This window comes from Hordeum vulgare, chromosome 3H, assembly GCF_904849725.1.
Source record: "Hordeum vulgare subsp. vulgare chromosome 3H, MorexV3_pseudomolecules_assembly, whole genome shotgun sequence".
In the NCBI taxonomy this organism is placed as follows: domain Eukaryota; kingdom Viridiplantae; phylum Streptophyta; class Magnoliopsida; order Poales; family Poaceae; genus Hordeum; species Hordeum vulgare.
Window position 1 is genome coordinate 92,413,727 of NC_058520.1, and position 72,089 is coordinate 92,485,815.

Below are 72,089 nucleotides of genomic sequence, written 5' to 3' on the forward strand. Positions count from 1 at the left end.
GTTAGATTTATTACAATGTAATTCGCATGATGATGTGAGGGCTAGATTATTGACTCTAGTGCAAGTGGGAGACTGTTGGAATTATGCCCTAGAGGCAATAATAAATATAGTTATTATTATAATTCCTGTATCAAGATAATCGTTTATTATCCATGCTATAATTGTATTGAATGAAGACTCATTTACATGTGTGGATACATAGACAAAACACTGTCCCTAGCAAGCCTCTAGTTGGCTAGCCAGTTGATCAAAGATAGTCAGTGTCTTCTGATTATGAACAAGGTGTTGTTGCTTGATAACTGGATCACGTCAATAGGAGAATCACGTGATGGACTAGACCCAAACTAATAGACGTAGCATGTTGATCGTGTCATTTTGTTGCTACTGTTTTCTGCGTGTCAAGTATTTGTTCCTATGACCATGAGATCATATAACTCACTAACACCGGAGGAATACTTTGTGTGTATCAAACGTCGCAACGTAACTGGGTGACTATAAAGATGCTCTACAGGTATCTCCGAAGGTGTTCGTTGAGTTAGTATGGATCAAGACTGGGATTTGTCACTCCGTGTGACGGAGAGGTATCTCAGCGCCCACTCGGTAATACAACATCACACACAAGCCTTGCAAGCAATGTGACTTAGTGTAAGTTGCAGGATCTTGTATTACGGAACGAGTAGAGAGACTTGCCGGTAAACGAGATTGAAATAGGTATGCGGATACTGACGATCGAATCTCGGGCAAGTAACATACCGAAGGACAAAGGGAATGCCATACGGGATTATATGAATCCTTGGCACTGAGGTTCAAACGATAAGATCTTCGTAGAATATGTAGGATCCAATATGGGCATCCAGGTCCCGCTATTGGATATTGACCGAGGAGTCTCTCGGGTCATGTCTACATAGTTCTCGAACCCGCAGGGTCTGCACACTTAAGGTTCGACGTTGTTTTATGCGTATTTGAGTTATATGGTTGGTTACCGAATGTTGTTCGGAGTCCCGGATGAGATCACGGATGTCATGAGGGTTTCCGGAATGGTCCGGAAACGAAGATTGATATATAGGATGACGTCATTTGATTACCGGAAGGTTTTCGGAGTTACCGGGAATGTACCGGGAATGACGAATGGGTTCCGGGAGTTCACCGGGGAGGGGGGGCGGGGCAACCCACCCCGGGGAAGCCCATAGGCCTTGGGGGTGGCACACCAGCCCTTAGTGGGCTGGTGGGACAGCCCAAGAAGGCCCTATGCGCCATAGGAAGAAAATCAAAGAGAAAAGAAAAAGAGGAGGAGGTGGGAAAGGAAAGAAGGACTCCACCCACCAAACCAAGTAGGACTCGGTTTGGGGGGGGGGGAGACCTTCCCCCCTTAGCTCGGCCGACCCCCTTGGGGCTCCTTGAGCCCCAAGGCAAGGCTCCCCCTCTCCCACCTATATATACGGAGGTTTTAGGGCTGATTTGAGACGACTTTTTCACGGCAGCCCGACCACATACCTCCACGGTTTTTCCTCTAGATCGCGTTTCCGCGGAGCTCGGGCGGAGCCTTGCTGAGACAAGATCATCACCAACCTCCGGAGTGCCGTCACGCTACCGGAGAACTCTTCTACCTCTCCGTCTCTCTTGCTGGATCAAGAAGGCCGAGATCATCGTCGAGCTGTACGTGTGCTGAACTTGGAGGTGCCGTCCGTTCGGCACTAGATCGTGGGACTGATCGCGGGACGGTTCGCGGGGCGGATCGAGGGACGTGAGGACGTTCCACTACATCAACCGCGTTCACTAACGCTTCTGCTGTACGGTCTACAAGGGTACGTAGATCACACATCCCCTCTCGTAGATGGACATCACCATGATAGGTCTTCGTGCGCGTAGGAAATTTTTTGTTTCCCATGCGACGTTCCCCAACAATCATATTACTAATAAACTCCCACTCAAATTTCACATCCCTCTAGTCATTCAAGTGTCGCACGATCCAAATTTACTAACTCAAGTCCGATCATCACGTCATTTGTGTTTAGCTTCAATGGTGAACATCTGCATGTAGATCATATCAAATATATGATTCATGCTCGACCTTTCGGTCTCTTGTGTTCCGAGGCCATGTCTATACATTCTAGGCTCATCAAGTTTAACTCGAGTGTTCTGTGTGTGACACTGTTTTGCACCCTTTGTGTGTGAACATTGAGTCTATCACACCCGATCATCATGTAGTGTCTCGAAACGACGAACTCTCACAACGGTGCACAGTCGGGGAGAACAGAATTTTATCTCAAAATTTTAGTGAGGCCCTTATAATGCTACCATCGTCCTAAGAAAAATAAGGTGCATAAAAGTATTAACATCACATGCAAATCATAAGTGACATGATATGGCCATGAACTTGTGCTTCTTGATCTCCATCACCAACGCACCGGCATGATCTCCATCGTCACCGGTGCCACACCATGATATCCATCATTGTGCTTCCATCGAGGTTGTCGCGCTAACTATGTTGTTACTACTAAAGCTACTACTAGCGATATAGCAAAGCATCTCCAAGCGCAAAATAATTACAAAAAACCATATGGCTCCTGCCGGTTGCCGTTGCATCGACGTGCAAGTCGATATTTAACTATTACAACATGATCATCTCATACATCCAATATATCATGTCATGTCTTTGGCCATATCACATCACAAGCATACCCTACAAAAGCAAGTTAGACGTCCTCTAATTTGTTGTTGCATGTTAGTCAATGAAACTGGTCTCTCGTAAGCGTACGAGTAATGTTGGTCCGGGCCACTTCAATCCAACAATACGCCAAATCAAGAAAAGGCTAAGGAGGGCAGAAAATTGAACATCAACGCCCACAAACTCTTTTGTGTTCTACTCGAGATATGATCTATGCATGAACCTAGCTCATGATGCCACTATTGGGGAACGTTGCATGGGAAACAAAAATTTTCCTACGCACACGCAATACCTATCCATGGTGGTGATCATCTGTGAGAGGGAAGAGTTAATCTACATACCCTTGTAGATTGCTAAGTGGAAGCATATATAACATGGTTGATGTAGTGGAACCTTTTCGTGATCCAAATCACAGCCCGTCTCGTGATCTCATCACGATTGGTCCCGCGATCCCATCACGATCCATCCCGATCTAGTGCCGAATGGACGGCACCTTCGCGTTCGGCACATGTACAACTCGATGATGATCACCGCCTTATTGATCCAGCAAGAGGGGCGGAGAGGTAGACGAGTTCTCCAGCACGGCGGCATGGTGGTGGTGATGGTGAACTAATCCAGCAGGGCTTCGCCTAAGCATTGTTGAACTGGACTAGAGGAGAAACAGATCTAGAGGGGGAGAGAGGCAGCTGCGGCTGATTTTTGTGTGTCCAAAAACCCTCAATACCTATAGTATATATAGGAGGAGGGAGGGAGGAGGCTGCGCCCTAGGGTTTTCCCCTTTGGGTCGGCCGAAGTGGGGAAAGAGAAGGAGTCCTCCTGCAATCCTAGTAGGATTAGGATTCCTTCCTTCCCACTTGGAAACTCTTTCCACCTTTGGCCTTTTTTGCCTTATTCCTCCACTCCAGCCGCATGGGCCCTTAGGGGATGCTTCAGCCAGCCACCAGGGGCTGGTGTGCCTCCTCTCACAGACCATGAAGCCTTTGGGTCGTGACACCCCTCCCTATGGTCCCCCGGTACCCTCCCCGCAATCCCGGTACACTACCGATGAGCTCGATACTTTTCCGGTGACCAAACCAGGACTTCCTATATATCAATCTTTACCTCCGGACCATTCCGGAGATCCTCGTGACATCCAGGATCTCATCCGGGACTCCGAAAAACCTTCGGTCATCAAAACCTATAACTCAACTATACCGAAACGTCACCGAACCATAAGTGTGCAGACCCTGTGGGTTCGAGAAGTATGTAGACATGACCTGAGACATTCTCCGGTCAATAACCAATAGCGGTATCTCGATGCCCATATTGTCTCCTACATATTCTATGAAGATCTCTATCGTTTGAACCTCTATGTCAGGGATTCAGTTAATCCCGTATGATATTCCCTTTGTCCTTCGGTATGTTACTTGCCCGATATTCAATCGTCGGTATCTCTATACCTAGTTCAATATTGTTACCGGCAAGTCTCTTTACTCGTTTCGTAATACAAGATCATGTGACTAACTCCTTAGTCACATTGCTTGCAAGGCTTCTTGTGATGTTGTATTACCGAGTGGGCCCCGAGTTACCTCTCCATCACACGGAGTGACAAATCCAAGTCTTGATTCAGGCCAACCCAACATACACCTTCGGAGATACCTGTAGAGCACCTTTATAGTCACCCAGTAACGTTGCGACATTTGATACACACAAGGTATTCCTCCGGTGTCCGAAAGTTGCATGATCTCATAGTCATAGGAACAGATACATTGACATGCAGAAAATAGTAGCAATAAACTGACACGATCAAATGCTATGTTCATAGTTTGCGTCTTGTCCATCACATCATTCTCCTAATGATGTTATCCCGTTATCAAGTGACAACACTTGTATATGGCCAGGAAACCTTGACCATCTTTGATCAACGAGATAGTCAACTAGAGGCTCACTAGGGACAGTGTGTTGTCTATGTATCCACACATGTATTTGAGTTTCCAATCAATACAATTCTAGCATGAATAATAAACAATTACCATGAACTAGGAAATATAATAACAACCAATTTATTATTGCCTCTAGGGCATATTTCCAACAATACCTACTGACTAAGTAGCATCACATGATGCTTTTGATCATGATGGCCAGAATTATTGCACTGGAGACACAAAACACAGCTAGACTATTGGGTGGCTTACCGAGCTAACATGGTTTCCTAACACTTCGAACACATACGTCAAGGTAATAGAGTACCTTAACACAATAATTGGTGTTCTCTCTGAAGCCAAAAAGACACAGGGAACAGGAGAAAGGAATTTGCAATAGCATCAGATTTTATAACCCTTGGATAACTCGGTGTCACATCCCTGACACTTTAAGAAAGTTAGTCTTGTGCTCATGTCTTCTTGCATTTGCATCTAAGAATTTTTCAACAAGAACAAGAAAGTGGCAAAGGAAAAACTCAAAACCCTAGCCACTACTTTAAATAAAGAAAATCTCAAACTAGTTGAAATCAATGAACCCAAAATGGCCTCAAGAAATGTTCAAACTTTTTGATAAATCATGAAAGTAAATGAGCATTGGAGAAAACTATTTTCTTGACACTTTAAGCATTTTAAATTAATGCAAAAGCCACTGGTTTCAAACTTTAAATTTGAAATCAGAAACTATAAATTTTCAAAAATGTTGAAAACTTTGGAAATGGTTGGGAATATTATAACAATATTTCAGGAGGTCTAAAATAGTTTTTACTTTTTGTTTTGGAGCTGAAATAAATAGCAAAACAATAGTTAGCAAAACAGAAAAAAAATGGGAAACCCTTACCTGTCGCCTAGCCTGGCCCGACCCATCTCCCTGGCTCGTCCCCTCCCTCGCGCCAGTAGGAGCAGGAGGTGGCCGCCGCCTCCTCCGGCGCGGCCACGCACCTGTGCGCCTGCCTGGCTGCCGCCTCGCGCTGGCAAGGCCGGGGATAAGCTCCCCAGGGTCTCCTCTATCCATTCCCCAGCACCGTTCTTCCTCTCCTCTCGGATCTTGCCCTCCCTCCTGCTGCCGCTATTGGAGCCGAGCTCGAGCTCGAGCCGCAGCACCTCTAGCCATGGGAACCCTCCTCCGAGTAGTCTGTTAGCTCCGCCTCGTCGCCCCGGTCCTCCCTACAGAAGCCAAAGTCTCCGCAAGCTCTGCATCGCCCCCAACGCCGTCGTCTTCCACCTCCGGCCGCCGGACATCTCCCGTCGATTCGCTCCCTCCGGCGCATCCCCGAGCCCCTCAACAGCACCATCGGAACCGCCGTGAGCTCGTCGTCGTTTTCCCTCTCACCCCACGCTCTCCCGTGCATCGTAGCCTCGTTCCCCACCAAGGCCGAGAGCTTCTCGCCGCCGGTCATGTCGTCGCCGTCGCTGTGGTGTCTGATCCACGCGCTCGAGCTAGGATTCGAGCTCCTGGAGCCTCCAGGAGCGTGATGAGCCCTCCAGCCGCCCTGCCCGTGCCCTAGAGCCGTCTCTCATAGAAGGCCAAGCTTCGGCCGCCGCTCCGGCTCGTCGCCGGCGCCTCTCCCGGCGACCCTAGCCTCCCCTGATGCCCCTGCCAGATCGGCCACTTCGCCAGTGTGCCGTAGCTGCAAACCGCGTTCGAATTGGTGCTGTGCAGCGCCGCTTAGGTCGCCTCCGGCGAGCCCTCCTCCACACCCTCCGGTGGGGGCCAACATGGCAAAGCTAACCCAGCAGCTTAGGGGCTTAATCACTCGCTGACAGTGGGCCCAAGGCCAAGTCAAACCCCAATTAGGACTGGTCAGCGCGGGATTAGTCGCAGAGAGGCTGACCAGTGGGTCCCCCCTGTCAGGTTTGACCTCAACATGTCGGCTGACCTGCTGACGTCAGTCTGATGCAATAAATATAATTTCCAGTATAAAACTAATTCCAGGAAATTGCTAAAATTTGTAAAAATCATAGAAATTAATCTGTAACTCCAATGAAAATAATTTATATATGAAAAAGTATCAGAAAAATTCAAGGATTCTGATTATGCTATTTTCAACTATGTTTGAAAAAGTTACATAACCCTAAATTGTGGAATAAGGATTAATTCAATTCTTATAATTACTTTTTAAATGGAATTTGGAAAATATTCAAATTTCATTATGAATGCCATGATCACACACTGTCCTAATTACAAATCAGTACCATAACATGACATTTCATGCATGCTAACATCAAGTTGATCTGAGCATCAGGTCGAATCAATTAAAACGGTATCCGAGAATACCCCGTTTGAATTGATACTCGAATGTGATTCAAATCAACTCTAAACCTAATACATGTTGAAAATAATGACTTATCACCTTGCATTCTCATGCCATGTTCATGCATCATTTTGAGTGCATATGATTGTTATTGAATGTTGCCATTCATTTCGGTAGGCTCCGCACCCCCGGATTCCACCGAGTATCCGTCTGACGGATATCGTTCCTCCTCTGAGCAACAAGGCAAGCAACCCCTTTGATCATCCCGATAATTCCCATGTTCTTGCTCCTGCACTTATTTATTGCATTAGGATCAAATGCTTCAACTGCTTTTGCCACGTTAGTTGAACCCACTTCCTTTGCATGACCTAACCTTGTCACAGTAAATAGCCGAACCTCGCAACCTAGCATACCTGTTAGTTGCTTGAGCTATGATGTGCCTTATCCTGCTATGCATGCTATGCTTAGAGTTGTGTATGGTCTGTCATCTGGGAGATGAACAGAATTGTGGAATGTGTTGGTGAGCAAAGGTTGTGTGTTGAACTTGATTTGGTAAAGGTACCGGTGAAAGGCTGTGTAGGAGTACATGGCGGGTTGTTTCATTGGAACCGTCCTTAGGAACTGAGTTCCGTGTATGTAATCCAAGACTAGATACTACCACATGCTGGGCCCTGAAATATGACCCCGCTCGGCCTATTAATCGCGTAGTACTCGGTCCAGGAGTTGCAAGTAGTTTCTGGTGTTTATAGTAATGCTGGAGGCCGTGCATGGTGCTGACCTGAGAGGTGGGCCATGATGCGGTAGGCAGTGGCACGGTGTACCAAGTGGCACCTGGATGGTGGGCTTGGGAACCCTGCGCACATCGTTTGAGGCCGTGGGGGAAACCTCGGCCGGACTTCCGTACGGGTTACTCTCTGATAGGCGATAAACCTGGACTAGGTACTAGTGTGGTTAACGGTCGTGGCCGACTCCCTCGCTGGGCTTCCGCTTGAAGTTTGCCGAGGTGCATGACGTGCACATGGAGATAAGTGGCGAGAGCGTGTGTGACGAAGTACACCCATCCAGGGTTATGATCTATTCGAATAGCCGCGTCCGTGGATATGGACTACTTGGAGACATATGTTGTTCATAGATAACCTCAATGGCTACTCATAAAATTGTCAAGATAAGTGTGAGTGTCGTGGACGGCATTTCCGTATGAAGACGGAGTGATTCCACGATTGTGTATTATTGTGGTGTTAGTGGACTCGTGTGCGAGAAATCAAGTTGTCAAAATCATTTAAAAATGCAAGTTGTCTAGCCACGAGTCAAATGTTGGCTTTCCGCATGAAACCCCACAATACCTTTTGATACCTTGCATGAGTAGTTAGTTATCCTAAAGTCTTGTTGAGTACCTTCGTACTCATGTTTGCTTAATAAATGTTGCAGAGGTTGCTAATGACCCTAATGGAGGGTTCTTCGTAGACATCGACGACGATGAGTAGCTGGTGTCCCAGCTACGAACTGGCCCTACGTCGGCTCTATAGTATAGTCAGGCCATGTGCCTTCTAGTTGCCCTGTCTGTACCTAGACAGTTTATAACTCTTCCTCTGGCTTGTAATTGTATGACTGCTATTACGGGTCATGAGACCCTTAATGTGTAATATTATGTGTGTGGCTCTTCCGAGCCTCTTAAATAAAGGTTGTATGTTTATGGTTATGTTGTGATGCCATCGATGTATCTATACATATCGGTATGCCATGCATACGTGTGTCGTACTTGATATGTATGGGGTTCGATTACTTAGTCGTGAACTTTAGTAGCACTCCTTACAAGGAAATGCCCCTTTGTGATCCAACGAGCCTTGGTAGTTCGCTACTGCTCCAGACACAATGGTTGACCGGCATGTGTCCTTCTTAGCTGCTGTGTCTGTGCCCTTTGGGGAAATGTCACGCGATGTAATGGAGTCCTTGTAGCTTGCTACGACTCGTCTACATTCGCTGATGACCGACACCTGCTTTGTTGGGTCATGTATGCATGTCCTTGTGCGGTACTGCCACTTTGGTTTATGACTAGACATGTCGATCCAGGTTCTTTGACATTGGATTGCTAGCGACACCTTCGTATACGTGAGTCAAAAGACGCAAACGGTACCGGCTAAGGTAAGGCTGCAGCCGTGGAGTTAACCGTGCGTGAGACCACAAAGGAATGCGATGTGTTACAGGCTGGATTCCTATGGCTTAGGATCGGGGTCCCGACAGCGTTGGTATCAGAGCCTGACTGACTGTAGGATTACTAAGCCAAACTGGTCGAAGTTGAGTCTAGAATTGCTTTAGTTATATATAAGGGAATTGTTTGGGGAAGGGAATGTAAGATTCTTGTTCTCTTCTCAAGTTATTCTATTCTGGTCATCCTCGTCTTTTTGTGGGAATTAAGGACTAGGTTACTCATCTTCTTCTAGGCTCGTGTTCTGATCGGTAGATTATAGTACTACGGGTCTAGAGACATTGGGTTTCTTCTAATCCTAGGAAAAAGGAAGTAAGTTGATGATCAGAGAGTTGAACTTGATAGTTGAGTGGTTACTCTATTCCATTTTGGGTTGTCTCAAATTTGTTTTGAGCATTTACAACCGTTATGCTGCCCAATTTTTGCATTCAGAGCTCTAATGCTTTTGCATTACTCTCTATTTACAAATGCCTGGTCGTCCTTCTCGTCAGGTGGTACCTCTGACCAGGTGCATTGATGTGCCGGGTCATACAGCCATGCTGGTCAGGGTGATGTCGGTGTGCGGTTACCGCTGGTACCCCGAGTACATAGTGGAGGAACAGTACCGAGACTTCAACCAGAGCCAATACATCTGCACTGTTAGGGTATTTCCAGACTACCCTGGAGCTGAGAAGCCAATCCATTGGTCCTATGGGTTGGGGGTCACCGTTGACATGGCAGTACAGGATGCTGCCTATTCAATGCTGACCATTATGAGAGCGAGACATGCACTGCTGCAGAATTCAGAGTTCTGCTATGTTCCGGCCTCTCAGCCTGGTGAAGAGGGATACCTCAGTGGAGTCTATTTTGATTCTTCTGTGGAGGATCCACTACTGCAGTCCACTGTTGAGATGCTAGAGAACAGAGACAGGGATGCTCGTGCTCTCCGCATGGAGCTTTATGCTACCCGTGCCCGTCTGTGGACAGCTTTGACGCAGCTGGCACCGGTAGTCCAGACAGGGTATGGAGAGATGGAGATGCTGAACCCTGTTAGGACCCATCTTCCGGCCCACGTTGACTGGCCAGCTATAGGAGGAGTCACACCTCTTCGGGGACCCCTCTTACCACCAGTCAGGGGACCAAGGCCACATCCGTGTCCTTATGGATCCCAAGGATCTCAGGCTGGAGTGTTTCCTGATACGCAGGTTGAGCTTCCAAGCCATGGAGGTAATCTCTATGAGATGTTCTATGCGGATGCCTGAGCTGTGAGCGGAAGGATAGTATGGTAGTAGCCGTACGTTCACAGTCCTGCGTGACTTGTGAAGTATGCTTGTAATGTGAAATGAATTCCGGAGGCCTAGATAAATAATGTATAGGCAGCTTGTAAGCCTCTGATGAGTAGTTTCACAATTTCAGTAGTTTGCTCTTCGGTTAAGGGTGTACTGAACTATGTAAGAGTGTGTATGAACCATGGTGTATATATAGCAGTTGCTTGTTACCATGCTGTTCGGATATTCATTTCCGCATTCCGTGTGTTCAGTACATTCTTAATCCATAGCTAGTATTGATATGATATTGGCCTAAGCTATGAGTTTGTTTGTCAGGATGGTGTTCACCAGGTTGAACCGTGCCCCTGCTCATGAGCAAGGTGAGGGTAGTCAAGCGTCGCAGGAAGACCTGCCTCACCCACCTTCTCTGGTAGAAGTGATGCTTGAGGCAGAAAGAAACAAAAGGGAGACCAACCGTCTGCTGGAGCGTATTGAGCAGAATACGGCTCGACAGCCTAGGAATGCCGTAGTGTCCCTCAATGACTTTGTGAAGCTGAATCCTCCAAAGTTTCATCATTCCGTCGATCCCCTCGACGCTGATGATTGGCTGTGCAGCATCTCACGCAAGATTCGCTCTGCGAATGTGTCTGAGGCCGACAAGGTGACCTTCGCGGCGTATTTCCTGGAAGGACCCGCCAATCTGTGGTGGGAGAATTTTGAAGCTATGCGTCCCGCTGAACCAGTAGCCACATGGGCAGACTTCAGTGCAGCTTTTCGTCTGCACCATATTCCAGAGGGCCTGATGGACAGAAAGAGAGAGGAGTTGTGTGCCTTCACTCAGGGCAAGTTGTCTGTGGATGCCTATAGCCGCGAGTTCGGTAACCTCGCCCGCTATGCAACAGAGGAGGTGTCTACTTACGCCAAGAAGCAAGAAAGGTTTCGTAAGGGTCTGAGCCCTGAGCTCCGTCGTGACCTGCGCCTCCATGAGGGTGCAAGTTTTCAAGCCCTGGTCAACAAAGCAATCAGTGCCGAGACTGGTCATACTGACTTCGAAGCCACAAGGAAGCACTCCCGTGACTTTGGCTCGTCTTCTGGTTCCGCGTTTCCAAAACGCAGGCTGTGGGTTCCAAACAGTTCTGTGCCGCCGAGATACACTCCGAGGCCATCCTACGTGGTACCTCAAACGAATCAGGCCAACCCTCCAGCAAAAGCTTATGGTGGTTCAGCTAGCAATGCTGCACCACGTGCCAACCAGGTGATATGCTACAAGTGTGGAGAACCAGGGCACTATTCCCGTGAGTGTCCTTAGAATGTGGGTGCCAAACAACCCGGAAAGTCCGTCGGGCAAGCCAAGTCGGGCAAAGCTTTTTATGTGAAGCCAACTCCTGCACGTGGCCGTGTGAACTATGTGTCAGCAGAAGAAGCTGCAGAGGATCCCGACATCATGCTGGGTACGCTTCTTGTTAATCATCACCCAGCGTCCGTTCTCTTTGACACTGGGTCTTCTCATTCCTTCATTTCAGAAAGTTATGCATAGTTGCATAACATGTCTTTTTGTGATATGCCAATCCCCTTGGTTGTCCAAACCCCTGGTAGTAAATGGCAAACCTCTAGGATAACCTATGACAATGAAATTCTAGTAGACAGGCTAGTTTTTCTAGCCTCATTGATAGCATTGAAATCTTGGGATATTAATATCATCTTGGGCATGGACTGGATGTCAGCTCACTATGCCAAGATTGATACTCATTCTAGAAATGTCCAGCTTACCCATCCCTCGGGTGAGATAGTAAATGTCTCCACTCGAGTTGCTAAATGCCAACTTTATTCCCTAAATGCCAACCGTCTTCCGGAACTTGAAGACATTCCGGTAGTCCCTGACTTTCCGGATGTTTTTCCAGAGGAACTGCCAGGAATTCCACCTGAGAGAGATGTAGAGTTTGTGATAGATCTTGTTCCGGGAACTGTCCCAATAGCCAGAAGACCTTATAAGATGGCACCCCTGGAGCTAGCCGAACTTAAGAAGCAATTAGATGAGGCCTTGAACAAGGGTTTCATTCGTCCTAGCTCTTCTCCTTGGGCTTGTCCCGTCCTCTTCGTCAAGAAGAAAGATGGAACGGATCGATGGTTGTAGATTACCGACCAGTTAATCTGGTCACCATAAAGAACAAGTATCCGCTCCCCAGGATCAACGATCTGTACGATCAGCTTGCTGGATCCTCAGTCTTCTCCAAAGTGGATTTGAGGTTGGGATACCATCAAATCAAGATTAAGAACGGGGACATTCCAAAAACGGCTTTTGTTACTCGTTATGGCCAATATGAGTACACCGTCATGTCCTTCGGTTTGACCAATGCCCCAGCCACCTTCTCTCGGCTGATGAATTCAATCTTCATGGAGTATTTGGATAAATTCGTCGTAGTATACCTCGATGATATTCTCATCTACTCGAAGAATGAACAAGAACATGCCGAGCATCTAAGGCTGGTATTGATGAAACTTCGAGAGCATCGCCTTTATGCCAAATTTTCAAAATGTGAATTCTGGTTACCAGAAGTGACCTATCTAGGCCACGTAATCTCTGGTAAGGGTATTGCTGTCAATCCCGAGAGAGTTCAAGCTGTCCTTGATTGGACTCAACCTGAATCGGTTAAGCAAGTTAGGAGTTTTCTTGGTCTAGCGAGCTATTGTCGCCGCTTTGTCGAGAATTTCTCCAAGGTTGCAAAGCCTCTAACTGAACTCCTCAAGAAAGATAAAAAGTTCGAGTGGACACCACAGTGTGAGCATAGTTTTCAGGAACTGAAAAGACGCCTGACTTCCGCACCTCTGTTGCTACCACCAGATTTTTCTAAGGACTTTGTTATCTATTGCGACGCCTCGCGACAAGGATTAGGTTGCATTCTCATGCAAGATCGTCATGTGATCGCATACGCATCTCGACAGTTGCGTCCACATCAGGATAATTATCCCACACATGACCTTGAGCTTGTAGCTGTGGTCCATGCACTAAAAACCTGGCGACATTACCTTCTGGGTAATCGTTGCGAAATATTCCCTGATCACCAAAGTCTGAAATATATCTTCACCCAACCGGATTTGAATCTCAGGAAAAGACGGTGGGTTGAGTTGATCTCGGATTACGACTTAGGGATAACTTACACCCCGGGGAAGGCCAATGTTATGGCCGATGCGCTAAGTCGTAAATCTTATTGTAACAATTTGATGCTACAACAAGGTCAACCACATCTCCATGAGGACTTTCGGAAGTTGAATCTTCATATTGTTCCTCAAGGATTCCTTTCTACCCTGGTGGCGAAGCCTACTCTTAAGGATCAAATTATAGCTGGCCAAAAGCATGACAAGGGTATATCACGGATCAAGGAGAATATTTTTAGCGGAAACGCTAAAGAATTTTCCATGAACGATCAAGGTGTTGTGTTCTTCCAGAATCGTTTAGTGGTTCCTAAGAACCCACATCTAAGGCAGTTAATCCTTAAGGAGGCTCATGATTCTCCTCTCACCATTCATCCCGGTAGTACTAAGATGTATCAGGACCTACGTCAGAGGTTCTGGTGGACTAGGATGAAGAGAGAAATTGCTGAGTTCGTTGCTAACTGCGACGTCTGTCGTCGAGTTAAGGCAGAACATCAAAGGCCTGCTGGCACCCTTCAACCTCTAGCTATTCCTGAATGGAAATGGGATAAAGTTAGCATGGATTTCGTTACCGGATTTCCCAAGACCAAGAAAGGGAATAATGCTATCTTTGTGGTCATTGACCGTCTTTCCAAAGTGGCTCATTTTCTCCCTGTTTGTGAGAGTATAACAGCTAGCCAGCTAGCAGAGTTATATATCTCTCGAATAGTGTCTCTTCGTGGTGTTCCCCTGGAAATTAACTTGGACCGTGGGAGTATCTTTACTTCTCGCTTCTGGGAAAGTTTTCAGAATGCCATGGGGACTCACTTATCTTTTAGCACTGCTTTCCATCCCCAGTCAAGTGGTCAAGTAGAAAGAGTGAATCAAATCCTAGAAGGTATGCTCCGAGCTTGTGTTATTTCGTTCGGTATGAATTGGGAGAAGTGCCTTCCATTTGCCGAATTCGCTTATAACAATAGTTATCAATCAAGCTTGGGCAAAGCTCCTTTTCAAGTTCTCTATGGACGAAGATGTCGGACACCTCTTAATTGGTCAGAAACCGGAGAGAGGCAACTCTTTGGCCCGGATATGATCCAGGATGCAGAAGAGCAGGTTCGCATTATTCGTGTAAAGTTGAAAACAGCCCAGTCTCGTCAAAAGAGCCAATATGATCGTCATCATAAGGCTGCGACCTTTGAAGTTGACGAGAAGGCTTACCTTCGGGTTACACCTTTGAAGGGTACCCATCGTTTCGGTATCAAGGGAAAATTGGCTCCTCGTTACATTGGTCCTTTTCGCATTCTTGCCAAACGAGGAGAAGTTGCCTACCAGTTGGAACTTCCTCCGCATCTTTCCAAGGTTCATTATGTTTTCCATGTCTCGCAACTCAGGCGTTGCTTTTCGGATCCTATCCGTGAAGTGGACCACGAAACGCTTGATCTACAAGATAACCTTTCATACCGAGAATACCCCGTGCGTATTCTTGATCAAGCTAAGCGTACCAATCGACGTCGAAACCTCAAGTTTCTTAAATTTCAATGGTCAAATCATTCTGAAAAGGAGGCAACTTGGGAAAGAGAGGATCGTCTCCGACTTGAGTATCCTGCGTTATTCCCGACGACTTCTAAATCTCGGGACGAGATTCTTTTGAGTGGGGGTGAGTTGTCACATCCCTGACACTTTAAGCAAGTTAGTCTTGTGCTCATGTCTTCTTTGCATTTGCATCTAAGAATTTTTCAACAAGAACAAGAAAGTGGCAAAGGAAAAACTCAAAACCCTAGCCACTACTTTAAATAAAGAAAATCTCAAACTAGTTGAAATCAATGAACCCAAAATGGCCTCAAGAAATGTTCAAACTTTCTGATAAATCATGAAAGTAAATGAGCATTGGAGAAAACTATTTTCTTGACAGTTTAAGCATTTTAAATTAATGCAAAAGCCACTGGTTTCAAACTTTAAATTTGAAATCAGAAACTATAAGTTTTCAAAAATGTTGAAAACTTTGGAAATGGTTGGGAGTATTATAACAATATTTCAGGAGGTCTAAAGTAGTTTTTACTTTTTGTTTTGGAGCTGAAATAAATAGCAAAACAATAGTTAGCAAAATAGAAAAACAAAAACAGAAAAAAATGGGAAACCCTTACCTGTCGCCTAGCCTCGCCCGACCCATCTCCCTGGCTCGTCCCCTCCCTGGCTCTATCCATTCCCCAGCACCGTTCTTCCTCTCCTCTCGGATCTTGCCCTCCCTCTTGCTGCCGCCATTGGAGCCGAGCTCGAGCTCGAGCCGCAGCACCTCTAGCCATGGGAACCCTCCTCCGAGTAGTCTGTTAGCTCCGCCTCGTCGCCCCGGTCCTCCCTGCAGAAGCCGAAGTCTCCCCAAGCTCTGCATCGTCCCCAACGCCGTCGTCTTCCACCTCCGGCCGCCGGACCTCTCCCGTCGATTCGCTCCCTCCGACGCATCCCCGAGCCCCTCAACAGCACCATCGGAACCGCCGTGAGCTCGTCGTCATTTTCCCTCTCGCCCCATGCTCTCCCGTGCATCGTAGCCTCGTTCCCCACCAAGTCCGAGTGCTTCTCGCCGCCGGTCATGTCGTCGCCGTCGCTGTGGTGTCTGATCCACGCGCTCGAGCTAGGATTTGAGCTCCTGGAGCCTCCAGGAGCGTGATGAGCCCTCCAGCCGCCCTCCCCATGCCCTAGAGCCGTCTTTGTTGGGTCATGTATGCCTGTCCTTGTGCGGTACTGCCACTTTGGTTTATGACTAGACATGTCGATCCGGGTTCTTTGACATTGGATTGCTAGCGACACCTTCACATACGTGAGTCAAATGACGCAAACGGTCCCGGCTAAGGTAAGGCTGCAGCCGTGGAGTTAACCGTGCGTGAGACCACAAAGGAATGCGATGTGTTACAGGCTGGATTCCTATGGCTTAGGATCGGGGTCCCGACACTCGGACAATATAATGGGTGTACGGGCATGAAATATGAGGCAACCTGCAGGAGAACTCACAAGATAACACTGAGATCTTATGGAGACAACGATGAACGAAGATAACAACTGTCGTATCAGTCTCCAGCATAGTAACTCATCATCCTGATGGATAGATGAGAAGCCTAATTCTTAAACCCCGTAGAATAGATAATAGGGCGACTCCGAATTAGAGTGAAACGAGGAAAGGAGTAAAAAGAATCTTACGTTCCCTTGCACAATCGATTTCCTTATATAACTAAAGAATTGCTAGACACAACATCGACCAGTTTGGCTTGGTAATCCTACATGTAGTTAAGCTACGGATAGTCAAGCTCTAATACCAACACTGTCGGGACCCCGATCCTATGTCATATGAATCCAGCATGTAACACATCACATCACTTTGCGGCCTCACGCACGGTAAACTCCACGGCTTCCACCTTAAATTGGCCAAGACCATTTGCGTCTTTTGTCTCACGTATATGAATGTGTCGCTAGCAATCATATGTCAGAGAACCCGGGTCGACATAACTAGTTATGGACCCCAAGTGGCACAACCGTATAGGGACAGGCATATGTAACCAAGCTATACAGGTGTCGATCATCAGCGTGTGTAGACAAGTTGTAGCAAGCTACATGGACTCCATTACACCCCGTGACATTTCCCCATGGGGGATAGACACAGCAGCAAAGAAGGATACATGACGGTCAATCAGTGTGTCCGGAGCAGTAGCAAGCTACCAAGGCTCAGTGGAAGCACAAAGAGGCATTTCCCCATAAAGAAGGCTACTAAAGGCATACAACTAGGGGTCTAATCCCACACATACAATGCATTTCAAAACATACACACTATATGCACGATATGTGTAGATACAACATGGAATCAGAACATAACTCTACGACTTAAGCATTTATTAAAGACTCATAAGAGTCAACATAGTATGATATCACAAACATGGGTCACATGAACCAACACTAAAGTCATACAAAGCATCAAGTGGAAGCATAAAATGTGGGTACATACATCTACTAAAACTGGTTGGAGGAGCGTGAAAATCTACAATGACCCTACCAAAGTAGCTAGACCTCTGTCTGGGATTCCCAAGCTATTCTGGTCAACAGTAAACTCATCGCGTAGAAACCTTTAATGTGACTAAGGTCTCCTCTTCAAAACCATATTTAAGCAACCGTGAGTACAAATGTACTCACCAAGACTTACATCAGAGCTATCTACATATGCATCATTGTCAACAAAGGGGTTGTGGAGTTTAATTGTAGCAAGCCAGCTTTGACTCTTGGGTAACATGTACTACGACCACGAACACTTTCTTTGAGGTGGGGTCGCGCACACGAGTCCAAATAATCACAAAATCAATACACCACTATGGATCCACTCCCGTCTTCCTAATAAAAGGCCTTCCATAGCACTCACACTTATTTTGCATGTTTTAGAGTATCCATTTCAAGTTGTCTATGTACCACATAATATTTCGAAGTAGTCCATATCTGAGCCCGCGACTATTCGAACACATTAATTCACCCTAAAGGGGTATACTTCTTCACACACGCTCTCACCATTTATCACCATATGCACATCTGATACGTCTCAAACGTATCGAATTTTCCAAACACTTTTGCTATTGTTTTGTCCTCATTCTTGCATGATTTGAATAAAACTAACACGGACTAACGCTATATTCAGCAGAGCTGCTTGTATGGTCTCCTTGTGCGCAGGAAAATGGATATTTAGACGTCCCGTAAAATTCCCACAAAAATAGAGAAAATCCACGCATCTGGAGGAACCATAGGCCAGAAGATGGGCCAGAGGGGACCCAGAGGGCCCTCCGACGGCCTGCCCCCTGGCCATGCAGGGAGGCTGCCTGGGTGGAGTCCACCCCCTCTGGTGCCCTACTTTGTCTCCTATTTTTACCCGTGAGGGAGAAATCCCAGAACAGAAGTCGTTTTGCAAGTTCTTGACGCGGAGCTGCCGCCACCCTCGATTCTTCTTCGGAAGGGCTAATCTGGAGGATATTTTGGCCTCCGGAGAGGGGAAATCGTCGCCATCGTCATCACCGTCACCACTCCATCATACTTCCATGGATTCTCCCATGATGTGTAATTAATTCCCTGCTATAGGAGAAGGCGATGTGAGAGATTGGATGAGTTAGATCATATAATAGTTTGTCTGATTGTTGGGGGCATGTTGCCTATCATCTACTATGGTGTTTATCATCTTTGATACTACTTGTTACTCTTAATGCTTGTCACTTTGTGACCGAGTGCCATGATTTCATATCTGAATTTATTATGTTTTCATGAATATATTTGTGTTCTAGATCCTATCTATGAGTAGTATGCACCTATTATAGTCGGGAACTGGCGATCCCAACACTACTAGGAGAAAGCCTAGTAGTAGCGCTGGTTTTACCCTTACTAGTAGCGCTGGGACCAGCGCTACTCCTAACAAGCTACACCTAACCTGTTAGCAGTAGCGCTCTACTGAAATCGCTACTGGTATCTATGTTAGCCGTAGCGCTGGAATAAATAAAGCGCTACTCCTAAGCCTGCGCTACTATTAATATTCTAGCGCTACTGCTAATATTCCTGCTTTTAATATTTAATTCACATCGTATTTATGTCCCCCCTACGTATCTGTGCATGCTCTATACAGTGGTTTCATCATATCATAATAAACATGCATAATTTGCATGACATCATACACATAGAGTATCATGCCATATAACTCATCATCATCTTACATACTCATCTAACAACTCATCATCATCTTAATCATATACCAAGTTAAAATCTTGTCAAACAGAAAAACATCATAATAGTCATCATATGAATGCATCCTAATCGATCATGTCAAGTTAATATAAACGAGAATAACTTGTCTCTCATAAGACCTAGTCCTCACTCCTAGGTATAATTTCATAAAACAAAATAACACCTATGTCTCCATGATGAAGCACAGAGATCCAACGGTCTCCAACTTGTAGCTTGCGATCCTTCTTTATTTCTCCCCATGCTTCAATTTGGAGCCTTTTTGATTTTGATTTGCAGTTACTCGAGTGTGGAGCATCGAACTCAGCCCTCAGCGGGCTTTTAATTTTCATATGACCTTCTGGGTGCATCAACAGAGGCACTACATCATTTGGCAGTTGCTATTGAAGAACATAATAATAACAACATTTATGCAATAGTAGAGCATACTTAATTAGGAAACTCTTACCAAGGTATTTCGGCGAATGTCATCTGGCTTCAACCTATGCACTAGTGGCATGTAAAATGTATAATTTTGGCCAATTCCCAAATTATATGGGAAGTTATCCCTAGAAACCAGGACACCAACAAGAAAGTAGAGAAGAACATCCTTCTCCTCCCATGTTAGATGTGATCCATACGTGTAGTGTGTCGTGTCAATTAATTTCTGTAATTCACTCGAAGAAACGAAATAAGATGTAAATTATAATTTAACTAATTTAGTATATGGATGAACACCAACTATTTCTGAATATAGAATGCGAATTACTTGACAAATATGGTCGAGGAACTCACATGGAGGTAAAACAGGAAGAATATCGACAAGCACCCAAATGACGATGTTGCCTGGCATATTATATTTAGGACGAAGATCGAAGGTTATTTCCATACCCTCCTGAAATCCATATGCCTTGCAAGGATCTTCCCAATTTAGGCACCCTATTTCTGTGTTAAAAACTGAATTAAATACTTTGATAACAAATGTGTGACCATGTATAGTCCTCAGGTTAGCGCTCCTCGTCTCCATTCTCTCGTGGCATTCGAAACCGAGCCTCTCCAACACATATCTTCTTGCATGGCAAGGGAGGAAGATATCTCCATTCTCGTCAAGCTTCATGCTGAAGAACCTATTGTCTCGCAGGTGAGGCGTGTCGCACATACCCCGAGTGTCGCCGCAATATTCACACACCCAATATTCATCGTCACACATTTCCTATTTTAATGTGGTAATTTAACTTAATCCATGGAACATGTTTGTAAATGTGTAAACAACAACCGTGATACTATATCGAAAGAATTGAACATCTATATATAAGCAGAAGCATGAATAATAAAAAGGGACCTATATTTGGTCGGAATGTTGATTCATTACCCTTTCCGGCAATTCCCAAGCACTCCATATGTCCTAGTTTCTAGCACTAGTCATGTGGAAATTCAAGGAAATTTTCGGCATGACCTTTGCTAAAAAGTGGACATATGGAGCGCCTGAAATTTGCCGGAACTGAAAAGAAATCAACATTCCGTCAAAACATAGGCCCGTCGGACATTCCGAGAAAACTTGAATAATAATGTGCACTACATTTCAAATACAACATTTGCTAGATGTTACGTAAGAAAAAACATGCGCTTAATTTTTGGTTTCTCACCAAATTGTCATAAGTACCTGCTTTGCAACAATATTTTGAGAGAACTTCAACTCTTATTAAGCTTCTAGGTTCTAGAAAAATAAGATTTATGTTTTAAACCTAAATTATGCAAGAGGTGTTTCTTACTAAGTCTAAGTACTAGAAATAATCAACCTTTATGTGAACAACACCAACAATTTTAGATGATCAAGGATCATCTGACAAGGGTTATTTCCCCAAGTTTAGATGACCTATGATCAACATGGCATAGCATGAACTAAATCCATTTATGTGATCACAAACAACGAAGAAGTTGTCTTATCATTTTCATTCTATATAATCTAATAAAAAATACTACTCCATGTGTCCCTTGCAATGGTGACAGCTCCGGACACGAAAGGGGATAGACTATAGTTTGAGGATTCCATGTATCCATTGATTGTTAATGCTTTGTTTAGGTGCCCTTTGATAGGAGCACCTTAATATCCATAAGTTCCTTTTGGCCTCGTTGATAGCGGGATGGTAGGACAAAAGATGTTGGGCAAGTTCTTATTACAAGCACGCACGACTACCTTGGGATACATGCCTAATGTTTGATATATGCCTAGATGATCATTACTTTTCTATGTGCCTTTCCCCAAGTGAAATAGGTGATATCTCTCATCCATGACCAACCATTCATCTCCCTAGCCTAAAGTGTTTTAATACTGCTAGTTACAAGTTGCTTTACTTTCGCTGTTTTACTTTCGTTGATTTTCCACTATTATTTTCATTGCCACCATCACTTCCATATCACCGTTGCTACTAATATTTCATTGCCAAGCAAGTATCTTTCAGGTGCGGTTGAATTGACAACTCAACTCTTAAAGCTTATAAATATTCCATATCACCGTTGCTACTAATAAATTGGATTAACTTACCTGCGAAAACTGTTGCGATCCCCTACACTTGTGGGTTATCAAGACCATTTTCTGGTATCGTTGCCGGGGAGCATAGCTTTACTTACAAGTCTACTTGGAGTTATTTTGCTTGCTCGATTTATTCACTATGGGTAAGAAAGGAGACCTCAAGGTTCAAATTTTACCATTTACTACGAGAAAAGGTACAATTCTTAGCACTAGCGCTACGCTTGATTCACCTTCCGTTATGAGTAAGTTTGCTTCACCACCATCACATGCTGCTTCTACCGAGTCTATCACTATGCCCGATACTTTTAATGATATTTCTACTACTATTGATGAGCCTGGTTTACTTGGTTATTTTATCGAGTCTCAGATTGCTAAGGCTGCTAAGCAGTATGGAATTGAACTTCCTGTTACACGCTACCCCATTGGTACATCTTTTGATTACCCAAACTTGAGTGGTCTCAAGGAAAGAATTCTTGATGATGATTATATTGAACTTGATGATTATTTATGCAGGGAACTTACAAAGTGTGCTGACTGTGACCCTCCTTTTGTTAAGAAGCTTCTTGAGAAGCATTCTATGAAGAACAAGTTTACTCATGATTCTAAGTTTGCTTCATCTCCTATTTGCATTGAGGATGCTGATTTTTATTTCTATTTTGATCTTTAACTTATATCCATAGTTGAAGCTGACCCCTTTGATGGAAGAGGAAATGATGATGCTATTGTAAACCTTACCAAACTCACTGAGTTGGGTGGCTTATTCACTTCAGAGGACAAGAAGAGAAATTATTATGTTACTAAGCTACTTCATTTCTCTTTGAAGGAAGATGCGAAAGCATAGTATGCTGCACTACCATGTGGTTCCATTAAGAGTCCTCAAGATTTAGCTCAATCTTTTGTTGCTAAATATTTTCCTGCTCATAAGCAACATATTGCTTTACAAAGAATTTATAACTTTAAACAGTTGTAGGATGAGCACCTCCCTAAAGCTTGGGGGAGGTATTGCACTTTACTTAAGGCTAGACCGGTACATGGAATCCTTAAGAATGAATTGCTTGATATATTTTATGCTGGTCTAACTGATGAATCTAGAACCTATCTGGATAGTTGTGCTGGTTGTGTTTTCAAGGAAAGAACACCGGACGATGCCGAAGAATTAATGGGCAAGATAGCTAAGAATCATGATGATTGGTCCGTTCCTGAATGACCTCCATCACCCAAGAAGAGAGGTATCCTTTTCTTGAGCCCAAAAGTTATGAAAGAAGCCAAGAAGTCTATGAAAGAGAGAGGTATTAAAACTGAAAATGTGAAGAATCTACCTCCTATTGAGAAATTATGTGAGCATGCCACTCACCCACCTATGGTAGAGGCACACTCTATTTTAGAATTCAATGCAAGTGACACCCATCATGGTATGCCCCCTAATCAATGTTTATATGAGCTTGATAATTTTATTGTCAAGCAAAATCACTTTAATGAGAGGATTCAAAGCCAATTGCATGATAATTCCCTTGCTATCAAAAGTTTGCTTGATGTTTTAAGTAGAACTGGTAATGATGTTAAAAGTCTTGTTAAGCATTTTCTTATGGTTCAAATTCAGCTTGAATAGATTTCTAATGTGCAAAAAGATTTGCTTGCTAATAATGCCAAACAATTTGATACACAGGCATATGGTATAAAGACCCGAGGAGGTACACATACCTAGGACCCCCTTTATCCGGAGGGGCGTCCAAAGAGGATCGAGCAAGATTCTCAATTGCAGGAAGAAGAGGTTGTCAGCTCCCCGAAGAAGAAGAAGAGACACAAGGAAGCTGACAACTCCAATGATCCCATAATTGATGAAGATCCTATTGTTGATCCTAATAGTATATCTATTTCCGATGTTGAAACTGAAGATGGTGTTGAACCTGATAAAGATAATGAGAAGATTGATCCTCCTGAGATACGAGAGGAAGAAGCACCCAACAAGCGCAACAGATATACTAGAGAAGATTTTTTTGGAAGAAAACATGGGAAGGAAAGAGAACCATGGGTACAAAAATCAATGCCCTTCCCAGGTAAGTCTTTCAAAACCAAGGAAGAAGAGCATTACATTAAATTTTGTGAATGGATGAAACCTCTTTTTCTTCAAATTTATTTGACTGATGCTATTAAGTTGCCTTCGTACTCGAGGTATATGAAAGATATTGTTACTAATAAAAGAAAAGTTCCTAAGGAGGCAACATCTACTATGCTTGCTAATTACTCTTTCCATGGCAAGATTCCTGAGAAGCTTGGTGATCCAGGTATACCCACCATTCCTTGCTCCATATCAAATAATTATGTCAGAACTGCTTTATGTGATCTTGATGCAGGAGTTAGTGTTATGCCTTTCTATCTTTACAAAAGGCTTTCTCTAGATAAACTAATCCCTACATATATGTCTCTCCAAATGGCTGATAAGTCAACAGACGTTCCTATAAGTATTTGTGTGGATGTTCCCGTTGAAGTTGCTAATTGCTTGATCCTTACTGACTTTGTTGTGCTTGACATGCCCGAGGATGGGAGCATGTCTATTATTCTTGGTACACCTTTTCTTAACACCGCAGGTGCTATTATTGATTGCAATAAAGGAAAGGTGACCTTCATGGTTAATGAGAAGGAGCACACAGTATATTTTCCAAAGAAGATTGATAAAAGGCATGGCCTTAATTCTATTGAGAATATTGAGACCGTGAAGGTTGGATAGTGGGATTGTCCTCTACATGTGCACCACAAATACAAAACCATTATGGTGGGGACGATATCCATTGAAATAAACGTACCATGATTGCTTTATAAGAAGTGGAAGTTTTTGCTCAAATATAACACCTATTTGGTAGTAAGACTTGATCAACCTTGCTAACAAATATGTTTATATGAGTAAAAAGAGAAGCTTGTTATGTTTTAATTTCCTTTATCTTTCATCCTCCTTGCTGTACCAAAGTTTAATGTTTTTGAAAGCTTCATGTATTTAACAAGTGTTTCGAGCTTTCCGGATGTTTTGCAGCTTTCAGTATTTCAAGAAATTTTCAGAAGTGAATTTGTGAGAAAAATTCCAGAAAAAATATAATAAAAATTTCCATCAAAAAAGAGATGGAGGGGTACGTGGAGCCAGCCAGGGGGGCACCCTTGGTCCAGGTGGCCAGCTGGTGCGGCTTGCCCCCTGGCCGCGCCAACGGGTCGCCTGGGCTCCTTTCCACGTACTTCTTCCTCCCTTGTCTCTCTTACTCCAAAAATCCAGATTTTTCTCCTGGAGCTCGAGTTCTTGTTGTTCTTGGTGGCAAATGTTGATCTCTCTCTAAAGCCCATCATTTGCATTGAGAATTTGAGCATTTGCTCCCAAGTATGTGACTCCTCCACTCCTCCAAATAAAATTTTGATTGGTGGTCTTATTTGTGAGTATTTAGGAGTTCTTGGTGCTATTCATATGAGCTTGCATGCATGTTTAGAAATTTATTTGTGAAGTTTTGATGCAAGCTTATGCATCCAGGAAGTGAGTAGAATTGTTTTCTCCAACTCATTTTTGCTTAAACCTCCATTTTTGTGATGAACTAAAAATTTCAGAAATGAGTTTGTTTGGAAAAGCAAAAGGATGGCTTGGGAAGAAGAGACCCGAGCCTATTGATAGACTAACTAGAGCTACAACTTCATCCTTGACTGTGAGGACAAGTTACAATGATGATATCGTGTCACCGGAGTTGTTCCACGAGACGGACACTACACGTGCCATGGCATACCTGTGTTCAGCTTTCCTTATGGCGGCATGTATTAAGGATGAGTTTGATAACCTCTGTGCAGCTGTAGGTTTGACACATCTCGTAACTCGACATGTGCAACAATATCCAAAACTCACCTATTATTTTGTCAACTGGTATAGATATAATGATAAAACTTCGATGATTGAATTCAGATTATATGAGAATGTCTTTACCATGTCTTTGGCAGAATTTTGTGATGTTATAGGTGTGCAGAATGTCGGGAAGACGACCAAAATGAACGTTCAGTCCTACGAGCTGAAATCCCTATTCACTTCCCTTTGTAGTAAGGACCCGCGAGAAATTCACCATGGGAAGATCTCCAGCATCTTGTTTCCCCACATCAGGTATTTCGCATACTATATTGCTCGAGGGGTGCTAGCTCGTGACAACACGAGTAACATTTAGACTCGGATCTCGCTATCTTGGGAGCCGCCCTCTTAGGAGATAACATGTATAATATTGGTGCTTTGATTGCTCGTCGCCTCGTCGCTAACAGCGAGAAAGGGCCTCACTTTGATGGCATTTATGCCACGCTTATCCTTGAGCACTGATAACCCACAAGAATAGGGGATTGCAACAGTTTTCGAGGGTAGATTATTCAACCCAAATTTATTGATTCGACACAAGGGGAAGTCGAAGAATATTCTCAAGTATTAGCAGTTGAGTTGTCAATTCAACCACACCTGAAAGATTTAGTATCTTCAGCAAAGTATCAGTAGCAAGGTAGTGGGATAGCAACAGTAGCAACAGTAACCAGTAGCAGAAAAGTGACAGCAGTAGTGACACAGTAACAGTAGCAACAGTAGTGGCAAAGTAACATAGCAAGGACCAGTAGGAAAAAGATGTAGGCATTGGATCGGTGATGGATGATTATGCCGGATGTTATTCATCATGCAACAGTTATAACACGAAGAGATATGTAACTAGCTCCAGTTCGTCAATGTAATGTAGGCATGTATTCCGTATGTAGTCATACATGCTTAGGGAAAAGAACTTGCATGACAGCTATTGTCCATCCCTCCCATGGCAGCGGGGTCCTAATGGAAACTATGGGATATTAAGGTTCTCCTTTTAATAAAGAACCGGACCAACGCATTAACACTTGGTGAATACATGAACTCCTCATACTATGGTCATCTCCGGGAGTGGTTCCGGCTATTGTCACTCCGGGGTTGCCGGGTCATAACACATAGTAGGTGAATACAACTTGCAAGATAGGATCAAGAACACACATATATTGGCGACAACATAATAGGTTCAGATCTGAAATCATGGCACTCGGGCACTAGTGACAAGCATTAAGCATGGCAAAGTAGTAGCAACATCAATCTTAGAACATAGTGGATACTAGGGATCAATCCCCGTCAAAACTAACTCGATTACATGATAGATCTCATCCATACCATCACCGTCCAGCAAGCCTACGATGAGATTACTCACGAATGGTGAAGAGAATCATGGAATTGGCGATGAAGGAAGGTTGGTGATGACGACGGCGACGATCTCCCCTCTCCGGAGCCTAGAACGGACTCCAGATCTGCCCTCCAGAGGAAGAATAGGAGGTGGCGGCGCCTCCGTATCGTAAAACGCGATGAACTCTTGTCCTTGCTTTTTTCCGGACGGAAGGGACTAAATAGAGCTGAGATTGGAGGCGGTGGAGCAACGTGGGCCCCACAAGCCTGCCAGGCGCGGCCAGGGGGGCCCGCGCCTGGTGTGCTTGTGGGCTCTCAGCTCCACCCCTCCGGTTGATTCTTGCGCCAGTATTTTTCATATATTCCACAAAAAATCCCCGTGAATTTCCACGTCATTCCGAGAACTTTTATTTCTACGCAAAAACAACACCATGGCAATTATGCTGAAAACACCGTTAGTCCGGGTTAGTTCCATTCAAATCATGCAAATTAGAGTCCAAAACAAGGGCAAAAGAGTTTGGAAAAGTAGATACAATGGAGATGTATCAAGCACCTCGGGCACACTGTGCGCACGGATGATACACCTTTTCATTCAGAAGCTTTGATCTTATCGCTATGAAGAGGCATGAGTTTGTTACTAAGACTTCCGAGTTTGGTAACCTTGTTTATATTATGAGGTTTGGCGAGCATACTACTCACGAGATTCGTCTACCTACACCAATTCTGTTTGATTACACTAGCATGAATGGGTGGTCTTTCACCTCGATTGAGCTGGACGAGTTCGTGATCGAGCAGCAGTTCCACAACCCCATGGAGGAGGTTGTTCCCGAGGAAGAAGAGCCTTCTCCTTGGGAGGCCAGCCGGGCATCAGTGTATGCACCCGAGGCCTCGTATGATTCTTGGAGCCACCAATACCACTCCGGAGCCGGAGGAAGCTCCTGGAGCCCGCAGTAGCCGTGCTCAACTTAGGCCAAAAGCTTAAGCTTGGGGGAGTACGTATCCTTCTCCCCTTTCAGTGTATCATCCGTAGGTTCCTTGTTAAGTCTTTTTAGAGTTTTTGCGTGTTCTTATTTGTTCTTTCTTTGCAAAAACAAGAACATATTTCTTTTCTCCCTTTAGTTTGCTTTGTTTGTAGAGTTCAGCTCACGTTTGTGGTTGCAATTACACTTGATTATATCTTTCTACATTCGATCGTGCAAGTGATGATGCAATCATGACGAAGATCGACGGAAGGAATGCAACAAGGAAAGCAGGTATGAACTATATTTGTTTCTACTTTTGTACATATGCATGTACTTATGATCTAGAGACCAGCTTGCAGCGGCATAGTGCTATGATTACAATGCTCTTACAGTAGTTCATGGTTTCTTTTGACTAGTCTCAAATAACTCGAGTGCATAATGTGTTATTGAAATGTTTAGCATGCATTGCATTGTTCATGGTTTGGCATATTAGAGTGGTATTTCCCTTCGGAGAGTTTTTGGATTGACTTGAAACATGCTTACACATGTTTATGACTAGAAGTCTATCAAGCCTTGACGATCTTTTTATTTCAGAATAGTTATATCGCTTTCATGCCCTCTTCAATGTTGCTTTGTTACTCTGCATTATTATGACCGTTATTGCTCTCTAGTTGGTCGCTTCCCCGTATTTTACTAGCCTTCACCTGTACTAAGCGAACTGACTGCTTGTGCATCCAAAATCCTTGAAACCAGATGTGCCATATGAGTCCACCATACCTACCTATATGTGGTATTTATGTGCCATTCTTTGTAAATTTTGCATGTGTCGTATTCTAAATTTTCAAATAAATATTTTGTTTTGTATGCCTGAATCGCTCATGTAGCGACTAGGGGCTATCAGTATCTTCCATGCTAAGTAGGTTATCATCAAGATATGTATTGATTCACTATCATTCACGAGAAAGTGGTTGGTAACCGGGATGCCCAGTTCCATGCTCAGAGTCAAATCAAATTTAATGAAACAAAATTCCACAGGATTGTTGTTTCTATGGACTGTACCCGTTGATTCGGCCCGCCGTGGAGTGTGATCGATTGTTGGAGGGGGAGTTAAAACTTTACTATTCTATTTGGGAACCGCCTATAATGTATTTAGCATGGAAGATATTGAGATCTCTTGGTTGTTAAGTTGACAATGAAAGCATACCATCCAAAATTTTGATTTATCTCTATTTTAAAGCTCAAGCTCTAGCACCTCTGCAAATCAATGCTTCCTTCTGTGAAGGGCCTATCTATTTCACTTTTCTGTTGAATCGTCCTCTTCTTATAAAAACACCAACTATAGAGAGCATAATTGTCATTCTGAGTGTAATGTGCATTGTCTCAAAGCACCACATTGTCTTCTGCATGATTGTGATATTGCTTATTATGAAATATTTATTTCTAGTCTCCTTTAATACTCCGAAGGAGCGTCTGCATTTATGTTTTGCTTCACTCTTGGGGGCTAGCGAGATACCACTCTAGTATATCCAAGTCATGTGCATTGTGATCTCGTTATGATTTTCAGTTACATATTATTCATTCTTAGTTGTTTGAAACTCTTCACATGATTGAAGGATTGCTTCATGCATTTTCTTTGTAGCATTACTTCAATACTTGTTGGACTTGTTCATAGTGCATGCTTATATACAACTCATGAAGCAAAAGAGTTTGTCAAAGTTTTTTTTGTCGCGTTCAGTTCGTTGAACTGAAATTCTTGAGGAAAAGCAATATGCTAAGCTTGCGGGAGTTGATACGTAAAAAACGTATCGACTTTTCCAAACACTTTTGCTTTTGTTTTGGCCTCATTCTTGCATGATTCAAATGAAACTAACCTGGACTAACGTTCTTTTCAGCAGACCTTCTTGTATGGTTTTCTTGCGCGCATGAAAATGGATATTTAGACGTCCCAGAAAATTCCCATAAAAATAGAGAAAATCCATGCATTGGGAGGAACCATGGGCCAGAAGATGGGCGAGAGGGGATCCACAAGGCCCCTAGGCGACCTGCTGGCGTGGCCTGCCCCTGGCCGCGCTAGGAGGCTTCCTGGGTGGGGTCCACCCCCTCTGGTGCCCTACTTTGGCTCCTATTTTTACCCGTGACAGAGAAATCCCAGAATAGAAGTCGTTTTGGAAGTTCTCGACGCGGAGCCACCGCCACCCTGGTTCTTTTTTTTGGGGGGGGGGCTAATCTGGAGACTGTTTTGGCCTCCGAAGAAGGGAAATTGTCGGCCATCGTCATCACCATCACCACTCCATCATCCTTCCATGGCTTCTCCCATCATGTGTGAGTAATTCCCTGCTGTAGGTGAAGGGGATGGCAGAGATTGGATGAGTTAGATCATGTAATAGTTCATCAGATTGTTGGGGGCCGTGTTGCCTATCATCTACTATGGTGTTTATCATCATTGCTACTACTTGTTACTCTTAATGCTTGTCACTTTGGGCCCGAGTGCCATGATTTCAGATTTGAATTCATTATGTTTTCATGAATATATTTGTGTTCTAGATCCTATCCTTGAGTAGTATGCACCTATTATAGTCGGGAACCGACAATCCCAATGGTGACATCTTGGCACAACAAAGGGGATAGACTATAGTTTGAGTATTCCATGTATCCATTTATTGTTAATGCTTTGTTTCGGTGCTCTTTGACAGGAGCACCTTAATACCCATAAGTTCCTTTTTGGCCCAGTTGATAGCGGGATGGTAGGATAAAAGATGTTGTGCAAGTTCTTATTGCAAGCACGCACGACTACGTTGGGATACATGCCTAATGTTTGATATATGCCTAGATGATCATTACTTTTCTATGTGCCTTGCCCTGAGTGAAATATGTGATATCTCTCATCCATGACCAGCCATCCATCTCCCTAGCCTACAGTATTTCAATACTACTAGTTACAAGTTGCTTTACTTTCACCGTTTTACTTTCGTTGCTTTGCCACTATTATTTCCATTGCCACCATCACTTCCATATCATCGTTGCTACTAATATTTCGTAGCCAAGATAGTATCTTTCAGGTGTGGTTGAATTGACAACTCAACTGTTAAAGCATATAAATATTCTTTGGCTCCCTCTGTGCCGAATCAATTAATTGGGTAAACTTACCCGCGAAAACTGTTTCGATCCCCTACACCTGTGGGTCATCAACGTCGTGCATCTCGGAAACCTTCAAGAGGAAGCACTAGCGTGGGCGTCATCCACAACCGTTAACCACATAAGATCCTAGTCCAGGTTTGTAGCCTATTTGAGACTAACCTGCATGGAAGTCTAGACGAAGTTTCCACTACGGCCTCAAAAAATGTGCACAGGGTTCCACCAGACGACCATCCGGGTGCCACTTGGTACATTGTGCCACTGTGTATCCATCGCACGGGAGCCTACCCCATCAGGCAGAGCTAAACACGGCCGCCAACACTTTTCCTACAAACATGAGAAACTAGTTGCAACTCCTCGACATGAGAAACTAGTTGCAACTCCTGGTAGTAGCTCTCTTGGATAACATACACATAACTAAGTTCTTAATGACGGTCCCAATGAGACAACCTGACATGTACTCCTACATGGCCTATCATCGCTACCTTTACCAAATCAGATTCACACACTTTACTCTCACAAAGTCGGACATGAACACAACCATTCTGATTCATCGTCTAGATGGATCAGACCCGACACAAGTCTAAGCATATCAGTCACAGTAAGCAGGCATGGTTGAGTAGGCACATTAAGTCTCAAGCAGTTGCTACTCATTCTAAGTGGTTTCAACTATTTACTCTGGCAAAAGAAGTCATGCAAAGGAATGGTGCAACTACCAAGACATGTAAAGTTGAATCGTTGTTGTCCTAATGCAGTAAAAGAGGGCAGGAGCGAGAGAGTGGATTTATATCAGTATGCTGAAGGGGGTTTGCTTTCTTGACGGTTCTGAAGATAACCATGGGTCTTCATTAGTGTCAACGATCACAACATTGGAACCATTGTCTACCGAGAGGGAACAACACCAGAAATAGAAAAGCAACAACATTTACTTCACAGAAATGCAACAGTATGACGCATGATCATGACATAGCAATGATGTTAATCGAGTTAATGCATCTAGCAACAACATTAAATGAAATTGGTTTGAACCAAAGGTTCAAATTCAAACTTCATATGTGGTTATTTATATGATAATTATTTAATTTGTTTAAAATAGAGGACATATATTGTTCTAACATGCATGAAAATGCCATAAATAGATTCCTTACGTTTTTGATAATTTTTCATATATAATTTATTTTCATAGGAGTTATAGATTATTTTCTATGAAATTTAGAAGCTTTAAGTATTTTCTGGAATATCCTAAATTGTTTTAAAATAGGAAAACCAATAACAGTGTGAGCATTGCGTCATCATGACATCAGTTGGTCAACTAGCCGGGTCCAAGTCAAACCTAATGTGTGGGTCCATACGTGAGTGCCTCTATGATTTAACCAAGGTTGAATTAACGTAATTACTAACTAGCAAGCATTGGGGACCACTATGAGTGACCCATATAGATAAGACAGATTAATTAATTTAATTATAACTCAAAACTAATTAAACCAGGGGCTAGCCCCACCTTTCATTGCCTCTGGGGTCAAATCCTAGTCAACCAGGGTCAAACCCACCGGTGGCTCTACGCCGGCGAGGTTTGAGACGGAGGGGTGCTCCGAAATGACCCTCTGGTGACCATTCGGGCGGCGGAGGCCACCTACGCAAAGCTCAGGCTTGCGCGCATCCAACAAGGCACATGGGAGATCATGAGCTTGCCAGAATTGTGGCCGGCGACGAGCGGTGGGGTGGTGGCGGCTCGGTCTTGGTCATACATGGGGTTGCGGGGCACGGGGAAGCACTCTAAGGGCCTCGCCAGACTCCTGAGACGACAAAGAGCATGATGAGGTGCTTAGGAGTGGCTAGCTCAAGCCGCAATGATGGTCGCGACGGTGACGCCGGTGTTGGGCTCTCAGACATGGCGGTAACAACGGCTAGAGGGCCCTATAGACTGTGGGGACAGGGGGAATGGGTTCAGGGGCTCAACGCGGTGAGAGGGAGGTGGTCAGCGCACCCGGGGAAGCTCTCTTGGGGACGAATCGAACGACGACAGCCGACTAGTCCGAGTTTGAAGAAGATGTCGATTCAGTCGTGGACGGGCTCTGTTGCTATGACAGTGATGAGTGGCAGCCACGGGGTCAGTCGGAGAGAGGAGATGGGGCTCAAGGCACTCCAGAGAGGCAAGGGGTGGCAAGTGGCTATGGCAGTGATGAGTGGCAACGACGGGGGCGGTCGGCCTTGGTGAGGACGAGCGATAGAGCGAGGCAGGGGAACCAGAGAGGGGTGGAGAAGAGAAAGGCGGCTCTGGGGCATCTCCACGTGAGGACATAGGCTTGGGGATGGCCGCGCAAGTGCAAAGCAGGACGTGGAGGGTTCGAGCGCACAGCAAGCGTCGACACGTGTGTGCCAGTAGGCACAGGTTGTAGACAGCTCTGCCCTGGGCTGGGTCTCTTCTCACTAGGTAAGGCCGAGGTAACTATTTCCTTTTTTCTATTATATTTTCTGTTCCAATTTCTGCTCTCAGTTATTATTTGTTTGTTCAAAAACCCTAAATTCCATAACCTTGAAATAATTACTGGGGCTTATAAATATTATTTGTAGGCCCCACAAAAATTATCAATTTTTTTTGGAACAACTAGAATATTTATAATATGTTATTTCTCATTTCGAGCAACTTTGCTGGTTTATTTAAGATGCCAAATGGTTTGATAAAAAGTGGATCACCCTGGTATGTTGTTGCCAACATTTATCATAGAGGGTGAACATTTTTGAAGGCCATTTTGGGTTCATTGAAAAAATAACAATTATTTGAATTTGTTTATCAAATGAAGAGCTAGGGTTTGTTAATCCCCATTTCAATTTTAAGCAAAATTTAGACATGATGCAACACTCATGCTAGCACAAAGAAAAGGGTTAAACTAGGGATGTGACAATTATCCTCAACTGGCGAACCTTCTTCCGATTGCTCTTTCCATCTTTTTTGAAGTGAGAAACTTGTGTCATGAGTAGTTTTTTCTCCTTCTTCACATTATCCCTCTTCTCAAGCCACTTAGCCATCTGCTCCATCAGTTTGTTTGAATTAACAAGGGCATCAACACCCTTTGTGAGCAGACTGTGCATTTTATTCTTCACATACACATTGTTTTCTTCCAATTTTTTGATGTACCACTGTGACTGCTCTAAGCTCCACGTATTTCACTTGTCCACGTCGTATACTGATTCGCTTTTGCTTGTCGAATTGTCCATATATGTCTTGTTTAAAATTATGTACACAAGCAAATTAAAGTATTGAAAACATCTCTTAGAATTCATATGAACCTCACCATCTTAATTAGAATGAAGAATTTAAACATAACATGCATTCCGTAGGTTTGTACTGACATATCTTAGAATTCATACAAACCTCACCATCTTAATTAGAATGAAGAATTTAAATATAACATGCATTCCATAGGTTTGTGCTCACATATTTTAGAATTTATATGAGCCTCACTTTACATGCTCATATGTGTACTACATAAGACTACTTAGACTTACTAGGCATTATGAATTACAGTTAAATTTACAAGTGTAATCTTTTTAATTGTCATTTCAATGCCCAAAATGCATATAATTTTATCTATCATCACAATTTATAACCACATTGTAGATGCCACTAGACAATTAAAGGTGAAACACCAAGAAAGATTGTCAAGATTGAATAAGTAGGATGGCTAGCTTAGGGGCTAAAAGGGAACTAAATCTGGAACTAACAAAGCATGTCCACTCCACTCCCACTTTTGCAACCGCAACTATATCATTGGAGCGCCAACTAATTTGTCACAACGGAGGATTACAATTTTTCTTTAAAAAACACATGGAACAAAATGTGGAACTGGCTAAGCATGGCTACCTAATTTCGAACGAATCAGGAATTAACTAAGCCTTGCTACTCCACTCCTACGGATGGTAACAAACAACATGATATATAGATTTGGTGGGGATGACAGATTTGATGTATGTGTGCTTGAGTGTGGGGTGGTGGCTGATCTTGGTGGTTCTTTGTGTCCTCCTCCACTAGTGTAGAAAAGCCTAGCTATGGTGTGCAAAAAATAGCCTTGCTGGCATGGAAACCGACGTCCACCAATATGGTGCCACCGTTAAAAAATAGTGGTGGCGTTGGAGCCTACGCCAGTGGTATATTACATGTTGTTGGCATCCATGCAGCCCAATGCCAGCAATTTGTTTTTTGATAGTAAAAAAAGTACTTTAGAAAAGGTACTAATCAATTAAACTTCAGAAAAGGTACTGATCACCTAAAGATACTCATAAACTTAATAAGAGTTTAAAACTTAGTACTAATCAATTCACAGAATTTAGCACCAACTTCACAATGTATATCGATCTCCCCTTTCGATCGCTACCTACCTTCTAAGGACTAACTTAAGCTCACGGAGCATATTCCTATGCATCTTCCCATCTCCATCTTCAATTGAGTCCTCCTGAAATTTAAGAGTTGTATGTCATTCTTTTAATTACTTACCTCTAGGTTCAACAACGCGATGTGACGATCGAGATTGTAAATCTTATCATAGACAATAGCATTGATAATATTATCCCTCTCCTTCGTCGGGGGAGCATTCGAGTCCTCTAGGGCCTTGATGGTACTATTATGTGACGCGATCATCTCGTGATTGAGCACATCCACGTCACATGTCTGTTGCTCAACTAGTGCTGGAGAAGACGGACCTTGTATGTATGCGTGGTAAGGGTTTCAAAACATCAACAATGAATTAATTAATGGTTATATATATTGATGTTTTCACTCGTGCATGTGTTTTGTATCCATAATTACCTAGTTGTTGCTCACTTAGCATTTATCTTTGGTAAACCTGAACCAACGATCAGAGGAGCCTTCCCAAATGCTAGAGTCGGCCATGTTGTAGCATCAAACTGAAAACTTGGTGATGTAATATTTTGTAGTGCATTATAAAAGAATTGTAGACAAATTAAATAGGAACACTTTCAAGCTCTATCATCAATGATGTAATATTTTTGCTAGAGTGTATCATCAACTATTTATTTGAATGGTTCACGTACTTTGGTTTAATTAATAATATATATTGAAACCTATGAACTGCATGCCGAAAAATAACTAAGTTTCTAACAAAAAGAACTAAGATTCTACAAAAAAGAACTAAGTTTATACAAAAAAGAACTTAGTTTGTGAAGGTTGTCAAGCTATTACTCGTCAAGCTATCGGGGTAGAATTACATATTACTTGTCAAGCTATCGGGCTAGAATTACATTATGGAAGACAATAGGACACTACAGGGATCAGATACTTTGCCGTCTCCCACCCCGGACGGCAAAGGCCTTTGTCGTCCGTCAGCACACGGCAAACTAGACGACAAAAAAAAATTGGAGAAGGGCCTCTTTGTCGTCTGCATTGGGCCAGCTGACGGCAAAAGATCTTTGCCATGAGGGGGTAGACAGCAAATAATATGGGACGACACATCCGCGGGCACCTCCATCAAGTGCTAACGGCAGCCTGCTGGGCCCGCAGATAGTTTGTCGTCTGACCTGCACCCATTTGCCGTCTGCCATGCTGGTGGGCTGACGGCAAAGGTGCCACCAAATCCCCTCTCGCTTGCCCCTTTGCCGTCTGCCCACAAGCATGGCAGACGACAAAGTGGGCACCCAGTTTGATTCAAAAGGCCAGTTTGGGCCCTTTTCCGTCTGCTGTAGCTCCTTTGCCGTCAGTGGGTAGATGGCAAAGGGTCCAAACCTCCCGTGTTTATTTTATTTTTAATAATATCCAGAAATTTTCAAACAAATCAGGAATATATATATATATATATATATATATATATATATATGTATATATATATATATATTTGGATGTTTCATCCATAATACATAATATATATTTGACAGTTTCATCCATAATCCATAATACATAATATGTATTTGACAGTTTCATCCATAATCCATAATACATAATATATTTCACACAAACTGCCCCATACTCATAACCGTATTAAAATATGTTTCATCCATAATACATACATATTATAGAAGTTTCATCCGTACCAAACCATATATTACACTAGTTTCATCCATACATACAAAGTTTCATATCCATTTACTACAATAGTTTCAATCCAAGCTTCCGTGAAGCCATTTCAGAAGAAACCATATTGAAGCACTCCATCAATATAATCCAAGCTTCCGTGAAGTGAATGTAATGTGCACAATGGGAAAAAAGTAAGTTAGAAGAAGAAGACTAGATGAAGAGGAGAAGAATTATGTAAGTTTCATATCCATTTATCTCCAAAAAGAAATACTTAGCTAATTTATCTCCAAGAAGAGGAGAAGAGGATAAATGAAAAGAAGGAAGAAGAAGAATAAGAGAAGAAGAGAAGAAGAAGAAGAAGAAGAAGAAGGAGAAGAATAAGGAGAAGAAGAAGGAGAAGTAGGACTCCTTCCCCTTCTCCTCCTTCTCCTTCTTCTTGTCCTTCTCCTTCTCTTCTTCTTCTTCTTTCTTCTTTTCATTTCTCCTCTTCTCCTCTTCTTAGAGCTAAATTAGCTAAGTATGTATTTTTTGAGCTAAATGGGCTAATTATGTCATTTTAGAGGAAACCAAGCTAAGTATATAATATTCATGAGATAACCAAGGTCCTTATGCCATTTTGAGCCTATTATGTCATTTTGGAGCTAAATTAGTCATTTGAATTATGCCTTTTTGGAGCTGATTATGTCATTTTGGAGGATAATTAGCTAAGTATAGGTCATTTTTTATTAAATAGACCATTTTGGAGCTAACTAAGCTAAATATGTCATTTTGGAGGATAATTAGCTAAGTATTTCTTTGTTGGGGAAATAAGCTGCGTAGAAGAAGAAAGAGAAGAAGCAAGAAGAGAAGAAGAAGGAGAAGAAAAATAAGAAGAAGGAGGAGGAGGAGGAGGAGAAGGAGAAGGAGAAGGAGGAGGAGAAGGAGTAGGAGAAGGAGGAGGAGAAGCGGAAGAAAAGAAGAAGAGAAGAAGAAGGAGAAGAAGAAGGATAAGAAGGAGGAGAGAAGAAGAAGGAGAAGAAGAAGGAGAAGAAGGAGGGCTCCTTCTCCTTCTTCTTCTCCATCTCCTTCGTCTTCTCTTCTTCTTCTCTGCTTCTTCTTTTTCCTTCTTTTCATTTTTCGTCTTTCTTTTCCTCTTGTCCTCTTCTTCGAGCTAAATTAGCTAAGTATGCCTTTTTGGATCTAATTATGTCATTTTGGAGGATAATTAGCTAAGTATAGGTCATTTTTTATTAAATAGACCATTTTGGAGCTAATTGTGTCATTTTGGAGTATAATTAGCTAAGTATGTCTTTGTTGGGGGAAAATAAGCTACGTCGAAGAAGAAAGAGAAGAAGCAAGAAGAGAAGAAGAAGGAGAAGAAAAAGAAAAAGAAGAAGAAGAAGGAGGAGGAGGAGGAGGAGGAGAAGGAGAAGGAGGAGGAGAAGAAGAAGAAAAGAAGAAGAGAAGAAGAAGGAGAAGAAGGAGAAGAAGAAGGAGAAGAAGAAGGAGCAGAAGAAGGAGAAGAAAGCCAGAGAAGAAGGAACTGTCTATGCATGTCGAAGCAAGAAAACTTGCGACTAACCTGCAGCCAACGGAACTGAAGAGCTGCCTTGCATGTGGTGCATGGGAAACTTCCATGCACACACCAGCCAGCGAATAACGCAAACGCCGGATAATCATGTGTCGAGTACAGGTACCGCACATGCATTTTGAATTTGTTTTGGTAGCGGTATCGTATGTCTTGATCCCATTATCCGAGGCTTCTTGCAACTCATCCTTATGTTGCTGCATGTACACATTCATATTCTTCCACGGATAGTTGGGCCCTGGAATTATCAACGTCGGGAAAATGTTCTTTCTTTTCATAATCTCTCTGGGTGGGAGATTGAGTAGAATGATAAATAAAGGCCAACAATTGTATTGTGCTCCCGTCATACCATACATATTGAACCCATCTGTGCTAATGGCAACTCTAGGATGCTTTGGATCTTCCGATTTATCCTTATGTAATGCATCGAAGTGCTTCCACGCAACACCATCTGAAGTGTGTACCAGCATCTTGTTCCCATCCGCATCTAGTTCAGTTCTTTTGCCCAATTTGTGCCATGTCATCTATCTGGCCGTCTCTTCGACCATGAAAAAACGTTGAAGTCCTGGTACGATTGGCAGATACTGAAGAACACTAATGGGGATTTTGGTCTGATTCTTCTCAACCATACCGTTGTGTACCACAATATACCTGGAAGAATTGCAAATGGGGCAATAGTTCAAGGCCGCATACTCAAGCCTAAATAAGGTACATCCATTCTCACAGGCATGTATCTCCTCATAGGGCATCTTAAGTACATAGAGGATTTTCTCTGACTGGTTTGCAGGCAGTACATGGCCTTTGGGTAGAAAGCATCCAAATATCGTCATCATCGCGTCGTAGCATTCTCTGCCTAGGTTGAATTGAGCCTTCAGAGCCATTACTTGCCCGATGGCATCCAGCTGACAAAGCTCAGTCTACGCGTGGAGAGGATGTTTTGAAGACTCCAACATTTCGTAGAAGGCTTTTGCAGATTCCTCCATATCATCGTCCGAATCCCGAGCATCATCAAAGTCTTGCACCATGTCTTCGATCCCAGTACCATGCTCGTCGGTGCGACGACGAATCACCTCAGCTCTGGCACGTTGGTCAGACTCACCATGAAAAGTCCACACCGTATAATTAGGTGTAAAACCCCACTTCTGCAGGTGTTTACCCATTTCAAACTCTGTCTGCGTTTTCCAGTTGTCGCAGTTGGGACAGGGGCACCATGTTTTATGCTAGCCATTTGCAAATGCGGCTCTCACAAGCCCCCTAGTTTTAGTTAACCATTCATGGGTCGTGCCTTTCTAACTAGGGTGACCAGTGTACATCTAAGCACGATCACTCATCTTGCCTAGCTACCTATGTGCTCACCAACAAACGCAGGGGCGGAGCTTGACCAATGCACGTGGAGGTCGTCGAACAACTGCACATTGAAATTCAGCCGATCAACACAAATATGATGTTTTTATAATTAACATAATCGTAAAATATGTGACCTAACTCATAATTTACAAAACTATGACCCCGTCAGCCTCTGGAAGGTCGAAAAGCACCTTCTCGTTCAACAGGAGGCAGAAGAGGTGTCGGGGGTCGAGGCTTAGTAGCGTCGGTAGTCGGGTGTGGGTGTGGTCAGGGTCGAGGGTCAGTGGCGTGGGCGGTCGTGGGTATTTTCGGTCAACAAGAGACCGAAGAGGTGTCGGGGGTCGAGGGTTGGGGGTCAGTGGCGTCGGGGGTCGGGGGTAGGGGGTCGAGGGTCACTGGCGTCGGGGGTCAGGGGTCGAGGGTCGAGGGTCAGTGGCGTCCGGGGTTGGGGGTCAGTGGCGTCAGGGGTCGGGAGTCGGGGGTCGGGGTCAGTGGCGTCGGTTGTACGTGGTCGGGGGTCGGGTGTCACTGGCGTCGGGTGTCGGGGGTCGGTGGCGTCGGGCATCGGGGGTCTGATACGTCTCCAACATAACTACTTTTCCAAATTCTTTTGCCCTTGTTTTGGACTATAATTTGCATGATTCGAATGGAACTAACCTAGACTTACGCTGTTTTCAGCAAAATTGCCTTGGTGTTCTCCAAACGTCCTGAAAATTTACGGGGAGCAGTTTTGGAGAATATCAAAAATACCTGCGCCAAGTTCCACCTCAGGGGGTGGGCCAATGGGCCACAAGCCCCTGCTTGCCACCACCCACCCTGGTGGCGGTGGGCAGGCTGGTGGGGCCCACAGGCACCTGCAACCCCCAACTCCAGCTCTATAAGTTGTCTTTCGTCCCAGAAAAAAATAAAAAGAGAATTTTTCGTCGCGTTTTCGATACGGAGGCGCCGCCACCTCCTGTTCTTCATCTGGAGGGCAGATCTTGACTCCGTCTTGGGCTCCGGAGAGGGGAAATAGTCGCCATCGTCATCATCAACCTTCTTCCCTCTCCAATTCCATGAAGCTCTTCGTCGTTCGTGAGTAATCTATTCGTAGGCTCGCTGGGCGGTGATGAGTAGCATGATATCTATCATGTAATCGAGTTAGTTTTGATGGGGATTGATCCCTAGTATCCACTATATTCTGAGATTTGATGTTTCTACTACTTTGCCATGCTTAATGCTTGTCACTAGGGCCCGAGTGCCATGATTTCAGATCTGAAATTATTATGTTGTCACCAATATATGTGTGTTTTAGATCTGATCTTGCAAGTTGTAGTGACCTACTATGTGTTATGATCTGGCAACCCTGGAGTGACAATAACCGGAACCACTCCCGGTGATGATCATAGTTTGAGGAGTTCATGAGTTCACCATGTGCTAATGCGTTGGTCCGGTTGTTTATTAAAAGGAGAACCTTAATATCCCGTAGTTTCCTTTTGGACCCCGCTGCCACGGGAGGGATGGACAATAGATGCCATGCAAGTTCTTTTCCCTAAGCACGTATGACGACACACGGAATGCATGCCTACATCACATTGACGAACGAGATGAATATCATCCAAACAAATCACCGACCCATTGCCTACGAGTTTGTCCTACTTCTCTTGTCTTGCTCTGCTGTTGCTGCTACTACTGTTGCTACTGTTGTTACTTGTCTTGCTCTGCTGCTGCTACTACTGTTGCTACTACTGTCGCTTGCTACTGTTACCACTTGCTACTGTTGTCACTACTGTTGTTCCTTGCCACTGCTATTGCTCGTTACACTGCCGTTACTCGTTACTTTGCTGTTACTATTGTGCTTGCAGATACTAATCTTTCAGGTGTGGTTGAATCTGACAAATTCAGCTGCTAATACTTGAGAGTATACTCTCACCTCCCGACTGGTAAACCAACAAATTGGGTCGAATACTCTACCCTCGAAAACTGCTGCGAACCCACGCGCTGGTGGGCCATCAACAACATTCTTCCAGTTTCATTGCCGGGGAGTGCTAGCAGCATTCTTCTGGTGCCGTTGCAGGAGAAGGTTCATTGTCATAAGCATTCGTCGAGCTAACACTAGAGATTGTAGGATCAACACCTTTCTGGAGCCATTGCCAGGGAAGTACAGCTGACATCAGCATTTTTCTGTCGCCGTTGCCAAGGAGGTATTGCTATATTCTCTGAGTCACTTGGGATTTATATCTACTCATCACTATGAAGAATCTGAAGGATCCGAAGACCAAAGTCTTGCCCTCAACTACGAGGGGAGGTAAGGAATTGCCATCTAGCTCTGCACTTGATTCACCTTCAGTTATGAGTAAGTTTGCGACATCACCTCCTGCTAGAAATCTTGATATATCGCCTGTGCTTGATGATGCTTATGATGCTACTGCTAGAGATGCTATGCTTGATACTATGCCTGCTATGCTATGCTTGATACTACTGCTATAGATGCCATGCTTGATACTATGCCTGATGATGCTATGCTTGATACTACTGCTAGAGATGCCATGCTTGATACTATGCCTGATGATGCTATGCTTGATACTATGCTTGATAATGCTAGAGATGTTATTCTTGATACTGCTTTGCCTAATGATGCTAGAGATGTTATTTTGCCTGATGATGCTATGCTTGATACTGCTAGAGATACTCCTTTGCCTGATGTTCCACTAGGAGTGTTCCTTGATGCTCATATTGCTAGAGTTACTGCCAATGCTCGTGATGCTTCTGAAACTACCGATACTATTGAGATAGAACCTGCTTTTGCTCCTGCTAGATCTAGCTCTCCTAGATATGACTTGCCTGATATACCTGAGGGTTATGTTATGGAGGGAGAGATAGCTGAGGATTTTCTTGCATGTAAGGATGCCTATGACGCTGAGAAATTAATTCTCAAGTGGAAGGAAAAATCTCGGGAAGTTAGGATGAAAAATGATCTGAAGTTTGCCACTTCGCCTATCTTTGTCACCGATAAGGATTATGAATTCTCTGTCGACCCTGAGATGATCTCTCTGGTCGAATCAGATCCTTTTCACGGTTATGAGTCTGAGACGGTCATAGCCCATCTTGCCAAACTATCCGAAATAGCCAACCTTTTCACTAATGAGGAGAAGATCCGCCACTACTATATCCTTAAGCTGTTTCCTTTCTCTCTAAAGGATGATGCTAAAGCCTGGTTCACCTCTCTTGCTCCAGGATGTGTGCGTAGTCCCCAGGAGATGGTCTATTACTTATGTGAGAAATATTTCCCTCCCATAAGAAGCACGCTGTCTTGCAGGAAATATACAACTTTCCTCAACTCCAAGAAGAGAGTCTTCCACAAGCTTGGGGGAGGCTCGTCCAGCTACAGAATGCTTTGCATGATCACCCTCTTAAGAAGAACAAGATACTTGATATCCTCTATAACGGACTTACCGATGCCTCTAGAGACCACCTAGATAGTTGTGCCGGTTGTGTTTTTAGGGAATGAACTATAGAACAAGCTGAGACTCTACTGAATAACCTCTTGATCAACGATAATGCTTGGACTATTCCCGAACCACCTCCTAAGACAACTCCTAAGAAAAGAGGTATTCTATTCCTCAGTCCCGAAGATATGCAAGAAGCCAAGAAATCTATGCAAGAGAAAGGCATTAGATCTAAAGATGTCAAAAATCTAACACCTATCAAAGAGATCCATGGTCTCGATAACCCGATACAGGTAGTAGAAGTGAATTCTCCGCGTAAGTTTGACAAGAGTGATATTCCTTTTGATAAACCTGCTAGCCTATGCTTTGATGAATTTGACAACTTTGTTGCCAAACAACAGAGTTTCAATGATTATGTTAGCAGACATTTGGAACAAGTACTCGTATGCTTAGCCATTTAAGTGCTTGTGTAGACAGAAATGTCAATACTCTGAAGCTCCTGAGTAAACATGCCTCTATGATTACTACTCAGGTAGAACAAGTACTTAAAGCTCAGAATGACCTGCTCAATGAATTAAATGACAACTCTGTCAGCGTCATTACTAGAGGAGGCAAAATGACTCAGGAACCTTTATATCCTGAAGGTCATCCTGAGAGAATTGATCAAGATTCTCAAGGAATCAATGCTGATACACCGAGTCATCCTAAGGAGAAGAAGAAGGATGATAAAAACCTCCATGCCAGTTCACCAAATACTATCACACCTGAAGAACCTAATGATATTTCTACGTCTGATGCAGAAACACAATCTTGTGATGAACATGAACCTGGTGACCATGTGGACAGTGATGTTCATAATAATTCTCAACCTAGCCATGATGAGGATGTGGAGATTGAACCTACGATTAATCCTGATAATCTACAACCTAAGAGATACGACAAGAATGACTTTACTGCTAGGAAGCATGGCAAAGAAAGAGAGCCATCGGTTCAGAGACCTATGCCCTTTCCTCCTAGGCCATCCAAGAAAAAAGATAATGAGGATTTTGAGTGCTTCATTGAGATGATAAGACCCGTCTTTCTGCAGATGCGGTTAACTGGTATGCTCAAGATGTCTCTGTATGCCAAGTACATGAAAGATATCGTGACTAATAAACGAAAGATACCAGATCTTGAGATCTCCACCATGCTTGCCAATTACACTTTCAAAGGTGGAACTCCTAAGAAACTTGGTGATCCCGGAGTGCCCACTATACCTTGCTCTATTAAAGGAAACTACGTAAGAATTGCCTTATGTGACCTTGGAGCCGGTGTTAGTGTTACGCCGCTCTCTCTTTATCGTAGACTTGAGTTGGATAAGTTGACACCCACTGAAATTTCTCAGCAAATGGCTTACAAATCAACTGCTTTCCCTATCGGCGTTTGCAAGGATGTGCCTATTGTGGTTGCTAATACCACTATCTTAACAGACTTTGTTATCTTGGATATTCCCGAGGACGATGCCATGGCTATCATCCTCGGAAGACCGTTTTTAAACACTGCAGGGGCTGTTATAGATTGCAACAAAGTCAATGTCACTTTCGATGTCTACGGTAATGAGCACACCGTGCACGTCCCGAAGAAACGATATCTAGTACATTGCATCAATGCTATCGAAAAGACTTCATTGATTCTCATTCGGAACTTTGAATGCCCTAATCCTCGTGTCAAGATGAAGTATGTTTGCTTGTCAGGGAGATCCATATCCCCATTGAGGTGACTTAGTGGCTATTCGAAAATTCTCCGTTCTCTCTTGCAATTCGAGAAGGTTTTGTCATAAGGACTTGATCAATCCCATTGGCGGATTTCTTCGATAACCATGAAACGGATGAATCAGAGAGTCACATACCTCAGTTTTGAGTTTTCCTTTTATGTTGCTTAGAAGAAAAATGATAGAATTAGTTTAGTTTTTCCTGTTTTCTGTTTTAGCGTCCCGGAGAAAAATACCTCAAAAATAAAAGTTCTCCGATGGTCCTGAAAATTTAGTATGATTTTTTCTGGAATTTTGAAAATTTCTAGGCCTGAGAGCTGGCCAGGGGGCCTGACCTGTGGGCCACAAGCCCCCCACCGCCACCTACCCCCTGGTGGCGGGGTGCAAGCTTGTGGGGCCAACAGGCAGCCCCTCCACTCACTCCAGCTCTCAGCCTCTTCTTCCACCTCCAAAAAAAATTGTTTCACAGCTCAAACCCGTGTTCTTGCTCATTTGGGTGTGATTTTCGATCTCCTTGCTCAAAGCACCATTCTCCGAACTGTTTTGGGGAAATTACTCCTTGGTAAGTGACTCGTCCATTGGTCCAATTAGTTTTTGCTCTAGTGCTTTATCCTTCGCGAATTCTTGCTACCTTGGTGACCCTGTTCCTGAGCTAGAAAAGTTGATTTTAGCTGGTCCCAAGTAGTTTTAGCGCGTGATACGGTCTCTAGGCACTAGTAGGAGAAGTTGCTACAAGTTGGGTTAATCCTTATTCACTTTTCTTTCGAAGTCTCTAAATTTTTTAGAATTTTTCAAAGCTAGAAAAAGGAAGAGATGAGGAGGTTCTTGAGAGGCTCTTCAAGCCGTAACACCAAGGAGGATGAGAAGAACCACTCCAAGTACGTAGTCCCTCGAGTAACAGAAGTTCGAGCGTGCGAGTGGCCAAGTGATGAATTTTTGCGCGCCACCGGACTTTATGAAGACTTTTATTACTTGGTAGAGAATGCAGGTCTTACTGCGTTCGTTGAAGATAAGTGCCCACAATATCTCCTCCTCACAAATATTTTCGTTCAAAGCTTCAACTTTTATCCGAGGAAGAATCCTCCCATGGTTGAGTTCATGATATACTATGTTCCCTAATGCATGACGCTGCACGACTTTTGCAATGTATGCAAATTACCTTATGTTGGGGATATCCGTGACCCTCGTCCACGGGACTTGGAGGCTGGATCACTTAGTTCTCCAGACCTTGCGGTTTTGCGCGAAGGCCTTTTTAACGATAAGACTTATAGCTCGGGCACTATAGTAGCTCAACGGTTGAACTTGAACCGTTCTAAAGGTGTTGTCTATGGAGGTATCTATGCTACCCATCTTGCCAGACACTTTGAGATACCCATTAGACTGGGACAGGAAGGAGAGATGCTCCTCCCTGAGAGATATCTGGATTATGATAGCATGGTTCGCCATGATTTTATGTATAGAGATGCTAGTAGACGGATGATTTATAACCTGGTGTTTAGTCAGGGTACTCGAGAGACTATTACTTTGCCTGCTCCTTCTTTGTTTGATCTTCATGCAGGCAGGTACACTATTATGCCCGCAGACATCTACGCATGTTGGGGCTTGGCCCAACCACAGACGCCCGTGCCCGAGCCGCTAGTCGAGTACCAGACGCCAGTTTATCAGTGGGAGCCAGAGGAGCTCGCACAGCAGTGGCATCCACAGTCTGCTCCAGATTATCCTGGAGCTGGTTATTTCCCACCATGGTAGTAGACCAAGCTAGGCCAAAAGCCTAAGCTTGGGGGAGTACGTGTTCTCACCGACTTTACATTCATGCTTATGCTTTCGCTTTGTTAGCCGGTGTTTACACTTTGCCACTGTATTATCCATGCTAGTTTCTTTTCGTTTTCTTGTTTTCTTGTTTTGTGTCCTTTTGAGAAAACCCAAAAAGATTTTTCTTTCTTCTTTTGCTTGTTGGGAGCTTTCCCGTGTAAATAGCTTTCATTTTCTTTGTGTCAAGGTAGAAGATATTGGTTACAATGTTTAGTGGTTCTTACATGCTTACCTGTTTAGCTTTAAAAGAGCCATATTACTTTTTCTTCTCCTTTGTGTTTGCCTGCAGATTCAGCTTAGTCCAATGCGCTTATTATCGTTTTCATCGTTCGATCGTGCAAGTGAAAGGCAACAATGATGATATATAATGAAGTGACTAAGACTGAAAAGCTAGTATGTACTCTATCTATTTTTTTTGTAAATATGACTAGCTTGTCGACCAAGGTTTAGCTTTGTTGTGAGAGAACCATGTTTGCAATGACAACTTAGAGATCATAGTTTCTGATGCCATGCTTATTTAGCTGAGAGCTTATAATGGTTTGTCTTGATTGCCAACATAGATTTTGAGATGACTATGATGTAGTATGATAGGATGGTATTCTCCTTTGAATGTTTCAAGTGGCTTGACTTCGCGCATGTTCATGCATGTAGTTGAAACAAAATCAACATAGCCTCTATGATGTTTGTGTTCGTGGTGATTTATATCTTGTTCATGCTTGCATTTAATGTTAGTCAAACTCATTGCATCTTGATGACTATTGTCGCTCTCTAGTTGGTCGCTTCCCAGTCTTTTGCTAGCCTTCACTTGTACTAAGAGGGAATACTGCTTGTGCATCCACTTCCATAAACCCAAAAGCTTTTCCATGAGAGTCCACCATGCCTACCTATTTGCGGTATCTACCTGCCGTTCCAAGTAAATTTGCAAGTGCCACTCTCTAAACCTTCAAGAAATAAATCTGTTTTGCATGCCCGAACCACTCATGTGGTGACAGAGGGATACTGGTATCTTCCATGCTAGGAGTGTTATCCTCGACATGTGTTTATTCACAGTCCTTCAAGAGAAAGGGGCCGGTAATTGGGATGCCCAGTTCCATGCTTAAATCAAAAACATAACTCTAAAACAAGACTCCCCCCGGATTGATCTTAGTATGGATGGTACCCGAGGATTCGGCTAGCCGTGGAGTGTGATTGATTGGTGGTGGGGGAGTTAAAACTTTACTTTTCTGTTTGGGAACCGCCTATAGCATGAGTAGCGTGGAAGATATTGAGAACTCTTGGTCATTGCGTTGACAATGAAAGCATGCCACCCAAAATTATTATCTCTGTTTACAAAGCTTGAGTTATGGCACCTCTGCAAATCAATGCTTCCCTCTCCGAAGGGCCTGTCTATTTATTTTCCTGTTGAGTCATCCTCCTCTTATATAAGCACCAATTAGAGAGCACCTCTATCATTTTTATGCTTTGCTTTTGATTGATATTGAGTATGACTATGACTGGATCTTCGTTGCTATGAATTACAATGTTTGGTCAGCCCTTGATCTTTGAAAGTGCTCTGCATTTATGTTTTGCGGTCTCACAAAGAGCTAGCGAGATACGACCTATTCATATTACTTCATGCTTGCTTTGATTGAAGTGTTGGTATTTGAAACTCATTATTATTTGCTCGTTAGCTGATTATACCATTGATATTAGTTCACCGTGAGACCTTTGTGTCATTTGCTTATGTGGTTAACTTGCGACCTTGCTGAAATTCTGGTTATGAGTTAGACATAGTTGCAACAACAAGATCAAACAGAGTTTGTCAATGTTTTTCTTTCTCTCTCAGTTTGTCAACTGAGTTCCTTGAGGACAAGCAAGGTTTTAAGCTTGGGGGAGTTGATATGTCTCCAACGTTTCTACTTTTCCAAACTCTTTTGCCCTTGTTTTGGACTATAATTTGCATGATTTGAATGAAACTAACCTGGACTGACGCTGTTTTCAGGAGAATTTCCTTGGTGTTATTTTTGTGCAGAAATCAAAGTTCTCCAAACGTCATGAAAATTTACGGGGAGCAGTTTTGGAAAATATCAAAAATATGTGCGCCAAGTTCCACCTCAGGGGGTGGGCCAGTGGGCCACAAGCCCCTGCTCCGCCACCACCCCCTCGTGGCGGTGGGCAGGCTTGTGGGGCCCACAGGCACCTGCCACCCCCAACTCCAGCTCTATAAGTTGTCTTTCATCCCAGAAAAAAATAAAAAGAGAAGTTTTCGTCGCGTTTTCGATACGGAGGCGCCGCCACCTCCTGTTCTTCATCTAGAGGACAGATCTGGAGTCCGTCTTGGGCTCCGGAGACGGGAAATCGTCGCCATCGTCATCATCAACCTTCTTCCCTCTCCAATTCCGTGAAGCTCTTCGTCGTTCGTGAGTAATTTATTCGTAGGCTCGCTGGGCGGTGATGAGTAGGATGAGATCTATCATGTAATCGAGTTAGTTTTGATGGGGATTGATCCCTAGTATCCACTATGTTCTGAGATTTGATGTTGCTACTACTTTGCCATGCTTAATGCTTGTCACTAGGGCCCGAGTGCCATGATTTCAGATCTGAAATTATTATGTTGTCACCAATATATGTGTGTTTTAGATCCGATCTTGCAAGTTGTAGTTACCTACTATGTGTTATGATCCGGCAACCCCGGAGTGACAATAACCGAAACCACTCCCGGTGATGATCATAGTCTGAGGAGTTCATGTGTTCACCAAGTGCTAATGCGTTGGTCCGGTTCTTTATTAAAAGGAGAACCTTAATATCCTGTAGTTTCCTTTTGGACCCGCTGCCACGGGAGGGATGGACAATAGATGTCATGCAAGTTCTTTTCCCTAAGCACGTATGACGACACACGGAATGCATGCCTACATCACATTGACGAACGGGAGCTAGCCACATATCTCTCCGTGTTATAGTTGTTGCATGATGAATATCATCCAAACAAATCACTGACCCATTGCCTACGAGTTTGTCCTACTGCTGTTACTTGTCTTGCTCTGCTGGTGCTGCTACTACTGTTGCTACTGCTGTTACTTGTCTTGCTCTGCTGGTGCTGCTACTACTGTTGCTACTGCTGTTACTTGTCTTGCTCTGCTGGTGCTGCTACTACTGTTGCTACTGCTGTTACTTGTCTTGCTCTGCTGCTGCTAATACTGTTGCTACTACTGTCGCTTGCTAGTGTTGCTACTTGCTACTACTGTCACTACTGTTGTTCCTTGCCACTGCTATTGCTCGTTACACTGCCGTTACTCGTTACTTTGCTGTTACTATTGTGCTTGTAGATACTAATCTTTCAGGTGTGGTTGAATCTGTCAAATTCAGGTGCTAATACTTGAGACTATACTCTCACCTCCCGACTGGTAAACCAACAAATTGGGTCGAATACTCTACCCTCGAAAACTGGTGCGAACCCACGCGCTGGTGGGCCATCAACAACATTCTTCCAGTTTCATTGCCGGGGAGTGCTAGCAGCATTATTCTGGTGCCGTTGCAGGAGAAGGTTCGTAGTCATAAGCATTCGTCTAGCTAACACTAGAGATTGCAGGATCAACACCTTTCTGGAGCCATTGCCAGGGAAGTACAGCTGACGCCAGGGTCGGGGGTCGAGGGCGGGGGTCGGGGTCGGGGGTCGAGGGTCAGTGTCGTCGGGCGTCGGGGGTCGGGGGTCGGGGGTTAGTGGCGTCGGGGGTCGGGGTTGAGGATTAGTCGCATCGGGGGTCAAGGGTCAAGGGTCAGTGGCGTTGGGCGCCCGGGGTCGAGGGTCCGTGTCGGGGTGCCGGGGTTCCTTTTTCTATTCTTTCTTCTTCTCCTCTCTCCTCTTTTTCTTCTTCTTCTTCTTATTAATCTTCTTATTCTTCTTCTTTTTTGTCCTCATCTTCATCCTCCTGCTCCTCCTCTTCTTCTTCATCTTCTTCTTTCTCCTCCTCCTCGTCCTCTTCTTCTACTCTACTATTCTCTTTCTTTCTTCTTCTTCTTTCTCTTCTTCTTCTTCTTCTTCTTCTTCTTCTTCTTCCTTTTCTTCTTCTCCTTCATCTTCTGCTTCCTCCTTCTACTTATTCTTCCTAGCACTAAACTAATCTAGCACTAAACCTAGCACTAACCTAATCTAATCTAACACTAAACCTAGCACTAAACTATATACATAATATAATCTAATAATTAAATGGCAAAAAAGAAGAAAAAACAAAAAAAAACAAAAAAGAAGAAAAAAAAGTCATCGGAGGGCATCGGGGTGCCGGGGTGGCAGGGTGCGAAGGAGGGCGCCTAGGTGCCCAGGAGGGGGTCGCTGGCGCTAGGCAGGGGGAACACGGGGAGGGGGTCGCCGACGCTGGGCAGGGGGCACACGGGGAGGGGGTTGCCGGTGCAGGGGAGGTGGCACATGGGGAGGGGGGTTGCCGGCGCGAGGGAGGTGGGGCTGGGGCGGTGGCCGGGAGGGAGGTGGGGCTGGGGCGGCGTCTGGGAAAGAGCAGGTGGGAGGGGGTCGGCAGCGTGAGGGAGGTGGGGATGGGGCGGCGGCTGGGAAAGTGCAGGTGGGAGGGGGTCGGCAGTGCGAGGGAGGTGGGGCTAGGGCGGCGGAGGTGGGGCTGGGGCGGTGGCCGGGAGGGAGCAGGTGGGAGGGGTCGACGACTTGGAAGGGGGTGGGGCTTGGCAGGGGGCACACGGGGAAGGGGTCGCCGGTGCGAGGGAGGTGGAGCTGGGCGGCGGCCGGGAGGGAGCAGGTGGGAGGGGGCAGCGGCGCGGGTGGCTGGGTGAGAGAGAGAGGGGGTGGAGCGGGTGAGTGGGGGTTGGGGGTGGGGGGAGCGTCAGCCGTTAGGAGTAGGTGGGAGGGGAGCCCTTTGCCATCTGGGGGCGGACGGCAAAGAGTTGGGGGGTTGGTGTGGAAAACGGTCGTTAGGAGCACATGGGGGGGCCTTTGCCGTCTCCATGATTTTATTTGTCGTTCGCCAGCAGACGGCAAAGAGCTAGCACCTCTTTGTCGTCTGCCTTTGTTCTCCTTGCCATCTCCCATCTCCATGATTTTTTGTTTCCAGTAGTGGGGATAGATAAAATAGAGTGGCTTGTGCTCTTTGGGTTCTCTTGGGTTCTCTTCGTATGCATTGGGGCTGCCAAATTGGTGCCCAATTGGGGATTACACATATTGGCACCCTATGGATTACACACATTGGCGCCCTACGGATTCAAGTCCTGGTGCGCATGTTTACCATCGTAAATTGTAGCCACCTAGCTATTACTAGGTTGTGAGTTAGAAAGAAGAAATATCATTGTCCCACTAAATGTTGGCTTCCGCACCTTGCTAGTAAAAGAATGGGTGGCGCCACAAACATATAGTGGCATATAAACAATTACTACAAAAAAGGGAAACAATATCATGTACCCTAAAGTGAAATGATCTCCCTTCAAGAAGAGCCATTCTTGTTTACAAAAAGAAAAAACATTCTTAACTACAACTATAGTTGGAAACTTCTTAGAAAGTCATAGTTGCCAAATAAGATAGTACCAAATTATTTTCCTCAAAAGGAATCCAAAATCAGTCATTCAAGAATAGGTATTTCAGCATGTCTATCAAAATCTTTTAGTTCCCAAACTAGACTGGTGCACACAGTTGGAGCAAGTTGCCTGAATTTAGTAAATCTACTACCGCATGACCCGTGGGATAGAGAAGGGACGGCTAGAGGGGGGTGAATAGACTACTTGGAAAATAATAAAAACTTAAACTTTTTCCAATTTTATTGGTTGGAAAGTTTTAGGAAATCTAGTAAGCCAAGCACACCCTACACATGCGAGTCGAAAAGTATGGTAGCGGAAAGTAAGGAGATGCACATGTAAGTAAGGAGTAGAGATATGAAGATCAAATGCAAAGATGACATGGAGATTTTTGGCGTGGTTCTTATAGTTGGTGCTATCGTACCTCCACGTTGATGGAGACTTCAACCGACGGAGGGTAACGGCCACGAGAGTCCATGGAGGGAGTTGGGGATATAACCCCGAGGTATAAACCACCCTACTGGGCCAGGTCTTATCGTGGCGGCTTAAAGTGTACACTCAAGATGGGCCTTGGCGTTCTTAGAACAGAGTTACAAGGCGGCTTACAAAGTAAGCGGGCTGGTGTCCCAAGACATGAAGAAAGCGACTGATGGCCCATGAGGTGTAGAGTCGCTAGGAGTTTTCTTGCTTAGGAGGCAGGACGAGTTAGAGACATATCAGGTCACGAATCATAGCACGACCTAGACTCTTGTAAGCCCTCGGTATTGACCTGTATATAAAGGCAAGCCCCTGAGGTCAATAAGGTTAAGTTACAATCCATCAATAGCAAGGTCAAGCGAATCCGCTCCCTTGCAATCAATATCCTCATCAATATAGACAAAGCAGGACGTAGGCTTTTACCTCCATTGGAGGGGCCAAACCTGGGTAAACTCGTCCCTTGTTCCCGATCAACCCCTTTGAGTTGCCACATAGCAGCGATGACCTCACACCTAAGTTCTCCTATGAGGACATCTGCCTTGAGAAAATCATGATAGTTGGCGCCCACCGTAGGGCCCTCGCACGGTGGAGTTGAGTTCTCAAAGGGAGCCCTTCAAGGGTTCGGGAGTTACGTGGTTAGTCTGATGACCAAGAGTGGCCGTGGAAAGCGCTACATTTTCAACTCGAGCTAGCGTCTTGAGGCCGATTCAATTGAGTCTAGATATCGGGTCCCCTTCGGCAAGATCCACATCTTCATCGACACAATAGGTGCGTCAGTACCCGAGCCGGGTGATACGTCTCCGTCGTATCTACTTCTCCAAACTCTTTTGCCCTTGTTTTGGACTCTAATTTGCATGATTTGAATGGAACTAACCCGGACTAATGTTGTTTTCAGCAGAATTGCCATGGTGTTGTTTTTGCGCAGAAATAAAAGTGAACTGAAAATTTATGGAGAATTTTTGTGGAATTTATGAAAAATACTGGCGCAAGAATCAGCGGAGGAAGTGGAGTTGTGATCCCACAAGCACACCAGGCACGCCCCCCCAAGTCGCGCCTGGCAGGCTTGTGGGGCCAACAACGTTCCACTGCCTCCAAATCCAGCTCTATTTAGTCCGTCTCGCCCGGAAAAATATCAAGGAGAAGAGTTCATCGCGTTTTACGATACGGAGGCGCCGACAGCTCCTGTTCTTCCTATGGAGGACAGATCTGGAGTCCGTTCTGGGCTCCGGAGAGGGGAGATCGTCGCCATCGTCATCATCAACCTTCCTTCATTGCCAATTCCAGGATGCTCTTCACCGTTCGTGAGTAATCTCATTGTAGGCTTGCTGGACGGTGATGGGTTGGATGAGATATATCATGTAATCGAGTTAGTTTTGACGGGGATTGATCCCTAGTATCCACTATGTTCTGAGATTGATGTTGCTACTACTTTGCCAAGCTTAATGCTTGTCACTATGGCCCGAGTGTCATGATTTCATATCTGAACCTAATATGTTGTCGCCAATATATGTGTGTTCTTGATCCTATCTTGCAAGTTGTAGTCACCTACTATGTGTTATGACCCGGCAACCCCGTAGTGACAATAGCTGGAACCACTCCAGGAGATGACCATAGTATGAGGAGTTCATGTATTCACCAAGTGTTAATGCGTTGGTCCGGTTCTTTATTAAAAGGAGAACCTTAATATCCCGTATTTACCATTAGGACCCCGCTGCCACGGGAGGGATGAACAATAGATGTCATGCAAGTTCTTTTCCCAAAGCACGTATGACTACATACGGAATACATGCCTACATTAGATTGACGAACTAGAGTTAGTTACTTATCTCTCCGTGTTATAACTGTTACATGATGAATAGCATCCGGCATAATAATCCATCACCGATCCAATGCCTACGAGTCTTTTCCTACTGGTCCTTTCTACGTTACTCTGTTGCTACTGTTGTTACTCTGTTGCTACTGCTGTCGCTTTGCTGCTACTGGTTACTCTTGCTACTGCTCCTATCATACTACTTTTCTACTGATACTTTGCTGCAGATACTAAATCTTTCAGGTGTGGTTGAATTGACAACTCAACTGCTAATACTTGAGAATATTCTTTGGCTTCCCCTTGAGTCGAATCAATAAATTTGGGTTGAATACTCTACCCTTGTAAACTATTGCGATCCCCTATACTTCTGGGTTATCAAGACCTTTTTTGACGCCATTGCCGGGGAGGCACATCTATATTCTATGAGTCACTTGGGATTTACAACTGCTGGTCACTATGAGGAATCCAAAAGATCCTAGAACTAAAGTCTTGCCCTCAACTACGAGGACAGGTAAGGAACTGCCATCTAGCTCTGCACTTGTTCACCTTCAGTGATGAGTAAGTTTGCGACGCCATCTCCTGCTAGAAATCTTGATATGTCGCGTGTGATTGATGATACTACTTCTGCTATCCATGATGCTTGTGATGATGCTATGCTTGATACTGCTTTGCCTGATGATGTTATGCTTGATACTGCTTTGCCACTAGGTGCATTCCTTGATGCACAAATTGCTAGAGTTGCTGCTAGATGTGATGATACTTCTAAACTGCTCATACTATTGAAGTAGAACCTGCTATTTTGCCTGCTAGAGCTACCTCTCCTAGATATGAATTGCCTGATATGCCTAAGCGTTATGTTATGGAGGGAGAGATAGTTGTGGATTTTCTTGCGTGTAAGGATAGCTATGATGTTGAGAAATTACTGCGCAAGCGGAAAGAAAAATCTCTCAACGCTAGGATGAAATACGACCCGAAGTTTGGTACTTCGCCTATCTTTGTGACCGATAAGGATTATGAATTCTCTATCGACCCTGAATTAATCACTTTAGTCGAATCTGATCCTTTTCACGGTTATGAGTCTGAAATGGTTGTAGCCCATCTTACCAAACTGCACGATATAGCCACCCTATTCACTAGTGAGGAAAAGATCCGCCACTACTATATCCTTAAGCTGTTTCCTTTCTCGCTAAAGGATGATGCTAAGACTTGGTTCACTTCTCTTGCTCCTGGTTGTGTGCGTAGCCCCCAGGATATGGTCTACTACTTCTCTGAAAAATATTTCCCTGCCCATAAGAAGCAAGCTGCCTTGCAGGAAATATACAACTTTGCTCAAGCTGAAGAAGAGAGTATCCCACAAGCTTGGGGAAGGCTCGTCCAGCTACTGAATGCTTTGCCTCATCACCCTCTCGAGAAGAATGAAATACTTGATATCTTCTATAATGGACTTACCGATACTTCTAGAGACCACCTAGATAGTTGTGTTGGTTGTGTTTTTGGGGAACAAACCGTAGAACAAGTTGAGATCCTACTGAATAATATCTTGTGCAATGAGAATGCTTGGACTATTCCCGAACCACGTCCTAAGCCAACTCCGAAGAAAAGAAGTATTCTATTCCTCGGTCCTGAAGATATGCAAGAAGGTAAGAAATCTATGAAAGAGAAAGGCATTAAATCTGAAGATGTCAAAAATCTACCACCTATCGAAGAGATCCATGGTCTTGATAACCCGATACAGGTAGTAGAAGTAAATTCTCTGCGTAGGTTTGATGAGAGTGATATTCCTTTTGATAAACCTGCTAGCTTATGCCTGGATGAATTTGATAACTTTGTTGCCAAACACCAAAGCTTCAATGATTATGTTAGAAGACAATTGGAACAGAATGCTCGTATACTTAGTCATTTAAGTGCTTGTGTGGACAGAAATGTCAATGATCTTAAGGTGCTGAGTAAACATGCCTCTATGGTTACTACTCACGTAGAACAAGTACTTAAGGCTCAAAATGACTTGCTCAATGATTTTAATGACAATTCTGTCAAAGTCGTCACTAGAGGCGGTAGAATGACCCAAGAACCTTTGTATCCTGAGGGTCATCCTAAGATAATTGAACAAGATTCTCAAGGAGTTAGAACTGATGCACCTAGTCATCCTAGAAAGAAGAAGAAAGTTGATAGGAACCCGCACGCTAGCAACCCAGATGTTGATACACCTGAGAGTCCAAACGATGTCTCTGCCTCTAATGCTGAAACACAATCTGGTGATGATCATGAGCATAATGAAAATATCAATAGTGATGTTCATGTTGATGCTCAACCTAGCAATGATAAGGATGTGGAGATTGAACTTGTTGATCTTGATAACCAACATCCTAAGGCTAGGAGATACGATAAGAATGACTTCTCTGCTAGGAAGCATGGTAAAGAAAGGGAACCATGGGTTCAGAAACCCATGCCCTTTCCTCCCAAACCATCCAAGAAAAAGGATGATGAGGATTTTGAGCGATTTGTTGAAATGATTAGACATGTCTTTCTGCAAATGCGTTTGACAGATATGCTCAAAATGTCTCCGTATGCTAAGTACATGAAGGATATTGTGACTAATAAGAGGAGGATACCTGAGGTTGAGATTTCCACCATGCTTGCTAACTATACCTTCAAGAGTGGAACTTCTAAGAAACTAGGTGATCCCGTTGTGCCCACTATACCTTGCTCCATTAAAGGCAACTACGTTAGAACTGCTTTATGCGACCTTGGAGCCGGTGTTAGTGTTATGCCTCTCTCCCTTTATCGTAGACTTGAACTGGATAAGTTGACACCCACTGAAATCTCTCTGCAAATGGCCGACAAATCAACTGCTTTTCCTATCGGCATTTGCGAGGATGTGCCTGTTGTGGTTGCTAACATTACTATCTTAACAGACTTTGTTATCTTGGATATTCCCGAGGACGATGCTATGGCGGTCATCCTCGGAAGACCCTTTTTAAACACTGCAGGGGCTGTATAGATTGCAACAAAGGCAATGTCACTTTCCATGTGAACGGTAATGAGCATACGGTGCACTTTCTGAAGAAACAATATCGAGTACATTGCATCAATGCTATCGAAAAAACTTCATCGATTCTTATTGGGTGCTTTGAATGCCCTATACCTCCTGTTAAGATGAAGTATGATTTCCTTGTTGGGGAAATACATATCCCCATTGAGGTAACCTAGTGACTATTCGAAAATTTTCCGTTCTCTTTTGCGATTCGAAAAAGTTTGCCAAGGAGACTTGATCAACCTCACTGACGGATTTCTTTCGATGACCATGAGATGGATGAATCGAGGAGTCACAAACCTCTGTTCGAAGCTTTCACCGTTGCTTAAAAGAAAAATGATAGGTTTAGTTTAGTTTTCCATATTTTCTATTTTAGTGTCCCGTAGAAAAGTACCCCGAAAATAAAAGTTCTTCGAATGCCGTGAAAATCAAGTATGATTTTTTTCTGGATTTTTTGAAAAATACTGATACGAAGAGCTAGTCTGGGGGCTGCACCAGTGGGCCACAAGCCCTGGAGGCGCGGACACCCCCCCTAGCCGCGCCTACCAGGCTTGTGGGGCCCACGTGCACCCCTCCACTCATTCTAGCTCTCATCTGCTTCTCCTACCTCCAGAAAAAATCGTTTCGCAGCTCAAACCCGTGTTCTTGCTCTTCTTGCTGGGATTTTTGATCTCCTTGCTCAAAGCACCACTCTTCAAACTGTTTTGGGGAAATTACTCCTTGGTAAGTGACTCCTCCATTGGTCCAATTAGTTTTTGCTCTAGTGCCTTATGCTTCGCGTATTTTTGCTGCCTTGGTGACCATGTTCTTGAGCTTTGTGTGCTAAATTAGCTGGTCCCAAGTAGTTTTGATGCGTAATATGGCCTCTAGGCTCTTGTGGGAGTAGTTTCTACGAGTTTCGTTGAGCCTTATTCACTTTTCCTTAGAATCGCTAAAAATTTCAGATATTTTCACACATAGAAAGAGGAAAAGATGAGGAGGTTCTTAAGAGGATCTTCAAGCCGTGACCCCAAGGATGATGGAAGTGATAAGAAGCCCAAGTATCCGGTCCCTCGAGTTGCAAAAGTTGGAGCGTGCGAGTGGCCAAGCGATGTGTTCTTACGCGCCACCGGACTTTATGAGGACTTCTATTACATGGTGGAGAACGCATGCCTTACTGGCTTCGTTGAAGATAAGTGTCCGCAATACCTCCTCCTCATTAATATCTTCGTACAAAGCTTTAACTTCTATCCGAGGAAGAATCCTCATATGGTTGAGTTCAAACTTTATGATATCCCCAGCGCATGTCACTTCAGGATTTTTGCAATGTTTGCAAATTACCTTACGTTGGGGATATTCATGAACCTCGTACACGGGACTTGGAAGCTTTCATAGATACAATTGTTGTAGGAGAGGAGAGAGGAGTGTCTTGCGCTAGAGCTGCTAGCATACATTTTCCCGTGCTTCGGTACTTCTCACAATTTGTGGGAAAATGTTTGATTGGACGTGGGAAAGCTGGGTCCCTTAGCTCCCCAGATATTGCGGTCTTTCGCGAAGCCCTTTATAATGATAAAACTTATAGCTTGGGCGCTATAGTAGATCAACGGTTGAACACGAACCGTTCTATAGGCATTTTCTCTAGAGGTATCTATGCTACTCGTCTTGGTAGACACTTTGAGATACCTATTAGAATCGACGAGGAAGAAGAGATTCTTCTTCCCGAGAGATATCTAGATTATGATAGCATGGTTCGCCATGACTTTCTTGATAGAGACATAAATAGAAGGATGAATATAACCTAGTATTTAGTCAGGGTACTCGTGAGACTATTACTTTTCCTGCTCCTTCTTTGTTCAATCTTCATGCAGGCAGGTACATTATTATGCCCTTGGACATCTACGCATATTGGGGCTTAGCCCAACCACAGGTGCCCGTGCCCGAGCCACCAGTCGAGTACCAGACGCCAGTTTATCAGTGGGAACCAAAGGATCTCACACATCAGTGGCATCCTCAGTCCACTCCGGAGTACCCCCGAGCTGGTTATTTCCCTCCATGGGAGTAGACCAACTTAGGCAAAAAGCCTAAGCTTGGGGGAGTACGTGTTTTCACCGACTTTACATTCTTGCTGATGCTTTCACTTTGTTCGTCGGTGTTCACACTTTGCCACTGTATCATCCATGCTAGTTTATTTCTTTTTCTTGTTTTCTTTTCGTGTGTTTGTCTAGTTTCTGAAAACCCAAAAAGATTTTCTTTTCTTCTTTTCCTTGTTGGGAGCTTTCCCGTGTAAATAGTTTTCTTTTTCTTTGAGTCAAGGTAGAAGACCATGGTTACAATGTTTAGTGGCTCTCGCATGCATATCTGTTTATCTATTAAAGAGCCATATTACTTTGTCTTCTCCTTTGTGTTTGCCTGCATATTCTAGCGTAGTCCAATGCACGAGCACTCTAACTATTGTTCACCTCATTCGGTCGTGCAAGTGAAAGGCAATAATGATGATATATGATGAAGTGTCTGAGCCTGGAAAAGCTGGTATGAACTCGATCTATTTTGTTTTTGTAAATATGACTAGCTCATTGGTCCTAGTTCAACTTTGTTGTGAGAGAAACATGTTTGCAATGACAACTTAGAGATCATAATTGTTGATGCCATGCTTACTTAGCTTGGAGCTTATAATGGTTTGTCTTGGATGCCCACATGAATTTTGAGATGACTATGATGTAGTATGATAGGATGGTATCTTCCTTTGAATGATTCAAGTGGCTTGACTTGGCGCGTGTTCACGCATGTAGTTGAAACAAAACCAACATAGCCTCTTTGATGTTCATGTTCATGGTGATTTATGTCCTACTCATGCTTGCACTCAATGTTAGTTAATCTCAATGCATTTTGATGACTGTTGTCGCTCTCTAGTTGATCGCTTCCTAGTCTTTTGCTAGCCTTCACTTGTACTAAGCAGCAATACTGCTTGTGCATCCACCTCCATAAGCCCAAAGTTGTTCCATATGAGTCCACCATACCTACCTATATGCGGTATCTACCTGGCATTCCAAGTAAATTTGCATGTGCCACTCTCTAAATCTTCAAGAAATAATTTGTTTTACATGCCCGAACCGCTCATGTGGTGACAGGGGGCTATCAGTATCTTCCATGCTAGGCGTGTTATCCTCGATATGTGTTTATTCACTATCATTCAAGAGAAAGGGGTCGGTAATTGGAATGCCCAGTTCCATGCTCAAATCGAAAAGATAATCGCAAACAAAACTCCCCCTAGATTGATGTTGGTATGGACGGCACCCGAGGATTCGGCTAGTCGTGGAGTGTGATTGATCGGTGGTGGGCGAGTCAAGAACTTACTTTTCTGTTTGGGAACCGCCTATAGCATGTGTAGCGTGGAAGATGGTGAGAACTCTTAGTCATTGCGTTGACAATGAAAGCATGCCACCCAAAATTATTATCTCTGTTTTCAAAAGCTTGAGCTCTGGCACCTCTGCAAATCAATGCTACCCTCTGCGAAGGGCCTGTCTATTTATGTTCCTGTTGAGTCATCCTCCTCTTATAAAAGCACCAATTAGAGAGCACCTCTGTCATTTTTATGCTTTGCTTTTAACTGTGATTGAGTATGACTGTGACTAGATCTTCTTTGCCATGAACTACAATGTTTAGTCAGCCCTTGGTCTTTGAAGGTGCTCTGCATTTATGTTTTGCGGTCTCAGAAAGGGCTAGCGAGATACCATCTATTCGTACCGCTTCATGATTGTTTTGATTGAAGTGTTGACGTTTGAGACTTATTATTATTTGCTCGCTAGTTGATTATGCCATTGATATGAGTTTACTGTGCGACCTAGATGTCATTTTCTTATGTGGTTTGCTTGTGATCTTGCTGAAATTCTGGTTATCAGTTAGACATAGTTGCAACAACAAGATCAAACAGAGTTCGTAAATTTTTTTTGTCTCTTTCAGTTTGTCAACTGAATTGCTTGAGGACAAGCAAGGCTTTAAGCTTGGGGGAGTTGATACGTCTCCATCGTATCTACTTTTTCGAACTCTTTTGCCCTTGTTTTGGACTCTAATTTGCATGATTTGCATGGAACTAACCCGGACTAACGTTGTTTTCAGCAGAATTGCCATGATGTTATTTTTGCGCAGAAATAAAATTTCTCGGAATGACCTGAAAATTTACGGAGAATTTTTGTGGAATTTATGAAAAATACTTGTGCGGGCCCCCCTAGCCGCGCCTGAGAGGCTTGTGGGGCCCACAATGCTCCACCGCCTCCAAATCCAGCTCTATTTAGTCCGTCTCGCCCGGAAAAAAGTCAAGGAGAAGAGTTCATCACGTTTTACGATACGAAGGCGCCGCCACCTCCTGTTCTTCCTCTAGAGGGCAGATCTGGAGTCCGTTCTGGGCTCCGTAGAGGGGAGATCATCACCATCGTCATCATCAACCTTCCTTCGTCGCCAATTCCAAGATGCTCTTCACCGTTCTTGAGTAATCTCATCATAGGCTTGCTGGACGGTGATGGGTTGGATGAGATCTATCATGTAATCGAGTTACTTTTGACGGGGATTGATCCCTAGTATCCACTATGTTTTGAGATTGATGTTGCTAGTACTTTGCCATGCTTAATGCTTGTCACTAGGGCCCGAGTGCCATGATTTCACATCTGAACCTATTATGTTGTCGCCAATATATGTGTGTTCTTGATCGTATCTTGCAAGTTGTAGTCACCTACTATGTGTTATGACCCGGCAACCCCGGAGTGACAATAGCCGGAACCACTCCCGGAGATGACCAAAGTATGAGGAGTTCATGTATTCACCAAGTGTTCATGCGTTGGTCCGGTTCTTTATTGAAAGGAGAACCTTAATATCCCGTAGTTTCCATTAGGACCCCGCTGCCATGGGAGGGGTGGACAATAGATGGCATGCAAGTTCTTTTCCCTCAGCACATATGACTACATACGGAATACATGCCTACATTAGATTGACGAACTGGAGCTAGTTACTTATCTCTCCGTGTTATTACTGTTACATGATGAATAGCATCTGGCATAATCATCCATCACCGATCCAATGCCTACGAGTCTTTTCCTACTGCTCCTTGCTACGTTACTCTGTTTCTATTGTTGTTACTCTGTTGCTACTGCTGTCACTTTGCTGCTACTGGTTACTGTTGCTACTGCTGCTATCATACTACTTTGCTACTGATACTTTGTTGCAGATACTAAATCTTTAAGGTGTGGTTGAATTGACAACTCAACTGCTAATACTTGAGAATATTCTTTGGCTTCCCATTGAGTCGAATCAATAAATTTGGGTTGAATACTCTCCCCTCGAAAACTGTTGCGATCCCCTATACTTGTGGGCTATCACCGGGCACCTACACCCACATTGTCGACCCGGCTCGGCATGCCCGACCCGGCCATCGTCAAGCTGCTCAGTGGCACGTCTTCGTCGGCTTCACACAAGGGATCAACCTCCCAGATGAGCCGGCAACTGGCGGGGATACCCATGTTAACTCCGATGGCGAGTCTTCCATGGGGACACGAAGTCGTTTTTTTCCCTATACGATGGTATATTTGTGGGCTTCCCTGAGGCAGAAATCTTGAGGAAGCACAATAACTGCGCATCCAGGTCACCATCTACATGACGGGAGCCGTGGTGGCTCAGGATATACAAGGAACAGCCGCCGCAAACGGAGCTGGCGGGTCACGCAAGATGCCGGCTCGAGCCATGATGGATCTAATGAGGGAGATGGTAAAACTCATGGCAACCCCAATCACTATAGAAAATCAGGAGGAGCGCGATGCAGAACTAATAAAGCTTCGTGAGAAGATGGCTAAGGTACATGGAGAGATTGACGATGAGAGCACCCGGATGGCAGAACTACAAGCTCAAGTCAATAATGAGTCGGAGCGCTTGAAGGCCGAGGTTTGGCAGTTGGAGCGTCGCTGGAACGCCTCTGACGCAGTACACCATAGGAGATAGTGGACTCGGCTTCCCGTAGATCTTGAGCCATCTTGCTTATTCACCAGCCCACACATGCCGGAGACGGAGCGGGACCCCCTCGTCACATAGACCGATAGATTTAGCCGGCTTAACCTCCACCAGAGTGGTCACCGACTCAGTGGTTCCAGGCAGCGCAGGGCCACTTCTCCAACCCTATTAATAATATGCTAGCTGCAACACGTAACCTGGAGTCGCTCTCCATCCCTGGATACTCCCTTGTCGATGTCGAGGCTAGGAATGTTATTAGGATTTTGAAAACCGTAGTGGTACAATATGCGCAATTTTCTTGGAGTCTTGATCGGGTGTACTCCATGATGTAGCCAGCCGCAACACGAGCCTCCATGAAGAGTCCCCATCAGTCTCCAGCAGCGGTCGCCAACAGCAACCTGAGGTTGGCCCAACCCGGCCTCCGCTATCAAATGCCCGAACAATTGTGGACGCGGCTCGAGCCGCCCGTCAAGCAGAAGCCGAAGCAACAACAACACTGAAGGGTTAGGCTGCTCCTGTCGACCCCCAGCCGTTGCCCATGCCTCGCGGGTAAAGGGGCAAAACCGTCGGGGCCCTGTGCTTGTCTCTGGCTCTCCGCAATTAACGCATTCACAAGGACTTCAAGGGCCCTCGCAAGGTGCCCAATTATATAGCAGATCTTGAGCCGACGGCATGGATCGAGAGTTACAAGCTTGCCATGGACATGCTTGATGCCACTGATGTGGTGTTTGCCAAGTACCTTACGATGATGCTGGAAGGGCCGGCTTGAACATGGCTGAAAAACCTACCGCCCAATTCCATCAACACTTGGGAAGAGTTGAAGGAACAATTTATTAGAAATTCCAGGGGACGTGCAAATGGCCAATGACGGTTGTGGATCTGCGGCATTGCATTCAACGCTCCGACGAGTCGGTGCACCACTAGACACGTCGGGTTGTTGAAATCATTCACTCATGAGATGGCATCATAGCTGCTTAGGCCATCCTGATTTTACAGAAGAATTGCCACTTTCAGCCACTAGTCCTGAAGCTTGGCCGTTTGAATCGGAAGGTGCAGGTCATGGACGAGTTAATGGACACTCAGACTAGATACGCTGATTCAGATGGCATGAAGGATGCCGAATCAGATGTGGACAAAGCCCGCAAGGGCAAGAAACCGAGAGTCCCAAGGGTCATTATCAAAACCCTGGACACATGGGAACACAGGAGGTCAAGGAAAGTGGAGGTAGCACGATAGCGGGCTAGACTTTGTAGCCAACACCAATACTGGTTTCAGGATCCAGCGTCAGAACACTCGTTCTGGAGGAGCTTAGACGGGAGAAAACAGTGCAATTACGAGGAGATACTCAAGGCACCTTGTCCCAAGCATAGTACCCCAGATACCCCGTCTTCTAATTCCTAGGAAAATTGTTATGTTATGCAGGAATCACGTATCCAGGCCTCTAGGGACCATCAAGGAGGCAATGGTGGTGGACATCCAGGCCAGCATGGTCCTGGCGGGACACATGGGGGATCATCCGGTGGGTTCTCAGGATCTGGTTTCCAAGGTTAGGGCGGCTCAAGCAATGGCAATGGACATCTCTCTAGTCAGAATAATCAACTACATAATGGTTAGGATGGGTTTCAGAGCAACCCTAAGTAGTTGAATAGTGGTGAGTACCACGTCTTCACCACTAGCAATTGTTTGCGGGACAACAAACTCAAACAGAGAGCCATCAATGTGGTTGAGCCAGTGGTTCCCAGATATCTCAACTGATCCGAACAGCCAATGACTTGGAGTAGGGATGATCACCCTCCCCAGGCTGATAACCCTGGTAGTCTAGCTTTGGTGGTGGCGCGTCAGGTTGGTGGATACACCCTCACAAAGGTTCTCATGGATGGGGGAGTAGCACTAATATCTTGTACTATGACACCTTCTGGCGGATGAACCTTTCTGAGGACAGCCTGTTGCCATGGACAATAGTCTTTCATGGTATCGTTCTAGGGAAATCAACATACCCGGTTGGACAAATCAAGTTGAGCGTCGCTTTTGGTGACGAATTAACTACAGATGTGAAGCCTTGACGCTTGAGGTGGTCAAAATCAAGAGTCCTTATCATGCCCTTTTTGGACGGACGGCTTACGCTCGGTTTATGGCCTGACCCTGCTACGTTTACCTTAAACTCAAAATGCGAGGTCCCAAGGGCACGATTACTATGAATGGAAGCCGAAAGATAGCTCAGGAATGTGAGGAAGGGTATGCGGCTTATGCAGAGTTGGCGTGAAGAGTTGAGCAGTTGAAATTCTATGCAGCCAATGTTGACCTGGCACACATGAGCCCCCTCAAGAAGCCCACCACTGAGTCCGAGCCGCCTCTCAAGTTCAAGTCAACTCACGATACCAAACAAGTCGATTTTACACCATGCGACTCTTCTAAGCAGTTCACTATTGGGACATGCCTGGATCCCAAATAGGAAAGTGCGCTCATTGAATTCATCCGTGAGAATCGGGACATCTTCGCATGGAAACGATCTAACATGCGTGGAGTGCCGAGAGAACTCGATAAGCACCACCTTAATGTGGATCTAAAGATGAAACCAGTACGACAATACCTCCATCGTTTTAACTAGGAGAGGCGCAAAGCCATCGCACGACTCCTAGCTGCCGGCTTTATCGTCGAAGTTTTTTCATCTCGAGTGGCTGGCTAACCCGATGCTTGTTTTGATGAATAATGACACCTTTCGTATGTGTATTGATTACACCAATCTCAACAAAGCTTGTACAAAAGATCCCTTTGCTCTACCCCGTATCGATAAGATTATTGACTCTACAACGGGTTGTACTCAGGTTACCACCAGATCATCCAATATTTTCTCGACACGTACTCAGGTTACCATGAGATCAATATGGCTAAGGAGGATCAGGAGAAGACGGCTTTCATAACCCCTTTTGACACATTCTGCTATGTCTCTATGACTTTTGGACTTAAGAGCGTGGGGTGACTTATGAGCGATGTATCCAACATTCACGCCTATGTGGATGATATCGTGGTGAAGTCTGAGAAGAAGGAAACGTTCATGGAGGATCTCAAGGGGACGTTTGATAATCTTCGAATTTACCAGATGAAGCTTAACCCGGCCAAGTGTGTTTTTGGTGTTCCCGCAGGCAAACTACTGGGTTTCCAGGTGTCCGAACGAGGCATTGAAGCTAACCCGGATAAGATGAAGGCGATAACTTCGTTGGGTAAGCTGACCAATATCAACCAGGTCCAGCGCATGGCGGGTCACATCGTAGCGTTAAGCCGGTTCATAAGTCGCCTTGGTGAAAAGGCAATCCCTCTTTATCAATTTCTCAAGAAAACGGATAATTTCGTTTGGTCTAACGCAACTGATGAAGCCTTCAAAGCCCTCAAGAAGGAGTTGGCCGAACCGCCCGTTTTAGCTGCACCGACAGACAAAGAGTCCATGCTCCTCTACATAGCTCCTAATTCTAAAGCAGTGAGTATTGTAGTTGTCGTTGAACACCAGGAAGCAGGAAAAGAGTATCCGGTTCATCGGCCAGTGCATTTCGTCAGCAAAGTGCTGACCTTGTCCAAACTACGATACCCACATTGGCAAAATTGGTCTTTGCAATTTTTATGGCAAGCCAGAAGCTGAAGCACTACTTTCAGGAATATCCGATTATTGTCGTCAGTTCAGCACAGCTTGGGGACATCATACAGAACCATGAGGCCACCGGTCAAATTGCTAAATGGGCAATTGAGCTGGGACGCCACCCCGTGAAGTACCCGCCTTGTACGGCCATCAAGTCCCAAGCACTGGTGGATTTCATCAATGATTGGACCGAGCTTCAAATCCCGGAGGATAAGCCAGATAACACATACTGGACTATACATTTTGACGGCTCCATGCACCTGGAGGGCTCAAGGGCTGGTGTATTGTTATCATCTCCACGGGGTGAAAAATTCCATTATGGTTTACGGCTCATGTTTCCCTATACTAACAATGCAACTAAGTATGAGGCTCTCTTACATGGGCTCAGCATAGCTAAGGAGATGAACCTTAGCCCGGTCAGATGCTTGGGCGACTCAGATTTGGTGGCTCAACAGGTCTCTGGAACTTGGAACTCAAATGACCCCCTAATGGCAGCTTATCGACGTGCAATAACCGAGGTGGCGGGTCACTTCCATGGCTACCAGGTCGACCACATTGATCGTCGGCATAATGAAGCAGCAGATGCATTGTCACGACTCCGATCTCAATGCAAGCCGCCCCCTAATGCGTTCTTAGGCGTTCTCCACAACCCCTCTGTGAAATTGCCATCTCAGGAGGATATATCCATCCCTGACCCAGAATCGCAATTAGCAGTGGATCTCCGAGCAATTCCTGATTGGAGAATACCATACATGGCTTACCTAGCTCAAGGAGAGCTCCCGGCTAAGGAAGTCATTGCCCGTCAGATAATACGACGGTGCAAGTCTATGACTATTCACAAGGGCAAGTTGCACAAGAGAAGTATTAGTGGCATTTTTCAAGTCTGTGTTTCCCGTGAGGAAGGACGGGAAATTCTCAATGAGATCCACGCTAGCGACTATGGGCACCATGCCGGCTCACGATCTTTGGTGGAAAAAGCTTTCCATCATTGATTTTACTGGTTAACACCTCATGCTGATGTAGAACATATAGTACACAAGTGCGATAGATGTCAAAAGTTCGCTCGACAAGCCCATGTGCCGGCTCAAGAATTGCGCATGATCCCTATCACTTAGTTGTTCGCAGTCCGGGGGCTTGATATGATTGGTCCGTTCAAGATTTCCTCTCATAAGAAGACTCACCTACTGGTGGCGCTTGACAAGTGTACCAAGTGGGTTGAGGTGGAACCTATATGCAATTGCAAAGAAGAGACATCAGTCAAATTTTGGAGAAGGATGATTTTTTGTTTTGGCTATCCTCACCACATTATCACACACAATGGTACCAATTTCTCCAAGGGATCCATATAACAGTTTTCTCAGCATGGGCATATCCGGCTTGATGTGTCAACTATAGCGCACCCATAGTCCAATGGTCAGGCCGAACGAGCTAAACAAGAAATTTTGAGAGGGATTAAGCCCTGGCTCATGGTTCCACTGTAGCGTACCCCAGCCTGTTGGGTCGGGGAACTCCCGGCAGGACTTTGGAGTATCACAACAACTCCAAACAGATCCACTGGTTACACCCCCTTTTTCTGGTTTATGGAGCCGAGGCGGTACTACCAAGTGATATAGGGCATGACTCTCCTCGAGTCGCTACTTATGTTGAAGCACACAACGAACAGACACGTCAAGACTCCCTAGACGCCTTGGAGGAAGAGCATGACTTGGCAGCGGTGAGATCAGCTATATGTCAGCAAGACCTGCATCGCTATCATAGTCGTAGAGTTAAGAGACGGACTTTTCAGGAGGGTGACTTAGTGCTTGGATTGATTCAAGATCACACACGCATGCACAAGCTTTCAGCGTGTTGAGAGGGTCCTTTCGTCATCAGCAAAAGCCTAAATATGGCTCATCTTACCTGATAGACCTTCGACCAGATAAATACATCTCTCAAGAGGAGACAACTCGGCCACGGAACATCGCTCACCTTCGGCCTTACTATACTTAAATCCATTGGCTCCTCAATTATGTATCTCCTCGAATTTTTGTACATATTGTCGGCACCCCCAAAACTCGGGGTCTGTGTTGTTTCATCCTCCACAATGAGCATGAGTCTTATTATCAATCTAAGTCGCCCAAGAGGACGAGCCGTGAGGATGAGACCGTCCAAACATGGGTGCCATAAATCCAAAGAGGACCAGTGGTTGGGGATATTACCTGCGGTGTGACCCACCCTAGTTGGGCCGGGTCACTAAGTGGGCGACTCATCCTTTGGCGAAGCAAGCTTTGGCCCATAAGCCCAAGAGCTGGATGGCGGTTCCAAATCTACATAGAGGATAAGTCGTCGAGGAGGTTTCCAGTCTTGGAAAGCACAGCGACTTAGAGATAGAAAGAATCACGGTTTGTATTAAGGCATGGACTCTTGTAAACCCTAGGGCCTTGACCTATATATAAAGGTGAGTCCTAGGAAAGGAGAGGCGGGTTAGAAATCACCGAGAGCTAGGTCAGGCGAGTTACGCCCTCCTTGTAATCGAAACATCATCAATACAACACAAAGCAGGACGTAGGCTTTTACCTCCTCACGAGGGGCCGAACCTGGGTAAATCTGAGTCCCGCTTCCACTTAACCCCTTTGAGTCGCCACCAAGGTGCGATGGCTCCATCATTAAGTCCTTTCACTAGGATATTTTCCGTGAGAAAACCACGACAGTTGGCACCCACCGTGGGGCCTATGCACGGTGGAGTTGAGTTCTTGAAGGGAGCCCTACCAGGGTTAGGGAGCTACGCGACTGGGCTCATGACCCGGAGCCACCGCGGAAAGTACTACATCGACAACTCGCTGTGGGGACCAGAGGCCGATTCGATCGAATCCGGCTACAGAGTCCCCTTCGGCAAGGTCAACATATTCATCGGCATGGTCAGAGCACCCATGCCTGAGCCAGACATCTTCACCGACACCGTCGAGCCGGCCAGGTATGTCCGTCCCGTCGCGCCCAGTCTTCGTCAACTTCACCCAGGGATCTGATGAGCCAGAGCGGTCGGCGACTCGGGAGGCCACACCGGTCAACTCTGATGACGAGTCATCCATGGGCGACACAGATTCAATCCAGTCCCTACATGAAGGCTGCTTCGGAGATCTCTCGCTAGCGATGGATCCCGAAGTCCTCAACCGGACCCATCGTTAGATCGCCATATACATGGCAGGGGCAACACAGTCCCAGCAAAACCCTGCAGGCAACAACGAGGCTGGCGGCCCATCCAAAAGCCCAGCTGAGGTCCTGGTGGACCTGTCGGCGGAGATAACGAGGCTCATGGCAACCCCTATGATGGCAGAAAACCAGGGAACAATCAATGCCGAGTTGGCAAAGCTGCGAGATGAGATGGCGAAGGCCCACCGAGATGCAGAGGCAGAAGCCGCCAGGATTGCAACCTAGCAAGCTCAGATCACCGCGGAGACGGCCCTCTTAAACACCGAGAACTGGCAACTTGAAAGACAGTAGCGCGCGTCCGACGCTGTCCATCAGAGGAGGCACCAGGGGCGTTTACCCACTGATCTGAACCCTACCATCCTTTTCGACACTCCGCGTACCCCCGGGACGGGAACCGTTCCAAGGAGAGGGCCGGCTCAGCCCCCAAACCCACCGCCTCAGGGCCACTTTTCCAACCCCATGGACAACATGCTTGCAGTGACTCGCCACTGGTCCAGAACGCGCAATTCTCACACAGCCTCGACCGGCTGCACTCCACTCCCCAGGCGAGCCGCACCAGAAGGCGGCTGGAGGATCCACCCGCCGTAACCAGCGGACCGCGGCACCTACCTCAAGGTAACCCGCCCGACCATCGGGACCCTCCCGCCCGCAACACCGCCGGTGTGACGGGCCAGGATCATCAAGGCCACATCCAGACCCACCCAGGGTCACTCAGCGGAGGCGGCAGGCATGTCGGGGTGCCATGTTTGGCCCTTTCCCTGCGCAACGAGCGAATGCCGAAGGACTTCAAAGGACCAATGAAGGTGCCCAACTACATCCCAGATCTTGAGCCGGCGTCGTACATTGAGAGTTATGAACTCGCGATGGACATGCTCGACGTGAGCGAAGCGGTCTGTGCAGGTACTTCACAATGATGCTCGAAGGAACGGCGCACACTTGGTTGAAAAACCTGGCACCCAACTCCATCCAGACTTGGGCTGAACTGAAGGTGCGTTTCATCAAAAACTTTCGGGGAACTTGCAAACGCCCAATGACGATCGTCGACTTACATCATTGCATTCAGCGGCCTGACGAGTCGGCTCATCATTGGATGCGGCGGGTTGCGGAAATCATCCACTCGTCGGACGGCATCACAGCGGCCCAGGCTGTGCTGATTCTGGAGCAAAACTACCACTACGAGCCCCTGGTGCAGAAGCTGGGCGACTCAAGCGCAAGGTCCAGGATATGGGCGAATTGATGGATACCCTCACTCGGTACGCCGAAGTGGACGATACCAAAGATCCAGGAGAGGACGGTAGCAAGGACAACCCGCCAAGGAAAGGCGAGTCATCCAAGAATCACTCCCAGTTTCAAGGAGGCGCCCAGCATAATCATGGTGGAAATGGCAAAAGAAGGCAGCAGGAAGGACCCACGGACTTTGTTGCCAATACCAACGCTAACAATGGCAACCAGCGCCAGAAGAAGAGGGGTTACAGTGGCAAGAAGCCGCGTAATTATAACGAGATACTTAAGGGC